The following is a 65,196-nucleotide window of genomic DNA, read 5'->3' on the forward strand; positions in this document are numbered from 1 at the left end:
GCTATGGGACTGCTATGGGACCGCTGTGGGACTGCTTTAGCAGTCCCAGAGAGCAGTCCCCGGGACTGCTCTAGGACTGCTTTGTGTCAGGTTGGGTCTGGTCGGTACTGAACATTTACTATAGGATTATATAAAAAAAATTCCAATTTTTAGCACTTTAAAGCAAATTATACAAATAATACTATAGACATTTTGTTCAATCTATAATATTTGATGAGTAATTCTATATTATATACAATATATGTAAGAAACACAAAATTCTACTGTCTTATTACCAGAAGGGGCATCTCAAAATGCAAAAAAATAGCAAATTTTGCTATTTTTATAAAGTACTACAAATTATGACGTACACAATGGATTCACATGAAAATATTATGATAAAAATATTGGAGATATTCTGAAATTTCTATGTTTGAAATTTCAAGAGCGTATGTTGATTACTTTTTCTTTAATAATATTTTCATTACCCCTTTCTTTAAGAGGTACAGATTATCATAACGTCAAAAACAAACTGCAGCGACGTCAACCTACCTATCAATTGCAAAATATTAAAAAAATCAGTTATATCAAATTTTGTTACATTTTTATACCTATAATTTCTTAATTTTGTTTAATTTTAATAATAAAGCGAAATAGTTCCATTAAAACAGTAAACACGCTTCATTTTACTATGTTGCGCGAAATATTGCGCAATGAAAACTATAGTCGACCCCTTTAAGATTGGTTTATACGTGGCTTAATTATGGCTTAGATGTAAAGAAGTTCATTCGACATCAATAATTGCGAAATGATGTAATATTGTAAGTCGTTTTATCTCTACTGTGTTGAAATTTCACAATTTCAAAAAATATTAATTGCAATTATGGTTTTAATTTCACGCTGCAAGAATTATATATGAATTCCGATTAAGCATTATAACCTTTTTTTAAACTTTGATGGGGAAGATATGGAGAAAACGAACAGTATTCAATCTCAAAGTCCATAAAACAACACAAAATTGGAGCAGAGCAAACACGGACCTCCCAAACATCAAACATGGACCTCCCAAACATCAGAGAGAATTCATGATGTGATTAAGTTTGTTGCAAAATTAAGAATCGCAAACATAGTGAAATTAAAACCGTCGTGATAATCTGTGAATCAACAGTATTTTACACATAAAGTAGCTATATGCATAGGATGACCTAATTGTAGTTTAAAGGTGGTTTAATCGTAGGTAAATGGGGCTTGGATATGAGTACCTATATGTTTGGTTCAGTGTTAAGTTCTTATTCGCAGATACGATTAGCCTTCCCAGAGAATATTGTAGTGTACTCTGTGCAGACAAATGTATGACGTCATAATTGAAAATGACGTCAAGTCACTGCACACTTGAGCTGTAAAGATGGGGAGAGTGTCATAAACTTGACGCCTTATTTCAATCTGCATACAAAGATGCAGAATACTTGTTTAAGATAAGCGTGTTTTTTATCATTTTTTTCAAAAATTAAATATAACCGAATAATTTAGATAACTCTGCTTTGTTACTCTTGTTTAAGAGTCAGAGTGTTCAAACTGCGTACGAAAATATAAAATTGACATTACCCCTTTTTGTAAACCAGTGGACAGAGACAAAATTCATCATATGCGTATAAAAGACCCTTGCGCAGGTGATTAATGAGGATTTATTTAATATCTATTGTGGAAATATTTCGGATTCACAAGGATCCAACGAGTTTATTTATGTGACAAAAAGTTGATAATAATTGTGTTAATAACCTGCGTCGAAGCGATTTATGTGAAACATTCCAAAAATGAAGAAATGACCGTCACGTGATCAAAATGGCCATGTGATATCGTAACAAATATGTCTATATATAGCTAGAGAACTCACTATATTAATTGAGCGAACTTAAGTACGTAACTTAAAAATAACCTTAAAATTTGCTTTTCAATGTAGTGATACGTTTTAAATGCATTTTTAGCTCTGGGAAGCTTTAACAGTACTGCGATTCTTAGACATTCCAACTTTTTAAAGATTTTGTTCAGATCTTTACAGTAAATCCTTTCTATACAGTTGGTCTTTATAGATTACAGTGTATATGTCAATCAAATACCACCGCCTGTACTATTTATACACACATGCACAATTCTATTGTGATACATAATTATATTCCTTCAACTTTTTATATAATTTATTCGGGATTGTTCCTGAGTAAAACACAAAACTCCATCGTTATTGTTAAAAGTTCATGAATCGTGTACTGAATATAAATTAAGATCCTTATTGATGAAATAGATACTTTAGATATGCACTAGCTTCGTAGTTGATTTGCCTCAAATTTGTTTTGTTCCAAAGGATCACTGTTTTGTGGAGTAAAAAAAATCGTTTAACAAAATACAATAAATCAAAGATTATTTTTTGTCATTTAAATCGTTATCTACGTGTATGTAACAAATTCTTTCAAGTACCACCATATTAAACAATCTTATCTGATCATATGTGAATAGCCCAAACAAAGATAACCCCGTGTTAAATTTATCATTATTATATATTCTGTAAAGTGCAAATAAATCAGTACGGACAGAGGCATAATACAGTATTAGATGACGTCCACTATCACTGAAAGTATACAGGAAGCCTTTATGACGTAGGCAGGGGGATATCGATATCATAGATAAAAGTAAAAGTGATATATATCTATACTATTTATATATCTCAAGAGACGCTTGTCATTCCGAAAAAAAATCATCGTTAAAGTTTGTATATTCCTCACTGAGAGCATCGTAACAACGAAACCGAAGATGGAATTGCACTAGATATACAATATGTACCTCCTGATAAACTTGCTCACAACGGAAAATTAACGGATATAATTCTTTCAAATATATCTTAAGATTAAAGTTAAGTTTAAGTTAATAGATTAATCAATGTATTTAAGTTGTTTTTTTTCTGTTCTAAACACGGTCTTTTGTATCAAATACTTGGTCTCTTCATAGAGCATTAACTTAATTTATATAAGGTAATTAAAAAAGTTCATATGCATTTAAATGTAAATATTCGCCGCTTTTATCCTTGCTAGAAATTAAATAAAAGCACTCGAAGTACAATATCCATTACATTTTATAACGGGCTTCACAACACACATCAGCTTAAAATTTGAAATTGTTTCAAGTTTTTACGAGGGGGTGGGTCTAGTTCTCCTTCAAAACTAACTACGGGATAGGATTTCGAACTAATCTGAACTTAGTATTTTTTCCTGCTATAACCAAGTAGGTTTGCAATTAATCGTCTATTGAAATTGCAATATATACATGTATTGATTGAATCATTCTGAAGGAAATGATACAAATTAACTTCCTGCGCTTTCATCTAGTACATTTTATAAGAAAATGAAAAAATGAATGTATTGATTTATTTTAAATTATTTAAATTTTGAGAGGAAGATCAAAATGACAAAAAAAAAATAGCAATATCACATTGGCTGATTTTTACGATTTAGCTTTTCCTAATAAAATTCACCTGACTTGGTATATTTTTCTAAACTTTATATTACACTTTTAACACCAAGATAACATATTCTGAAATTTGTTTTCACCTGTAAACCTTTACTGGATGTGATTTGTCTATAATTGTTTTTTCATTGAAATGTTACTAATATTTTCCAAGTTTTGTTTCATATTCCAGTTCTTAGAAGAAAAAATCCCAAGAACCATCCACATTTCTAAACTTGTGACATGATATTAAATCTTTTTCAAAGAAAAAAATTGTTTGTATCATCTGTGCTTAAGGACCACCATATTAAAAATTCCTACTATTTTCAGAAACCTATTTTCGGTTTCATGTTTTATCAGGAAGAGTTAAACAATTCAGTCCCTGAAACGTTCTTCTTTCCCATTTTTCCGTTCGCTCACCGTTCGTTCAGCGTTCGTTCACCGTTCGTTCAGCGTGCGTTCACCGTTCGCTCTTCGTTCACAGTTTTGCGTTCACCGTTCACCGTGCGCTCGCGTTCACCGTTCACAAAACGTTCACCGTTCGCTCTTCGTTCCGTTTACTTTGCGTTCACCTTGCGTTCACCGTTCACTCTTCGTTCAGTCTTCATTGTCATTCGGAACTCCGAAGTGAAAGGACTTATCATTTTGATGGTAAGGATTTACACGTTTTTTAATTAAATAACTAAAATATCGTGTTTAAAGAATAATTATTTCATTGCTAAAATTATCAACGATATTTATATTTTTATTATTATAACTTATTTGTTACTTTATCCGTGAAATTCCCCTGGAAAATAATATATTAAGTACCTACATGTGGTAGAACGAAGCTAAAATATTAAATTTAAAAAAGGGCAATGTACAAATGCTTCAGGCACGGCATCATCTTGTTGTAATGTAAAAACATTAATGGATGGATAATAATCCAAGTAGGACAAGAATACACAAAAAACTTTTTCTAACACGTATTTTAAAAAAATGCACGAAAACATATATGAGAACTACATATAGGTCTAAGAATTATGAACAGTACAGCAGATATTCAGTTAATTAATTACAGGTGACTCTCGATGGCTCGAACTCCGATCTCTCGAAGTTCTCGATCTCTCGAAGTTATCCTCCGGTCCCGTTTTTTTCCTCTATATAACTAAGCAAATTTACTCCTGATCTCTCGAACTTCTATCTCTCGAAGTTCTCTATCTCTCGAACCAAAACATGGGTCCCGTTACACATATTTCATTGAATTTTACTCTCTATCTCTCGAAGTTTTGATTGCGTGTGTATACAAGCCAATCAAGCGTGAAATTGATGCAGCCTGAACTTACCTGGAAAACAGTGAACGCCCGGGGCTTGGCATTGAGGTGTTAATTGGGTGTTTACATATATGACACTTCACCTGTGGGTAGTCCGTGTGTTGAAATAATTATTTGATTATTATTGGTAAATTATAAACTGATTTTAAATTCACAACTTATTTTGACTTGAAAACGAGACGATAATTTTCAGAAAATAACATATAGTCGAATCTATAAGTTCCCATAGGCTATGAACTTTTATTAGACTCTACATAACCCCAGTATGGCAAATTATGCACAAGAAATTCCTTTCTCAAGGACTAAATACCGATTAAGAAAAATTTTGTGAACACTGGGTAACAGGTGAAGGACCCGATCAAGCCGAAATTTGCTATTCGGATTTCATGTAATCATTAAATAAGAACGAATAAGTAATGAAACTTTAGGAATTCGTTTTATTTAGTCAAAATACGATCGTTGTTGATATCAAGTAAATATTACCTGTAAAATACGATAGAAAACGTGCAATGACTTTATTTACATATACTTCCGGTATCTATAAAAGTAGAACTTCGATGAGCGGAACTGAAAATTCTGGATTTTATTCACTATCTATCTCTCGAACCCCTCGATCTCTCGAACTTTTCTTGCGGTCCCTTGAACTTCGAGAGATCGAGAGTCACCTGTATATCAATAGCTAATGAAATTTATTAGCGTGATTTTAAATTTTAGAAAAGACCAACTGTTTCAAATTTAATACATTAGATTTTTTGTACACTAAGTTAAGTCTAATATTAGAGAGGGGAAATTCCATCATTCACCGTACCGAAATATATAGTTGCCATTCAATATAATTAAGAACCCCCCCCCCCCCCCCTCCCTTCCCCGCCGTGCCTTATCTCCCGATATCAAATACTTAGTTATATATCCAGAATATTTTAAATAATATTTAATGTGTATTGTAACACAAAAAAAAATCAGTCTTAAAACGAACATCAAACAGTAATTAAACAATAGTATTTCAAACTATACATGTGCCGACAGTAGTATTTGGCAGGGAATATGTTTCAAATTCAAACTTAATCCTTAAAAGTATAAATTCCCATTATTTATTTATTTTTTCTGCAGGAATGCAAAAATCAGATCTAGAAATGAAAAGTAAAAATATTAAAACTTCTTGGAAATACTACGTGACTCTTTGCCTTCGGCATGCTCGGTGAAACGAGATTTCCACACCTCCGCTGTGTCGAATGATTTTAATTGGCAGGCCAAGCACACGGACTTTTTGTGAACGGTGTGAAGTTGAAGATGGAAAATAAAAGCCGATGATTACTGTGAAATGGATGTTAATCTTAAACTTTTAATTACTTTTATTGCTTGGAAAATTTCGGAAAAATAATAAGAATTTTTTTTGATACAACAGATATCTGAGAATAGGAGGGCCTCTCTCTCTCTCTCTCTCGTACATTTCTTTGTTTAATAAAAACTATGACAGCACATTACTTATTTAGTTTTAGTTTTGAAAATTCAATCTATTACAAATAATTTTAATGCGTATTTCCATCATCTTGTCCGAGTATAATCACGGCCGGGAAATGTCTACAGATACATGTGGAAGTTAGGTAAAATAATCATCAAAAAGAATTATAAGGACACATATATATAGAATATTTTGCATTAGAATTTTTAAATACGCATATTTTTATGAAATATGTCAACAGACAATTGTGAATTTCAAAGAAAAAATCCGTAATTTTACTCAGAGTCGCGTTGGCACGGAAATACATGTTAGGTTGTTTCAACCGGGTACAATGTAATCAATTCATTCTATAAGTAGTAGTTTTATCTTCTAAATCCACATAATTTTATTAGTTAAAAGAATAAGCATAATTATTTACTATATAAGTAGATTAATTTATTTGTTAGCTACACGCGGTAACAAATACAGTACACGTTGAACGGCGATAAAAATCATGTCATTAAAATACCGATTTAAACATATGTATGTGCAGAAATTTTTTTTATTATCTATTTATTAATTTATTTATCTATTTATTTAACTTTTGTTTATTATTTATTTATATTGATTCATGACATTTGAATTATAGAATAAAAGAATAATTTCAATGCAAGGAAAAGACCGAAGGCATTCCGAATGAATCGTTCATCTTGCGTTCACCGTTCGTTCAGCGTTCACTTTGCGCTCGAATAAAGTTTTTTTTTTCTGAGTATGAAATTGATTTAAAAGGTAATTTGAAATATTGATCATTGTGTTTTAAATGAAAAATTTTAATATGAGCAAAAGTTTATCAAATCGACTTTTATTAGATGTTTTAAAAGAAATGTTGAATACATGTATATGGAATCATTGAATAGCTCAGATTGATTAAAGAGATTTAATTTGAATTCACTTGTGTACATTTTAGAATATTTATAACATTTATTCAATTTCTTACTATAAATCAAATAAGAAATTGAAATGTCAAACAAAAAAGCAAAGGAAATCAAACAAAAAAGCAAAGGAAAAAAAAAAAATATTTACTTAATTTGTGATCAAGCTAGAGTTTGTTTTTTGTCATAAATAGCAGGCTAAACTTATATCTTTAACAAAATATGCAATGCCATAAGAATTTCTAAAGTAAACTTTTTTGTAGTGTATCAGAAACCCTTGGCTAGCAAAGATGCTAAACAGACGAAAGTATTTTTAAATTCTATTTTTATTTTTATTATTTCCATATTTATTTATTAAATGGCTGCATGCCGGATGCATTGACAAAAGACAGTTAAGGAGAGTTTATGCTTATAACCTCATCACATTTAGCTTGCTATTGGAATATTTTTCATTTTTATGTTGATTGATGTTTTTATACTTTTTTCCCCTTATTTTTCGATTTCAGAACACTGTACACGCCCAAAATACGTTTTTCGATGAATATAAGAAAACGTAGCTGCAAAGAATTTTTTTTAATTCCAAGTTATCAGGAGACTATCACCGAACGAAGGATGGAAATAGTGGACAACTACATGTAATATCGGTCGTAGAAAAAAATTAAATACTCGAATATTACAAATGACTAAATTTGTAATGATACCTGTTCTTACAGGCATGTAATTGAATATAAATGTCCGAATTTGGCAAAAAAATGAGTTCAAAACTGTTTTTGAAAATGTCACCTTTTTGATTTTAAATATTGGAGCATTGTTACCCGTGATTTGTTATTAAAAAAGAGATGGTCATTTTATATGTTTTGTCATTTGAAAATATCATAGAAAATTTGATGAATTGTTTTTCAATAAAAATCAGTAAATAGAGAAGATCTGTGTTTACTTTTTCAAAGATCTGCATTTTGCATTCCAAAAATTCTTTGGTTAAAAACATTCTAATCGTACACAAAAATACTCTCAAGATGACATCCAAATTATGCCGATTTTCTGATTGACAATATCTATTTTGGGAGACCATCAAGTATTCAAACAATCTTGAAATTCTCATTAGTACCAAATGCACCTCGTTATTAGTATACTTATTTTTTGTATTCATATGAAGCTGAGTTTGTGTAAAATCTTATGCATGAAAAGGTAAACAAATACTACTGGGGCCTTAAACTAGACGTTTATATACATGTATATTGACGGCGTTTTGGCAATCAACAATGGTAATTTCCATTCTTATGTCGAAAGGATATATCCTTGTGAGCTTGAGATAAAAGATATCACAGAGTCTGACACTTTCCTTACAATATACCTTCATCACATGCATACGGAGTTTATATGACTCAGTTGAATCGATATGCAAGAGCATGCTCTACGTATAAATATATATAAACAATTCTAAAATGAGGTTAATTATTGTCAATCAAGTTCATGAAACAAGAATATCAGTAGTCTCGTCACTATTTAGGGAGAAAGGGGGAGGGGGTAATTTTCCGCTATTAAACCAAATTTGTCGTACAAAAATTATACAAAAAATTACAAAGTTTACTTTTACTACAAGCTACCTAAAGAAAGGATTTTACCAGAATTAAACGACATTTTTTTTCACAAAAAAGATGAAATTGAAAAATACACAATCTTCAAGGCTTCGATAATTCATAGCTTTTCAGTTTGAGGTCTTTAAAAGTTTATTAGATGATATGTATATCAAAAAGATTACTATATTTTTGTGTTAAATGGTTAAAAAATAAGTTAATGAAATTTAACTTTATAGCTAACCTGGCATTTTTGAAAATCAAGGTTTAAGTAGTTAATTGATCAAAAATTTTATCTTCTCTTAAACAACGAAAGGGAGGGTAACTTTTGGAATTTCCTGTCCAAAAACCACTCTAATGATTTTGTCCAAAATGCATACACATAGTAATTAGAGTCGTGTATAAAATATGCAAAAATGCAAAAACTAAAGGACGGGAATTTTTGGAGGTAGGTGTGTTGTACATCCCTAAGGACAATGAGGACTTTATTGATCTCTTTGTGATATTACATCCCAGGCTAAAGATCATGTGCCGAATTTGAAAACAGCTCCCTCATTCTAAAATATCCAAAACGGACTGTGTAAATAAACTTTACCTCAGTTTACAATTGTATTCTATAGTAAACTATAAGCTATTAATAATACTAGACATTTGTATTGAATAGGTTGTAACCTTGATGCGTTGATTAACCATAAATCATGACCATGTAATAATGATATTGTTTTGAAATGATAATTCCTGGTTAAAGTTTAGAATTTATTCAAGTCCAAAAGTACAAAATCAAAATTCACATTTTTACACAAAAATTCCTAAAGTGAGAGTGAATTACAAATAAACTCAGGCACGTCTCATCTTTGACAACTCCTCCCACATTTCATAAATGAACCAATGAAACAAGTTAAAATACAGTAGAAAAGTTTGAGGAAAGCTCAATGACATTAATTTATAACACAGGAAACAATTTGAGTAAGCATAACAAATTCAAAGAAACACCAGTCTAAGATCTGACCATAAACCTGATAACAATTATGAGCTTATAGCATCGATACCGTGGGATGGAGAGAGAGATGTCAAGTTTGAGAAATTACAAACACGTGCAGCAGTGCTCTTTCTGAAGATCAAATAAAACAATTAATTTTCAATTACAAATTCCCAGTACATCAATTATAATATTTAAACAATACCTAAATCATAAGTACATCTAAGAAACTAACAAATTGTCTTTATCAAAAATATGTATTTATACGCATGTATATAACATCCGCCCCCTAAAAAAATTGGCATACAATTTTAAGAATTAAACGATAAAGACAATCATAAAATATGCACACAAAAGAAATGTTATACAAAATGATATTGAAGAAAATATAATACATGTACAAGAAGAAGAATGCATTCTAGTAATGAAATCAGAAGTGAATAAAATGTTTTTGAAGCATGTATTCACCATTCATTGGTACCATCAAACACTCTCACATTTATACAAACATAATATTCAAATCAGAGTGCATCATAAGAACTTATAGCGTGCGCTGCAATGCATAGTAAAAAAATGTAAACAACAAATTCTCGAATATGGTTGTTCAAAGTATAACCTGTATGGAATAACACATCCGCGGTTAGAATAAATCATACCACTTTCAAATAAAGATAATACAATATTCAATTACATAATTGCATAATGTATAACCCTGTTGGAATAAAACATCCTTGGTTAGATATCAAACCAACACAAAATGTTTATGTTACACGATGTATGCCACAAATACTGCATACTAATACTATGTAGAATTGCATAAGGTATAACCCTGACGGAATAAAACATCCTTGGTTAGAAAAAGCAATCACGAATAAAGTTTTTTTTTTCTGAGTATGAAATTGATTTAAAAGGTAATTTGAAATATTGATCATTGTGTTTTAAATGAAAAATTTTAATATGAGCAAAAGTTTATCAAATCGACTTTTATTAGATGTTTTAAAAGAAATGTTGAATACATGTATATGGAATCATTGAATAGCTCAGATTGATTAAAGAGATTTAATTTGAATTCACTTGTGTACATTTTAGAATATTTATAACATTTATTCAATTTCTTACTATAAATCAAATAAGAAATTGAAATGTCAAACAAAAAAGCAAAGGAAATAAAAAAAAAAATATTTACTTAATTTGTGATCAAGCTAGAGTTTGTTTTTTGTCATAAATAGCAGGCTAAACTTATATCTTTAACAAAATATGCAATGCCATAAGAATTTCTAAAGTAAACTTTTTTGTAGTGTATCAGAAACCCTTGGCTAGCAAAGATGCTAAACAGACGAAAGTATTTTTAAATTCTATTTTTATTTTTATTATTTCCATATTTATTTATTAAATGGCTGCATGCCGGATGCATTGACAAAAGACAGTTAAGGAGAGTTTATGCTTATAACCTCATCACATTTAGCTTGCTATTGGAATATTTTTCATTTTTATGTTGATTGATGTTTTTATACTTTTTTCCCCTTATTTTTCGATTTCAGAACACTGTACACGCCCAAAATACGTTTTTCGATGAATATAAGAAAACGTAGCTGCAAAGAATTTTTTTTAATTCCAAGTTATCAGGAGACTATCACCGAACGAAGGATGGAAATAGTGGACAACTACATGTAATATCGGTCGTAGAAAAAAATGAAATACTCGAATATTACAAATGACTAAATTTGTAATGATACCTGTTCTTACAGGCATGTAATTGAATATAAATGTCCGAATTTGGCAAAAAAATGAGTTCAAAACTGTTTTTGAAAATGTCACCTTTTTGATTTTAAATATTGGAGCATTGTTACCCGTGATTTGTTATTAAAAAAGAGATGGTCATTTTATATGTTTTGTCATTTGAAAATATCATAGAAAATTTGATGAATTGTTTTTCAATAAAAATCAGTAAATAGAGAAGATCTGTGTTTACTTTTTCAAAGATCTGCATTTTGCATTCCAAAAATTCTTTGGTTAAAAACATTCTAATCGTACACAAAAATACTCTCAAGATGACATCCAAATTATGCCGATTTTCTGATTGACAATATCTATTTTGGGAGACCATCAAGTATTCAAACAATCTTGAAATTCTCATTAGTACCAAATGCACCTCGTTATTAGTATACTTATTTTTTGTATTCATATGAAGCTGAGTTTGTGTAAAATCTTATGCATGAAAAGGTAAACAAATACTACTGGGGCCTTAAACTAGACGTTTATATACATGTATATTGACGGCGTTTTGGCAATCAACAATGGTAATTTCCATTCTTATGTCGAAAGGATATATCCTTGTGAGCTTGAGATAAAAGATATCACAGAGTCTGACACTTTCCTTACAATATACCTTCATCACATGCATACGGAGTTTATATGACTCAGTTGAATCGATATGCAAGAGCATGCTCTACGTATAAATATATATAAACAATTCTAAAATGAGGTTAATTATTGTCAATCAAGTTCATGAAACAAGAATATCAGTAGTCTCGTCACTATTTAGGGAGAAAGGGGGAGGGGGTAATTTTCCGCTATTAAACCAAATTTGTCGTACAAAAATTATACAAAAAATTACAAAGTTTACTTTTACTACAAGCTACCTAAAGAAAGGATTTTACCAGAATTAAACGACATTTTTTTTCACAAAAAAGATGAAATTGAAAAATACACAATCTTCAAGGCTTCGATAATTCATAGCTTTTCAGTTTGAGGTCTTTAAAAGTTTATTAGATGATATGTATATCAAAAAGATTACTATATTTTTGTGTTAAATGGTTAAAAAATAAGTTAATGAAATTTAACTTTATAGCTAACCTGGCATTTTTGAAAATCAAGGTTTAAGTAGTTAATTGATCAAAAATTTTATCTTCTCTTAAACAACAAAAGGGAGGGTAACTTTTGGAATTTCCTGTCCAAAAACCACTCTAATGATTTTGTCCAAAATGCATACACATAGTAATTAGAGTCGTGTATAAAATATGCAAAAATGCAAAAACTAAAGGACGGGAATTTTTGGAGGTAGGTGTGTTGTACATCCCTAAGGACAATGAGGACTTTATTGATCTCTTTGTGATATTACATCCCAGGCTAAAGATCATGTGCCGAATTTGAAAACAGCTCCCTCATTCTAAAATATCCAAAACGGACTGTGTAAATAAACTTTACCTCAGTTTACAATTGTATTCTATAGTAAACTATAAGCTATTAATAATACTAGACATTTGTATTGAATAGGTTGTAACCTTGATGCGTTGATTAACCATAAAACTTCGATTTTTTATTAGATCTAAAATCATAGAACTTTACACCATTAACTAACATTATGGACATTTTAGTAACAAGAAAAATACTGCGAGGAACTGTAGTGAAAACATTGTTTTACACGAAAATTGTATATAATGTATTTTAATATAGTACAGGTGACTCTCGATCTCTCGAAGTTCAAGGGACCGCAAGAAAAGTTCGAGAGATCGAGGGGTTCGAGAGATAGAAAGTATATAAAATCTGGAATTTTCAGTTCCGATCATCGAAGTTCTACTTTTATAGATACCGGAAGTATATGTAAATAAAGTCATTGCACGTTTTCTATCGTATTTTACAGGTAATATTTACTTAATATCAACAACAATGATCGTATTTCGACTAAATAAAACGAATTTTTACAATTCAAATACTTATTTGTTCTTATTTAATGATTACATGAAATCCGAATAGCAATTGTCTGTTTGACTATTCCCCGACTTGATCGGGTCCTTCTCTTGTTCACCAGTGTTCACAAGATTTTTCTTAATCGGTATTTAGTCCTTCAGAAAGGAATTTCTTGTGCAATATTTGCCATACTGGGATTATGTAAAAGTTCAAAGCCTAAGGGAACTGATTGATTTCACTATAAAACACCTATTATGTAGATAATAGCATTTATGGCGATACTTTTCCTGTAAAAATAGTTGCCCCCTTTTGGAACCCCCGTTGATTTAACCCTGTGTTGAGCCCCAGGAAATATGAGCCAAGCAGATGGCGCATTATCCAATGAAAATTAAATAAAGAGCCACGTGGTTTTGTTATTATTGCCAAACATTGATTCGAGGACACACGTTTTTAGCCCTTTGGATTTTAATTGATTTTGCATTTGTATCCATTATTGGACTCTGAAAATTGTAAGTTTTGTTTCTGTTACGAACATTACCGATTGTGTATGATATTACGGACTACTCATTGGTTGCATCATTGGAAAAAGAGATTGTTTATGTGCGGGATTCCAGGGATAGTCGGTCATGGCGGCGGATCAAACAATTTCTGTTGCAATAGTTGGCCATTCTTATGTACGGCGTTTGAAAGTTTATGCAGCTCAACAGAACATTCCTAATCTGCGATTGGACACTGATAAGTTCTTTGTGTCAATTCGAGGAAAAGGGGGTCTGTGTTTACGGCATCTTCGAAGCGATGCTAACATTGTGCATTTTGTAAATGTCCCGGATATTTGTTTTCTACATATTGGTGAAAATGACATTGTTGCTGAAAGTAAGGCCTCAAAAATTGCACAAGACATTTTTTCGCTTGCAAATTATTTACATGAAGGGGTTGGTATTCAAAAAGTAATTATCGGCCAATTACTGCGTCGCCTTCCCTATGCAGCATGTATCAATTTCAATGACACGGTATACGAGGTAAATCGGGCACTACGGGAGATGACAACTGGGTTGAAAGGAATTGTCTACTGGCCTCACCGGGGGTTCTGGAATAGCCTCTCATATCTGGGACCAGATGGAGTACATCTGCAGTGCACACCGTCCAATGATCAGCCAATGAGGAAGTTTCTGCGCAGTATACGCAGTGCCATCATCATCACTTCAAAGGAAATTAGGCCAGTATAGCTAATGATTCAGTACTGAATTAAGTACCATTGTCTGGATATTTGATCATACATTTCTAAGTCATTAATGATGGTTGACTGTAGATAGTCTCATTCAATATTTATTCTAATTCAAAAAAAAAAAAAGGGTACAAAAGTTTAATGTTTGGCAATCTTTCTTATGTTTGATATAAGCATTCAGTGATGATAGTTAGTATACTGGGCATCATTTAGTAGAACAAAGTGTTCCTCGTAGACATCCTGTTTGTTATCTCATTATTTTCCTATCGTTTGACGCAATTTCATGGTTAAATTCAATGTACATGTCATAAATGTAGAGAACAGTTGTTTCAGTTGCTGTGATAGACATAACTATTTCTGCTTTATTATAGATTATAATACCAGTATGACATGTTGGTTGCTACTTGTAGTAAAATTTCAGTTCAGATGTTTTAGCAGATTGTTCTTGGGAAACATTTAATATAATGTTTCAACATTTTACTTGGGAATCTTATATATTGATAGAACATTGAGTATAATGTTTCAAAAGTTTGCTTCAAATACATTCTGTTTATTGTTTTACCAGGTTTTCTTTGGGAATATAAAGTATATAATGTTTCGACAGTTTTTCCTTTAGAAGCATTCAGTATAATGCTTCAAAATTTTTTTTATTTGAAAACATTCTGGATAATGTTTCAGGAGCATTCAGTATAATGTTCCAACAGTTTTTCTTTTGAAACATTCAGTATAATGTTTCAGGAACATTCAGTATAATGTTCCATCAGTTTTTCTTTTGAAACATTCAGTATAATGTTTCAGGAACATTCAGTATAATGTTCCAACAGTTTTTCTTTTGAAACATTCAGTATAATGTTTCAGGAACATTCAGTATAATGTTCCAACAGTTTTTCTTTTGAAACATTCAGTATAATGTTTCAGGAACATTCAGTATAATGTTCCAACAGTTTTCTTTTGAAACATTCAGTATAATGTTTCAGGAACATTCAGTATAATGTTCCAACAGTTTTTCTTTTGAAACATTCAGTATAATGTTTCAGGAACATTCAGTATAATGTTCCAACAGTTTTCTTTGGAAATATTCAGTATAATATTTCAACATTTTGTTTCATTCAATAATTGGTCAGTATTATATTCAAAATACTAATTTAACTTAAAGGTTTCAGATTATTATGTTATTTAAAGTTATTATTTGTGGTACAATTCCAGTCCTTCAGTGTGGCTAAAATGATATGTATATGGGCATATATATATGGTATTTCAGTTATAGCAAAGATGCCAAGAGGCAATCCAGGTGTAAAGCGCAAGGCGACAACGGAAGCCACAAGATCTAAAAAGAAAACACCCGTAACAGTAAGAAGTACTCCGTCGGAGGCTCAGGAAAGGGACGTGGACCCACCGATGACCTTAAATGCCTTGTCCTCGGCAATAAACTATGAGGAACTGGCAAAGCATATCGTGAGGGAACAGGACAAAGTGAGAGCATCCCAGTCCACAGTCTCGGCTGTCGCTCAAGACACAGTGAACTCCACCACAACAAATAATGTCAATCAAACTGCCACGCAAAATCCAGAAGGATCTCAGACTCCAACCAACGCAGCTAAAGAAAGTGGTTCCTCAGGTGCGGTCCAGGCCAGCATACCTACTTCTAATGCTCAACTCGCCGACGCTTCCAAATCAACACCTGAAAACTCGGACAATGTTAACACAATTTTAGATGCTATTTTTATGCGAGGTGAGTCAGCACGCACTATTACCCCCATTACAATACAAGATAGTATACCATTAGGGGCAACCATATCATCAAAAATTAAGAGTAAAATTTGGTCGAATGAATTTATTGATTTTAAAACATTGCTCCCTAACCAACCTGAAGACCCTCTTTCCATAACAATTAAAGCTGGCAAAATTGATGTGGAACACACTCAAAAACAAAAATCTCCCCTAACCATTAACCAATGGACGGATGCATTTTTCACCTTTGCATGCATTTACTTACAAAAGAATCCTAATGATGCATGCCACCTTTTTAAGTATTGCCATACTATTAGAGAGATGAGCAGAATGCATGTGGATGAAGCTTGGAGAAGCTATGACGAAACCTTTCGAAAATTGAGGGAGTCCTCTCATCTTCCCTGGGAACAACCCATTAATGAGCTTAGGTTAAAAGCAGCAGCTATGGGGTCTAAATTCCAACAAAATCAAACCAATCAGTTTCAGGGAAGAAAGAATCCTTTTCGTACCCAACGTGTGTGTTTCGCATACAACAGAGGAGAGCAATGTAATGCATCCACATGTAGATATGCCCATGTTTGTCAAGAATGTTCATACAAGCATCCCCGAACAAAATGCTATGTTAAAGATAGGACAAAATCTAGTCAATCCCACACCTCTCCCAACCCCAGTAAGACCACTACCCCTTCAAAATGAATTACAGGGCTATGACAAGGGAAAATCTCAGTATCTAGTAGAAGGATTTACTTCTGGGTTTAGATTAGGTTGTGTTGGTTCCCCCTCTAACTCATCCCTACAAAATCATAAATCTACACAGGATCATCCTACAATCATTGATGAACATATTTTAAAGGGTCTACAATCTCAAAGAATAGCTGGGCCATTTGATGGCCCACCATTCCCAGATTTTATTTCATCACCACTTGGTCTGGTCCCAAAGTCAGATCCAGGGAAATTCAGAATTATCCACGATTTATCCTTTCCTGAGGGGTATTCTGTGAACTCATTTATTCCTAGGGAGAATTCAGAAGTTCAGTATGATACAATAGATAGGATTATTTCATTTGTACAAATTTTTGGTGAGGGTGCCTTGATGGCAAAGTCTGACATTAAGGATGCTTTCCGCATTGTTCCCATACATCCCCTAGATTATCATTTACTTGGGTTCACTTGGAATAAGAAATTCTATTATGATCGTTGTCTCCCGATGGGAGCAAGTAGTTCTTGCAAAATATTTGAGGAACTTAGTCAGGCCTTGGTATGGATAATGTATAATAAATATCATGCTTCTGGAATATCTCATATTCTTGACGATTTCTTCTTTATTGCATCTAGTGCTTCAAAGTGTAGTGAAGATCTAGCCCGTTTCCTCTTCTTATGTAAGAAAATCAATATACCCATTAACATGGAAAAGACCATGGCACCTACAACTCGGTTGACCATATATGGTATTGAGGTTGATTCCATTTCCATGGAATGCAGATTACCACATGAAAAAGTTGCAAAGATACGTGATAAACTTAGTGGCTTTTCTAAAAAGAAAAAAGTACAATTACGAGAATTACAGTCCTTAATAGGTTTGTTAAATTTTGCTTGTTCAGTTGTTGTACCGGGGAGGGCTTTCTTGCGGAGACTTATTGACCTTACTTGTGGCATCTCAAAACCTTACTACTGGGTACGTCTCACAAAAGAAACAAGGGCTGACTTAAACATGTGGTTGCAGTTCGTATCGCACTTCAATGGAAAATCAGTTTTTCTTGCCGAAAATTGGGATTCTTCTGAATTTATCAGTTTATACACAGATGCATCAGGGTCTATTGGTTTTGCGGCTGTACTAGGAGAACATTGGTTTGCTCAACAATGGTCAGATGAATTATATCCCTTTCAAATTGCTATCAAAGAATTATTCCCCATTGTACTGGCTTTAGAAATATGGGGCAGTCAACTGCGGAACAAACGAATACTCTTTCTAACAGATAACATGGCTATTGTTCAAGTCATAAATAAACAGTCAAGTAAAGATAAAACTATTATGAGACTTGTAAGAAGACTTGTTCTTGCTTGTCTTTATAACAACATACATTTCAAAGCAAAACATATCAAGGGCAAGTTGAATGTCATTGCAGACAAGTTATCCCGGTTCCAATTTCAGGCTGCCCGGCAGTTGGCACCACATCTGATGGAAGATCAAACACCCATACCAGACTGTCTGCTGCACATTTGACCAGTGAGGCACAATCTCTACTCTCGGCATCATTATCATCTTCCACACAAGCAGCATACAGAAGATCATGGCAGCTCCTTCAATCATTTCAAGCTAATACATCATTACCATTACAGGTGGCAGATATTTGCAACTTCATTGCTCATCTGCATGGCTCCCATTTTAGTGCAAGTACAATATCTTCTCATATATCAGCACTAAGCTATGTTCACAAGCTGCTTGGTTTACCTGACCCTACACAAATGTTTATTGTCAAAAAAATATTAAGAGGTTGTCACAAATTGTCTCACACTGCAGATTCACGCCTTCCAATTACTTTAGATATTTTAGAACAAATTATTAAAGCTCTGCCAATTACTGTCCCTGTTTTGGACCATCATATCATGTTAAGAGCCCTTTTCTTACTCTGTTTTCATGCATTCCTTAGGATGGGTGAGGTGACTGTGAAGCAGGGTGCTGCCCACAACAAGGTCATTCAGGTGCAAGATATAACATTTCAATTCAAAAGGCAAAAGCCCTGCAGTGTTCAGTTAGTTTTGCGTCACTTTAAAACTCAAAAGATGAATGAGCCTATAATAATTTGCTTAGAGAGTTCGGCCAATTCAGAAATATGTCCTGTCAATGCATTATATGTTTATCAGTCTCAATATTCACATCGCTCAGGCCCACTTTTTCAGTTTAAAGATGGCACACCACTTTCATATAATTATGTTTCCAAGCAACTTGCAGCCTCAGTAAAATTTACAGGTCTGAATCCAGCATTATACAAAGGTCATAGTTTCCGAATTGGAGCTGCAACTTATGCTGCTCAAAAAGGGTACTCCGAGAATTATATACAGCAACTGGGTCGTTGGAACTCTAATGCTTTGAAGCGTTATATTCGAATCCCTGCTTTCTCTGTTTGATATCCTTGTCCGTAGTTACATGTACTACCCAATCTAATACTTGATAATAGGTCAGTGTTTTACTGCTATCTTACTAAAAAGAAATATACTAGCTAGTACATGTATGAAATAATGATATGCACAACTTGCTTGTACAGGACAGTGTATTACTGCTGCTAGGAATGTGTCACATAGCACCATGCATGAATCCCTACCACGGTTTATTTTTATTGTTTTTTTTTCCACGCAGGGCAGTGTTTAACTGCTGTATTCATCATTCTAATGGTCATGATTTTTCTGATATGATAAGAAAATATTCAGGTCAGTGTTTTACTGCTGTAGTCATTGTTATCTACGGTATATTCAGTGTCAAAGTAAATTGAATGCTACTGGTCAGTGTTTAACTGCTATAACCACATTTACCGTGTAATATTATTATGGTCAATTTAAATTTGGTTCCTTAAGGTCAGTGTTTAACTGCTAAAACAACCTATTGTAGTAAATTAAAGGTCTCCCATTAATGTGCTGGCTCACCAATTAATTAAGTACATTTTTCAAATTTCAGTTCGCTTTATCTATTCTCAAAGTTTATTATGTTAATGAATTGCAGCTCACCTTGGATGGCGTGGGATATGATCTGATGATCATATCTTTGGCCGTATTTGTCGCCATCTTTTACTTTTTGTAAGCCGTATGTAATTTTTTATAAAAGTTTATGTTGTATCTAATCAGAACTAAAGTTTTCTTTGTGACCTATTTTCTATGGGGGAAATCAGAACGTATGTGTTCATATCTTGTAAAATGTATATATTTATATGTGCGTGCAAAATGTTTGTTTTGTTTTTTGCTGATTTCCCCCCTTGTTTGTAAAACTTAATTTTTCGTCATTTACTATTGAATAAATGACATTTTCATTCTCACAGATATTTGTCCTGTCGTAATTGAAATAGAATTCTGAGCAAAACAAAGCTGCGGTGAGCTGTTTGTATCTAGGAAATAGTGAGAGACATAAATTACTTTCTAAAAATTATCGTCTCGTTTTCAAGTCAAAATAAGTTGTGAATTTAAAAAACAGTTTATAATTTACCAATAATAATCAATGGATTAAATCAACACACGGACTACCCACAGGTGAAGGGTCATCTATGTAAACACCCAATTAACACCTCAACGCCAAGCCCCAAGTGTTCACTGTTTTCCAGGTAAGTTCAGGCTGCGTCAATTTTACGCTTGATTGGCGTGTATACACACGCAAACAAAACTTCGAGAGATAGGTAGTAAAAATCATTGAAATATGTGTAACGGGACCCATGTTTTGGTTCGAGATATGGAGAACTTCGAGAGAAAGAAGTTCGAGAGATTAGGAGTAAATTTGCTTAGTTATATAGAGGAAAAAACGGGACCGGAGGTTCACTTCGAGAGATCGGAGTTCGAGCCATCGAGAGTCACCTGTAGTTTTCTATGGTATGTTTTGGTTTCTGTGAGTTGATACAAATGTAATTAATGTCATCCATGTGTTGAATTTTGTGTCACAACATATAAGTTGAAAAATACTGAATTGTTAAGCTTGATAAAACTAAATTTATAGTAACAGACATACAAAATACGTCAAAGCTTTGTTTTCAAGGCATTTGTGTTTATTCCTTGTCTATCCAAATTTCAAAACATAGGGAACGTCTCTTCTAGAGAATGGGCTGCCCCAGTATGCTTTCAACCTCCTGTAAATTTACATACATGTAAGTTGTAAAATGCATAGCTGATTGGTAATAAGTGATTTATAATAAAATAAAATGAAAAAAGTTATAGTAACATAATATTTTTTTTAAAATAGATAGAATCCACTAACTGAAAATATTGTATGCCTATATGATATATTCTTACTCCAAATCCAACCGACCCCCATGTCTCACTCCATCTGAAATCCATTGTCTCACTTCATTTAGAAGTCCATGTTGGTCTTCATCCACTGAAAAATATCTTTACAATTGAAGTGCATGCAAATACTAAATATTTTTGTTTCCATGTTTTACGGTCAGACGATACGTTCCTCGAATAAAATTTCGTATACCTTGGTATTATGTAATATTATTCATACATATAATGATCATTCTATTGTGATTTCTAAATCGTGTGCAATGTGTTTTAAAAAATAAGCACAATTAAATGGTGACATTATCTATTCTAAAGATTACCCATTAGGATTTTATAATAAAATCACCTTCCTGTATCTTGCCTAATTTCCCCGGTAAAGTACCTCATTTTTTTGGTTAGGAAACTTGTTTAAATACTTTTACTTCAATGACAAATTCTTGGGGAAAATTATATATTTTCGAGAAACGTGTCGTCTGACCATAACGCATTATAACTATTTCATTTGATTCCAAGACTGAAATAAAAATTGAAAAGGGAAGGCTGGAGATTGTTTCATATCCACGACCTACTGTTGATATATAAAAGAAAGGAAGAGGGATTCGATAAATATCAACACAGGATAAAATGTGTGCACAACGATACATAATTAATATTAAGTAATCTGTATCAAACGTTATTTCAAAATGTGTACCGGAGACAATTTCTTATATTGTCTTAGATTGATATTATGAAAATAGTTATTCTTCAATGATGAAAGTGACTCTTCTACATGTAATTGGATCTGCTAATTGTAGTGGAATTTTATCTAATTTTTATTGATTTCTTTTCTAATCAAATGTATATACATGAACTCGCTAAATATAAAATGACTTATTAAGCTTTTAGATTAAAAAATATACATACATGAACTTTTCAAGTATAAGGTTTTCTTATTGTGCTATTATAAAACAGTTATTCTTCAATGATAAAAGTGAAATTTGGATCTACTAATTGTAGAGGAATTTTATCTCATTTGTATAGTTTACATTACTCTTCTGACAGCAGAAGACTTCATAATGAAATAAACAGTCAAATTAAAAATTGAAAAAAAAAGTTCACTCATTTTTATAGCGAGAGAGAAAGAGAGAGAGGGAGAGAGAGAGAGAAATGCTTTCAAATAATATTTACCAAACCGTTTTTCACGTCCGATCAGTCCTGAAGATATTCCCCTTGCAGTTGACAGGGACAAATACAATTGCATACAGATCTAACAAATAAAAATTCGTGAACATAGGAGTTAAAATTTTAAGAACATTTTTCAACCTTTAAACATAGACTCTAAGACTTATTTCTTATAAAACGTAAATGTTTTTGTTGTTAGTGTTGTTTGTGTCTTTTAAATAAATGCAATTTTCACTGATTAGATAACACACAATACCGAATAACAATCTATTTAAATTTAAGACCGTTAATTAGTGGTGCATACAGACGCATGCCGTGTGAGGAAATCTTAAGAAAGAAAAATTGACAAAGGTCAAGGATATGCATATTTAGGATGCAATTGATTTTTTTTTTAAATCAAATTCCTTGATATAAAAGTGCTGGGAGCAACATTTTTTTTAATGCTGTCACATTATGTACAGTTTATCCTCTAATGCATGTTGAAATACTTTTAAATTTAGGAAAAATCAACAGCATACAAAGAGCTCTGAGTACTTTTCAAAAGTATAGGTTTTATAGCTACACGCGTTTAAAACCTAATAATCTATAATGATGTAAATTGTTAAACTTCTGAGATTTATATGGGTTGTACAAGTGTACCTAAAAATCGCTTTATTTCAAGTCTATATTATTTATTTTCAACTGCGTCACACAAGTTAGATGAGTATTTTATTGACCATGTCTCAATTTTCGTCCAATCACATTTGTTTCATTTTTCTTGGGTACAGGTGTTTAGTACAGGGAGAAAACCGAGTTTCAAATCAAACTGTTACGTTATATCAATACATACCGCCAACTAAAGCTGGTTTTAATTATCTAGATTTGTTTGAAAGCTGATTTAATACAAAAGATCATACATCTCGTCTAAGCACGTACTAAAAATAAGACAAACTATTGACAAACAATTTGATGAAAAAGGAGGGCATCACCGATTAGGTTTATAGTAATTATTTAGCAAAAATGCATTGTTAGACTTCATGAACTTGTCTGCCTAGTTTATACGCGAAATGTCAACAGTTAAACTCCAAAGCTACAATTACTCGAGATAGCATTAGACTAATTCAAAGCTCCTATCTTTAATCAGTACTTAGACAATTATAAGTCGTCAATAAGCTCTGTTTAAAAAAGGTATTTTAACTTATGCGTAGAGGTTTTTTATAAATATGATTCTAAAACTGCTATATATCCAAACAATACTCGTAGAAAAATAGACAAAAATTGAAAGAAAAAAAATAGCAAAGTTATTACTTACTATCAAGTAAATACAGAGATATCGCATCTTGTCTCACTGCTTGAGAACAGTTGATGAACATCACCCTTCAGAATACCTACTTATATATCCCAAAGCTCTAAAAATGCAGTGCTCTACAATATCATGATGTTTGCAGTATTTTGAATCAAAATATCTGAAATTAGCATGCTTGAAGTAAAATGTTTACAAATTGATTCCACGTTTTGTCAATAAGCGGTCTTATGTTTCTATTGTTAACCATCTGTTTCTTGTTTTCCGTTCAGACTATTTCTAGGAAAGCAATCGTTAAAAAATGAAATACGTGAGACTTATGCAACTGAATAAAATCGGTCCAGCTTGAAGCACAAGGGAGCAGAAAAATCAGCGTTTTCAAAAATGGACATTTACTAACTTTTAAAAATGTACAGTACCTCGGTCTTCAATATTCCCTGTACAGTTCAACACAACAATAAAATATATTTTTTTCCCAGAATGAGACATGTCCGTCTAGCTGTCCGTTAGTCAGACTCTTTTACGTAGTTTTTTTTTTTTTTCACATTTCACGTTAACTTAAATTTTTTTGGTGCTTGAAGTGTACCTTGAAGAAATACATATCAAGCATGCATTGTTTTCTTTTGGAGTTGCGTCTTATTGAAATTCTTTATTGCATTTTTGAGGGGAATAAATTTGCACTTTGCAAGTATTGCTTCTTTTATACTCTCAGAAATTAAGCTTGTTATATTGAACAGTGATGAATTTAAGTAGTTATTTAATTATTCATCGTCTTTTTAGTACATGTACCATTTTCTTTTCAATTTAATCATGCACATTAAGAAATGGTTTCATTATGCCTATGTAGTCATAAAATACTGAATCCTAAACAGAGAGAAGGAAAATGGAAAAATACAAACAACATGCGTTTACTTTTATCAAACTATATTTATATTTAAATATAAATGAAGTGTATTAAATTGAATATAGATACTGATTTATACAATATAATGTTAAATATTATGTCCTCATTATATAATTTTATTTACATATGTATTCGAACGCATCTTCGAAGAAGGTACTGCTGTTTTGGCTAATGGGTTGACATACACAGTGAATTCACAAGAAAATTGCATCCCTATTTAATTTCATAAGCACAGGATTAAATTCAAACAGCATGTTTTTACGATTGCTAATAATAATGCACAGATATCGACAGTGCAACTTTTAGGAACTGTATATGTAAATGTATACGTTGAAACGGTGTAAAAATTCACAATCGAGTATGTTTCTCAAATTCGTATCAAATGATTGTATCACTTAATTTATAATATAATACTTTTATTTAATTACAACATTATTTGTGAACATTTAAGCTAGTTGTTGATGTTATTTATTGCATATAGTACTAAAGAACAACATTAAATGACGTCATAATGTGCACCGGCTATTGCGTGACCTGGGAAAGAAATAGATTTACATGTGTAACTCTTGTTTAATGTCAATATTATATTGTCACCAAACTTTATTTATTTTGCACAGAATTCGCATGTTTACATCCAGGTGCTTCTTTATATCGATTTTTTGTAAGAAACAAAGCAAAAATTGACAAATTTTGATTTGAATTAAGTAAATGTCACGGAACAACAAAAGAGCTAATGCTTTTGTGAAATCAAAATTACCTAATTAAAACCCCAAATGCTTTGTGAAGTGAAGGTCTTATTAAACTCATATTAAAATCATTGAAATCATATGACTTATTTTAATTGCAAGCAGACTAATCATGTGTGGAACTTACATCATTAAATCAGTTTATTAGGAACTGGAAAGTCAGGAAAGGTCACCGAAATTACAGAGTCCTGCCGATTCCATCTCCCTTCAGTCAAAAAGGCAGTGTTTCGTTATGTGTTTTTGCAAAAACATTCAAAATCTAGTAAAATGTAAAGCATTTTTTTTTTTTTTGGAAGGGAATAATAATTATTTTTTTCTTCAATATTTCAAAATACAAACAATCCCTGATCCAAAATAAGAAATAAATGAAGAAAAATATCTGTTCTGAAGATTAAAAAGAAAATATGCGGTTTTGTGGAGGGGGGGGGGGTGGGCCGTGCTCCTATTTTAATTCTTTGCTGAAGGTAGTCAAATAGGCATGTTTTCTGCAAATTTCAAGATTGCAGTTTCTGCAAGCCGGCTTTCCAATATCTGGATTCTCAAAAAGAAATTTTATTACAGGAAATGAAAGCACTAAGTCTCTACTTTATTTTGATATAGGAATGGGAAAAGAAATGGGAAAGAGGGTGATAGTCAATTAATTGATACACTGTATATGGACAGGGCCATTTTATGCATAAAGTGAACGTCTCTCTTTTTTACTTAAAACTTTTTTTTTGCAAAAGGATGTTAAATTTAATGAAGGACACATTCTTAAATTACTTCGTTTTAAACATGTATTCACTATTTACGTAAGTATTGTTTTAGAAATACTTTCGATCGTAACAATATAATGTTCAAATTAAAAAAAAAAATATAATTTTACATCACGAAAGAAACTTCATATCCAGATTTACTAAGAAAACCGCTTGCTTCCTGAGTGTATATTTCAACATTGGCAGATTGTACATCTGGCTAGAGGTACTAGAAGGCTATTTTTCGTCTTAAATTGTTATTTTTGAAATCATTTTAGCCGCACCTATGGAACATATGGTTGACATTTGAAAGATGATATCATGCAAATACAGGTATTATTTTATTTAAAGATAAAAAATACATTGTTTTACTTCACATCATTTCTATTATCATTCCATAGGATATACAATATACATAGAAGTCTCGAGAGCATGCTTTTCATCATCAGTTCTTGGGAGGAAAGGAATAAAAAAAAACTCATGTACGCCTCCTTGATTGTAACTAAACTTCCTTATTTATGGATGTATTCCTTGAAATATCTGTTTATTTCTTTGGAATACTTATTAAAAATCAAGATGAAATAGTACATACTTTGACAAGTCTTTCCTATTAATACAACTTAACATTCAAGTTTTTTAACACTTAAGTCTAGACATTCGTTCATTTGTTTATACATAAAACGATTGTTCTAACTTAGGTATCCGATACATTTATTAACAAATCCCTGAACAGAGATCTGGATATCGATGTAATTACACTAATGTGTGACTGAATACTTACTAAAAGATGCATGAGTGTTCTGTCTAAGGCAAACTTCTTAATAAGCATCAAACAATTTTGCCCAAGATTAAACCTATTTTTTGACACGTATAAACTTTTTTTGTTACAAGGGAAATTGTACATAGCAATGTTGTGTGTTTATTTATCTTTAAATATCAAATATTCTTAAAATTCTCTATTTAATCAAAACACTAAAAACGCTAGCTGAAGGAATGGTGATCAAACGGTGAGCAAAGTGAGAAATGGGAAAGTAGAATGTTTTAGTAATTATAAGAGTTTACATGTAAAGTAAAGAAACTAAGTGGGACAGTCTGACTGATGGAGAGCTAGACGGAAATGTTTTATTCTGGGACAAATATACATTTTATTGTTGTGTTGAGTTGTACAGGCAATAGTGTAAATAAACTACTATCCAGGCTTAAAAGTCAATAAATGTTTACTACTGAAAAGGCTGAGTCTTATTTCCCTAATGCATCAAGCTGGACCGATATTATTCAGTTGCATTCGTCCAAAGCACTTCATTTTTTTCAATTGCTTTTTTAGAAAAAATTGGAGCAGAAAACAAGAAATAGATGGTTAACAATGGAAACTAAAGACTGCTTATTGACAGAACGTACAATCAATTTTTAAACATTTAATTTCAAGAATGCTAATTACAGAAATTGTTATTCAAAATGCTGCAAAAATAATGATATTGCATAGCATTTTCTTTTTGGTGCTATGGGATATATGAGATATGGTTAGGGATGATGTTCATCAACTGTTCATCAGGCTGAAAGACATGATGAGATATTTCTGCATTTATTTGATTGTGAGTAAAAACTTTGATTCTCTATTCCTTTCATTTTTTTTATTTCTCAATGCGTATTGTATGAATGTTTAGCATTAAAAAAAAAAAAAAACTTCAGTTTGTCTCGTTAATTGTTTGTATATATGAGGGTTGTTCGAAAAGCTCGTGTGCGATGTCAATGTTCGTTATATTGGTATTTAATTTGTCCACGACTTTTTCGTAGAAGCAATTCCTCATTATTTTTAACTGTGAATAGAAAAGTCCATAATGTACATCAATGGTGTTCAATTCAATATTAAATTGCAACATTCCTTCATTGAAGTTTTTATGCTAAATGAAAGAATTAAGGTTGCACAACTCATTAAATACAAATGCCAAAATAAAGAATAGATAACTTATAGTTTATTGATATTTTGGACAAAATCTATAAAATATGAATTTGACCTAATAAAATAGTTAAGGATAGTCTTGTCCGAGATATTTTCAAGATGAAGTGTTCATATTTTAGATTACTGAAAAAAATGTACGAGGGTCGTTCAATAATTACGCGGACTGTGCTATTATTTACTCTTACAGACGTCATATAGTTATGACATTTCACGTAAATATGAATCTTAAAGATTCCAATACATTTTGGGCAAAATTTCTGTATTTGAAAAAAAAAATCCACTAAAATTATCGGTATATTGATATCACTGATGGAGAGGTACGGAGCACGACAAAAAAAAATTGAAGCAAGCATGCAGAATCCAGAATTCTCCTCATTAATTTTCTATAATTAGCAATATTTTTCGACAATTTTCTCAAATGTATCTTTAAATTGATCTTTTTTATGTATTTAGATTTCTGACGTGATATTTAAAGTACTAACAGAAATATAGTGATTTTTCTCTGATGCGATTCCCTGGAAAAGGACTGTGAAAATGACGTCTCCCTAATTGACGGCGCACCACACTTTTGGTAAATTATGTGTAATGCTCGAGATATCGCCAACATAGATCCAAAATATGCATAATAAAACATGCAGTAAACTAGGGTATTCGTAAGATTCGTCCACAAATAGCAAATTGAAATGTTAGACCGTTACATCTCTGTAAAAAGGCCATACGGGAGGACAGGAAGAAGATTATCGACGAAAACTTTACCCGGACTGTAAAGAACGTGACTGAGAGTCACCAATATCACACTATATCTCATAAATACCTGCAGTTGTTTTTTGGTTTTAAAACAAAAAAGAAAATTCTTTACTTGTTTAATTTGATTATAAGCTCGACAAGAAATGGTGTTTGGATATTGAGTAGATAAGGTAACTCAAACTGTACAGATACCCTTGGAAAATGTTGAGAAAATACAAGCTCAATCACATATTTTTTTTTTATTATAATGCATGCGACTTCAAAGATTTTACTGCTCCTTGACTTGATGATATGTCCTGACAAATCACTCAAAATTGATACCAATTTACAACATTTTGATATGAAATTTTGAAGACCATAGAAGTAAAGACTCTTTTATATTATGTGTGACATTTTGCCCAATAATGTTGTCAAATATTTTTTTCTGTGCAGCAAATCCGCATAATTTTTAAACAACCATCATATATTCTAAAACATAAAAAAGGAAAAAAAATAGAAAAGATGCACAAAGACGAAATAAAAAAAGACGCTCGAAATTGCAATCACCAAGTTTACATTCCAGTAATCATACTACTGTCATTGATGCCTTATGGATAAATCTAAGGGCCCGTATATTTTTATACATATAACCAACTTAAGTATCTGATACAAATATTAACAAATCCCTGTACAGAAATCTGGATACAATTTCACTATAATCTGTGACGGAATACTAACTAAAAAAAATCATGAGTGTTCTATCTAAGGCAAACTTCTTAACCAAGCATCAAACAATTTAGCCTACGATAATAACTATTTTTTGACATATATCAATTCATCTGATAAGATATACATGTAATGCAGAATTGCTCGTAGAGGATATTAACACGTAAAATTGAAGATAACTATCGTTGGTTGTGTGTTTATTATTGTTTAAATATGATATATTCTAAAAATTCCCCATTTATTTTAAACACTAAAAACACACGCTGAACGAAGGGTAAAGGAACGGTGAGCAAAGGGAGAAATGGGATAGGAGAACGTTTCAGTTATTGTAAGAGTTTACATGTAAAGTGAAGAAACTAAGTGGGACAGTCTGACTGACGGACAGCTAGGCAAAAATGCTTCATTCTGGGACAAATATATGTTTTATTGTTGTGTTGAATTGTACAGGGAATAGTGTAAAAAACTATTATTCAGACTTCAAAGTCAATAAATGTTTACTACTGAAAAGGCCGATTTTTCTGTTCAATAATGCTTGAAGCTGGACCGATGTTATTTAGTTGCATTCGTCCAAAAACTTAATTTTTTCGATTGCTTTCTTAGAATTATTATTAGCAGAAAACAAGAAACAGGTGATGAACAATGAAACATAAAACAACTTTTTGACAAAAGGGGCGATCCACTTTTTTACCTTTAATTTCAAGCATACTTATTAGGGAAAATGTATTTCAAAATGTTGCAAACAAAGTGATATTGTATAGCATTCACTTTTTACGCTATGGGATAAATAAGGAGTTATTGTTAGGGGTGCTGTTTATCAACTGTTCATCAGGCTGAAGGACATGATGCAATATCTTTGCATATACTTGATTGTGAATAATAATTTTGATTATTTTGCTTCCTTTCAGTTCTTGTTTATTTCCCTATGCGTACCGTGTGAATGTAAATCAGTTTTAGAATAACATTAAAAAAGATAATTTTTGCAGAAGTTAATATACCTCTGTGAAACATAGCTTATTGACGATTTATAATTGTCTTAGTGCTCTCTAAAGAGTGTCTTTAAGTCATTTAAAGCGACCATAAAATGTGTTTGCTGATATTTTGAAGAACTGCTACTTGTTGCTTATAAATCAAACCAACGCATTAAAGAAACCCTAACGTACATCGCTGCTTTGCGAAATAATGCTTTTAAACCCAAGTGTTGATGGCCTTCTCTTTTCATCAACTTGTTTGTCAATACATGTAGTTTGATTCTTTTAAAAACTGCTTAGATGAGAAGTATTGCTCTTACATGTATGTATCAAATCGGCTTTTAACCAAATACATATATAAATGCTTAAGTTATTATCAAAGAAACATTTTGATTCTCATATAACGCATAAAATAAATAAATGTGTCACATATCTTTCAATAAAAACATTATCTTTATGTAGAAAAAACAGCTTGAGTTGTCTGTATGCCTCAATAATATGTAACATATTTGTTTGAAATCCAGTTTTTCCTATCATTGAGATAAGGATCAAGGTATCAAATCTTGTAAGGATGACAAAATGAAACAAATGTGATTGGACAAAAATTAAGACATGGTCATCAAAACATTTATCAATATCCTGTGGTCCAAATGAACTTAAATCACATAGACCTTAAATAAAGCGGTAGTTTTGTACAAAACAAACTGGAAAGAAAAATCACAACGCCTCCAAATCTCAAATGCTCAACAATCTATATCAATACCGCTAATAAGCTTTTACACACGTTTAGCCCTACAATACAATTACTTTTCAAAAATGCTGACAGCTTTTTGTGCGCTTTTACTTTCTTTTCCATATTTCAAGGCATTTCAATATATATCAAAGCATAAACTTTACATAATGTAACAGCAATAAAAAGCTCTTTCTTCTAGCACTTTTAAATCAAAAGTTATGTTATATTTCTAAAGAATTTGCCTTGTAAAAAATTATCCCAAATTAGGTATGCATAACCCTGAAGTTTCTCACTCCTTGTCTCTTATCTAAAACCCGACAAATAGGATACAGTGAGTGTAAGTGAAATCACCAGAATCCAAACATATGCATTTACAAATAACAGAATTCTAGTTTATCAAATTCCAAAAAGTATTGATGAATATCAAATCTGTATTTTTTTTCTAGGGATCATGTAAATGCCGATTTGCTATGGACAATAAGTGAAAAATATTTTTAAAAGAATGCAAACAACACGAAGAGCAAAATTATTTAATATATTATAAAAGAAATACGTATTGGAGTCTATGTTTGACCGATAAAACATGTTCTTAACAGTTTAACTTATATGTGTGTTTATATCTGTAGATCTCTTTGACAATGTATTTGTCACTCCAAACAGAAGGGCAAGCACACAATGATGGACGTGCTGCATCTCGGTTTGGTAGTCGAGGTAGATATAATTTGAAAACATATCTCTCATGCTCTCCCTCTCTTCTCTCTGCTTTCTCTCTCTTTTTGTAGTAAATAAAAAAAATAATTAATAATTAGCTTTTCCATTTTAAATTTGACAGTTTATTTGAAAACGATGTTTTCTGCTGCCAGTATATTTATGTAAACCATACAAATGAGATAAAATTCCTTACAAATAGCAAATTCAAAGGACTTTATTCGGTAATAACCAATATTTGCCCCCCAAATCAAACTTTGATGGATATATATTTAATTAAGTTTTTAAACAGGGGAGCATATGCTGACTTCAAAGCACTGAATATTTTTATAAGTAATGACGCCATATGCACGTAATGACGTCACAAACATGACGCAAATTTCAGTTTTTATGAATTTTACAGAAAAATGTACATATGTCGTCGATATTTTGAGTAAAAGTCACCGAGCGCATGTGTGTTCAGAATCAATACTTTGATATAATGTGTAGAATGATAATATCAATGAAATATGTCAATATTGTTCCTGAACAAACTTGCGCTCTATAAATTTCAAAGCTAAAATTGTTGAAATTTTGTCCATTTTGTCCTCTTTCTGAAAAAAGGATATAAAATTGGACTAGTTTGTGACGTCATAAAAACAAAAATTGTGAATACACTGCTTTGTCACTATAATATTTTCTGTTAATTTATATTTCTCATACAATTTATTGAATTCAGCACATTTCAGGAAGTTTTCAAAATTTGACTTTTGTGGGGGCAAATATATTCCATATACCGCATATAGTTCTTTTACTTTCATGACTGAAGAACAACTTTTTTTTTGTTTTATGTTATCGCACAATAAAACAGTTTTATATTTGGAGAGTCTATAAGAATATATATAAATAGAAGAAAAAAAGCACTACCAATGAGATAAAATTCCACTACAATTAACGTATTCAAATTTTTCTTTCATTATTGTAGAATAACTGTTTTTTTTTTTTTAAATATTACAATAAAACGATCTTTTATTTGCAGCTTTGATAAAGATAAATATATTTTTTAATGCAAAAAATATTTCTAATCAAACAAGATATTTGTTCAAAAGAATTGTTTCAAGTAGACGTTTTGAAGTTACTTTTGAAGCATACTATTTCATATTTATTATGTAATGTTCTTCACACATTGCATTATGTGTTGATACTAATTAAACCCGTCTCCATTTCTTTTCTGGACCAACAGGAGGCTGTGGATATGTAATAATCTCCAGCTCCCCTCTTAAAATTTTATTTCAGTCTTAGAATCAAATTCAATAGTAACAGCGAGTAAAACCAAAAAAAAAAAAAAAAAAAAAAAAAAAAACCCAAAAAAACCAAACAAACAAAACGATTTAAAATTGGCTTGTATTTCAATGCTAAATATGTTTCACAGTGTATGAAGACCAAAATGACCTTTCAGACGGAAGGAGAGTATTTAAGATTACAAAGTAAGAAAATATATAGGCAAGCCATGTTTTCAGTTAATGGAATCCGGGAAATATCTTAAGTTACTTTTTATTTCATTTTATATTATCATTTTATCACTTGTTGCAAATCCCGATGGACTTTATAGCTTATAGAAATTTACAGGAGGATAGCATACTGGGGTGCCCCATTCCGTGGAAGGATAAAAGTCGACTAATTTTGAAACGTGGAGAGATTCATGGAACATACACCGAGGCATTTGAAAACCAAGCTTTATGAATTTGTATGTCTGTTACAATAAAGTTAAATTTCTCAACATATATTCAACTAATTTTCTACTAATATGATATGACATAAAATTCTGTACATGAATGGCAGTAGTCAGATTTGTACCTCGCCCTAACAAAAAAAAAATACGAAAGAAAACTATCATTATTAAATACATTATTTAGTAGCAGTTCCTCACATTATTTTTATTGTTACTAAAAATGTCCATAATGTACATCAACGGTGTTCAATTCAGAGATATTAAATCTATCAAAAGTCCTTCAGTGAAGTTTTATGCTAAATGAAAGCATCAAGTTTACACATATCGTTAAATACCACAAAATTTACGATATTGCCACAATAAAGAATAGCTGCATTATAATTTACTTACAGTGGCTGCAACGTTATTGTTGACACCTTACACGAACGAACAAGTTACACGAACGATTCCGCATGATTAAACCTTTTACACGAACGATCCTTCACGTACACGTTTCTACACTTGATACAATCTTACACGATTATAACGCAAACGCACAATTCTTCACTCAAAATTGTACGAAATATTTAGGAATCGATTTTTTCAAAACAAAGTACGACTTAATATTCTTTTCAGTTTTCAAAGAATTATCAATATTATATTACTGACTTTGAAAAAATAAAACAAACGGAAATGGATATTTCTGGAACTAAATACATGTAAGACTTATTCATTATTTCAGATAATAAATAATTATTTAATGGATATTTCTAAGATTTAAAAAAGAAGGGATTATTTTCGTTCTATCAGATGATGTACATGTAGGTGGACCGTAAAACGTGATTGAATTGGATTTCATAATATGCAGAAAGGGGGATACGATTAAAAGAAAAATTGGCATTATGGAATGACTTAACTTACATGTTATATTCATATGTTTCCATTGATTCAATGTTTGTGAATCTCTAATAATGAATTTTCCAAATATTTAACAATTTCTTTTTATTTGCGGAAATTTTAAAAAATAATTAAAAGCAATCTCCAGAGATAAACACCGATAAACAAAACCCCGAGTACGAGGGTTGTTGGAAAATTACTGAGACATTGACATTAACTTTATAAAGGGCTGAGATAAATTAATGAAAATTCATCAACATTATATAAAGAACTAATAAAACAACTATGCAAAATATCGAATTCACGGTGTGTGTGGTGGTTAATTCGCTAGCCTTAGGTCTAAACGTATTTTTGGGTATCAATGAATACACGTTTCACGTGCATTTCTTGACCCCAAAACCATAAAATCTGAAAATCTATGCGTATAATTAGATATAAACAGCCTTTGCTGACAATCAAAAGTTTGAAATGAAAAAGAGGATAAAAGGTAAATTGACCGATACCACATGTCTGAAAAATGTAAACGTAAAGTAAACCAACATGTTTTGTCGTTCTGTCATAGGATTGGACAATTGTTTTCGGTAAGCAAAAAAAAAAAAATATCGTTCTTTCTTTTTGATTAAGTTTTTCAGCCCGGAAAAGAATTCTCATAGCGTTACACGAAAAGCAGGTATGGTCGCTGCTCCACCTTGACGTCAAAAACTTTTTTTTTTATGATCACCGTATGTCTGATCAAAATTCTAGCAAAATTGCACTAATGAATTCAAAATTGAATTAAAAGATATACAGCCGTACTAGTGTACAGGTAATGCTCACTCCTCTAAAGCACATGCTCCCACCTTGGATGTTTTTGAGGCCCGTTTTTGCTTTTTTCCTGGATTGTATTGATTGAGTGAACGATTTAGTAATAAGGCAATTTAATATCGAACTTTCCGATTCAAGTCAGAAAAAATAATAAAACATTCTCGAAGTCTGTTTATTACAATTAAGGCATGGAGGGGAATATAAGATTTTTTAAACTTACTTACTTATATTAAGATAAATCTACTCCACAGAATACTACTTTACTTCTTAAAGCCAATTCTGATTATACCTATATCCAATTTTAAGTCTTGAAGATAGCTTAATCTTTGAGATATTCTGATAAATCCTAACCTTTGTATAGCTCTTTATCATATAGTCAACAATGGATTGATAATGTGATACCAGACAAATTAATTGATAGTCTATTATTTCTGACATCAGAAATACAAATATTTTTCATGAAATTAATAGTCTCTCTTATTATAAATGAAACCATAATTTGAAATTAAAGTCAACTTTGTGACAAAACGAAAACGTTTATCATTACTCCCCTTCCGCATTAACTGTGTAGAAAAGATGTAGACAACAAACAACAAACTCTATACTCAGAAAAAAAAAACAAAAGTAAATAAATTGAAAACGGTATAGAACGGAATAGAATTTGTTTATTTAAAACTTTTCTTCAGAAGGAGCCACTTATGGATTATTTTGGCATCATAATTTCTGAAAAATGAAATCGCTTAGTTTAGAGTGTAAATGCAGTATCTATCACTAAAAATTTTCTATTTAGTATGACGTAATTTTCACTCTAGTCAGTGTATAATGAAGTCATTAAATGTGTCATTTTCCCCAGATCCTGTAAATAACGTATTTTTCTTCAATATTTCAAAATTCAAGCTACAGCTAATCCAAAATAAGAATTTCAAATTTAATTAAGAAAGATCTGTTGTGAAGATAAAAAAGACATAGGCATGATTTCTGCAAATTTCAAGATTGCAATTTCTGCCAGCCTGTTTTCCAATATCTGCATTCTCAAAAAGAAACTTATTATAGGATTTGAAAGAACCAAGTTTCTCCTTCAGTTTGATATCTGAAGTGGGAAAGAGGGTGATTGTTAATTAATTGATATATGGACAGGCCATTTTATGCATAAGGTGAACGTCGCTCTTTGTTTATTAAAAACTTTTCTGCAGAAGGAAGTTTAATTTAATGAAAATTAAAGGGCACATTCTTAAATTACTTCGTTTTGAACATGTATTCACTGATAACGTAAGTAGTGTTTTAAAAATACTTTCGATTGCTACAAATAGAATGTTCAAATTTAAAATTATATATATAATTTTGCATCACAAAAGCCACGTTATATCCGGATTAACTACGAAAACCGCTTCCTATGTGAGTGTATATTTCAACATTGGCAGATAGTACATTTGGTAAGAGCGACTAGAATGTTATTTTTCGTCTTCAATGGTTATTTTTGAAATCAGTTAAGCCGTACCTATGGAAGATATGGTGGACAGTTGAAAGATGAGACCATGCACTCTAAATAGAGTTAAAGTTAAAATAGACCTTGTGTTACTTCACATCATTTCTATCATAAATCCATAGGAAATACATGGAAGCCTGGAGAGCATGCTTTTCACCATCAGTTCTTGGAAAGAAAGGAATCAAACACACATATACACCTCTTGATTGTAAGTAAACTTCCTTATCCATGGAAGTACTCCTTTAAATATATCTTTATTTCTTTGGAATGATTATTAAGAAATGAATATAAAAAAATTACGTACTGTGACATTTTTTTTTTCATATTAATATAACTTATTATTCAAGTTTGTTAACACTTAAGTCTATACATTCGTTCTATTTTTATACATATAACAATCCTTCTAACTTAAGTATCCGATAAATTTATTAACAAATCCTTGTACAGAAATCTGAATTCAATCACACTAATTTGTGACTAATTACTTACTAAAAGATCCGATCCATTAGTGTTCTGTCTAAGGCAAACATCTCAACTAAGCATAAAACTATTTTTGACATATATTAACTCTTCTGACCAGATATAATTTATAATTGCTTCTAGAGAACATTTACTAGAAAAATTGCACATAAAAATTGGTGTGTGTTTATTTATTTATAAATATAAAATATTCTTAAAATTCTGTATTTAATCAAAACACTCAAAACGCTAGCTGAAGGAACGGTGAACGAACGGTGAGCGAAGGGAGAAATAGGAAAGTAGAACGTTTCAGTTATTGTAAGAGTTAACATGTAAAGTGAAGAAACTAAGTGGGACAGTCTGGCTGACTGCTAGATGTTTCAATTTGGAACAAATTTGTCGTTGGGGTGAACTGTATTTTGCTAATAAACTACTATTCAGTCTTGAAAGTCAATAAATGTTTAGTTCTGAAAAAAGCGGATTTTCTGTTCAATGATGCTACAAGCTGGACCGATATTATTCAGTTGCATTTGTCCAAAGGACTTTATTTTTTCGATTGCTTTCTTAGTATTATTTTGAGCAAAAAACAAGAACAGGTGGTTAATAATGGAAACATAAGACCACTTATTGACATAACGTACAATTTTTTTCATAAACATTTAAGTTCAAGCATTCTAGTTATACAAGTTCTGATTCAAAATGTTGTAAACATATTGATATTGTGTAACATTCATTTTTTAGGGCTATGGGATATATATGAAAAAAGTATCGTTAGGGACGCTGTTCATCACCAGTTCATCAGGTTGAAGGATATGATTCGATATCTCCGCATCTACTTAATTGTAATTAATAATTTTTTATTACTTTTTTCCCTTTCAATTCTTGTTTATTTCTGTACACGTATCGTGTGAATGTGAAGCAGTTTTAGAAGAAGATTAAAAAATATCCTTTTTGCACAAGTTTAAATACCTTTGTGAAACATAGCTTATTGACAATTTATAATTGTCTTAGTGCTGTCTAAAGATTGTCTTTAATTTGCTTTTAAGCAACCATGAAATGTGTTTACTGACATTTCGAAGAAATGCTACTTTTTGTGTATAAATTGGACCCAAGAATTAAAGAAGCCCTAATGCACCATGCTGCTTTGCGAAATAATACCTTTAACCCTAACTGTTGATATCCTCCTTTTTTCGTTAACTTGTTTATAAATAGTTTAATTCTTTTAAAAAATGTTAAGATGAGGAGTATTGCTCTTACCTATATGTATCAAATCGGCTCTTAGGGATACTCAATCCTCAGCCAGGAAGGATAACTCGAAAAATTGATATTTAATTAAAAAGTATGAATATGAAGCTTGAAAATGAAAACTTTCCGTGCAACAATTTTCATCTTATTCATCTTTAAATGATTCGAGGTTTATGGAAGTGTAAGACAATGTCTTATAAAAAGTTGATATTTGTACCCCATAAAAAGAAAAAAAAATGAATATAGTTTTAGAGAAGAAAGATTTTCTTGAATCGAGCCTTAAATACCAATGCTTATTAGTATAAATTGAAATTAGAATTCATGTGTGATGTCTTGCAATGATAGCAAAAGCCTTTTACAATAAGTATTTTATACTACATGATTGAAATAGAAGAGATAGAATACAAAAGAAATATGCAAATCATGACGATTTCTCTAAATGCTTGGATACCTATTGGTTTTTTTTTAACCAAAAATATATCTGTTGATGAATTTGCAATTAGAAAATGCATAGCTGATATTCCTATTCACTTTTTTCCTGAATAGATATCGGAGATTTGGTCATTTTCCCTATAAAATATGATAATATGATTAACTTTAATGTTGAACTTTAAAGAAACTCTGTTGGTAAATTTACATTAATTTGTGGATTCAAAGATATTTCTACGAGTATTTTCGATTACCTAACTGCTAATTCTGTGAACCTGAGGATCAGAGTACCTTAAACAAATATATAAATGTTAAAGTTATTATCAAACAAATATTCTGTTTCTTATATTATGCAAAAAAAAAAAATGAATGAATAAATGTGTCACTTATCTTTCAATTAAAACAATATCTGCCAAGCTTGAGTTGACTTTACATACTATAACAACAGTGAAAAGCTCTTTCTCCTAGCACTTTCATAATAAAATTTATATTATATTTCTAAAGAACTTGAACTTGAAAAAAAAATATCCCAAATTAGATATGTATATCCTTGAAGTTTCTCAATTCCTGTTTCTTATCTACAACCCGTCAAATAGGAAACAGTGAGTCTAAGTGACATCGGTTCGGTAGAAATCAGCAGAAACCCTACATATGTATTTACAAATAACAGAATTCCAGTTAATCAAATTCCAAACCGTATTAATAAATATCAAATCTGTATTTTTTTCTCGGGAAAATATAACACTATGGACATTTTTTTTTTCGCTTCTTGGAGTATGATTTGTATCAGAACACAGTCACAATTATAATTATTACTGTATATCTGGTAGGAGCTAATACGGTTATCTTAAAGTAGCCCGCTGGGGTTCTTGCAGCGTTCGATAGTAAGATTCAATTCCCATTCACAGTTTTTGGTAAAACTAGTACGTCTATCATATATTTTCACACCTTAGCCAGATACCCGATACTAATTATTTCTTCACACGACATGAGTCTGCATGCCCCATTGTATAACAGTCTTAAATTAAAGTCGATTTTTTTTTCAGTAATGTTGCAAATGAATGTACTTTAAGTGAAAGGCATTTTATAAGCTTGAAACAATACGAAGAACTAAATGAATCAGTTTATTACATTTTCAACAGTGAGATACTGTAATTTATCCATTGAATAAGAGTGATATCCTGTCACAGTGTGAAATGATATCAAAATGATATCCTGTCACAGCGTGCAAAATATCATAAGTGCGGTAAAACTCTCGTTTTTCCTTTCAATAACAAAGAAAGTTGTAAAAATACTCCTTGGTCCGGTAAAATATAAATATACCATTCTGACATAGAATAAAACTGCCAAAGATCCCCCAAAAATGTTGTTGAAATCCTTGTTTACAACGTTTTTAATCTCACAACACTTAGCTATGACGTCTCAACTGCTCAACTATGACGTCATGTAACCTATGACTGCCTTAGAAAAAAGACAAAGGAAAAAGGGAAAATCAAAGGAAATGTAATAAACAGAAAATTCAATGTTTTGTATTTAATATGGAATTTATTTCACTCGTGAGACAGGATTTTTTGACATTTTCACTCGTGCTTTGCACTCGTGAAAAAATATATATATAAAAAATCCTGTCCCACTCGTAAAATAAATTCCATATTCAACTACAAAACATTGAACATCCTCTATATATTTTGCAAGAAATAAGTATTGGAGTCTATGTTCTTAACAGTTTAACTTATATTTGTGTTTATATCCATAGATTTCTTTGACACTGTATTTGTCACTCCAAACCGAAGGGCAATTACGCTATGACGGACGTGCAAGTCGGTTTGGTAGTCGAGGTAAATATCCTTTGAAAACATATCTCTCATGTTCTCCTCTCTCCTCTCTGCTTTCTCTCTTTTTCTCTAGTAAATAAAAATATGTCAAACTTAGCTTTTCCATTTTAAATATGACAATTTATTTTAAAACTATGTTTTCTGCTGTCAGTAGATTTATGTTAACTATACGAATGAGATACAATTACTTACAATTAGCAAATTCGAATTTTACTTTCAGGATTGAAGAACAACTGTTATTTTTTTTACGTTATAACACAATAAAACAGATTAATATTTGAAGAGTTCATAAGTATATATATTTAGATAGAAGAAAAAAAGACTACAAATAAGACAAAGTTCCACAACTATTAACTTATTCAAATGTTACTTTCATTATTGTAGAATAACTGTTTTTTTTTTTTAAATAATACAATAAAACGATCTTTTATCATGCAACAACTCCTTGCATTGACCTAATAAAGGTAACCTAATAAACCAAAGCTTTATCCGGTCACTGCCCTAATAAAGCCTCGTGCATGTATTCCGACGTTCTAAAAGCATTGTCACGTCATGTATATTGCAATGTTTACGCAATGGTGTCATAGTGTCAACTGCAGAGATGTGCATAAATCTGTCGGAATTAGCTTGATTTGGACGTTCAAATGTAAAATTTTGTTGCATGATAAACAAAATACATGATAAGCTTGAAACCATACGAAGAACTAAATGAATCAGTTTATTACATTTTCAACAGTGAGATACTGTAATTTATCCATTGAATAAGAGTGATATCCTGTCACAGTGTGAAATGATATCAAAATGATATCCTGTCACAGCGTGCAAAATATCATAAGTGCGGTAAACTCTCGTTTTTCCTTTCAATAACAAAGAAAGTTGTAAAAATACTCCTTGGTCCGGTAAAATATAAATATACCATTCTGACATAGAATAAAACTGCCAAAGATCCCCCAAAAATGTTGTTGAAATCCTTGTTTACAACGTTTTTAATCTCACAACACTTAGGTATGACGTCTCAACTGCTCAACTATGACGTCATGTAACCTATGACTGCCTTAGAAAAAAGACAAAGGAAAAGGGAAAATCAAAGGAAATGTAATAAACAGAAAATTCAATGTTTTGTATTTAATATGGAATTTATTTCACTCGTGAGACAGGATTTTTTGACATTTTCACTCGTGCTTTGCACTCGTGAAAAAATATATATATAAAAAATCCTGTCCCACTCGTAAAATAAATTTCATATTCAACTACAAAACATTGAACATCCTCTATATATTTTGCAAGAAATAAGTATTGGAGTCTATGTTCTTAACAGTTTAACTTATATCTGTGTTTATATCCATAGATTTCTTTGACACTGTATTTGTCACTCCAAACCGAAGGGCAATTACGCTATGACGGACGTGCAAGTCGGTTTGGTAGTCGAGGTAAATATCCTTTGAAAACATATCTCTCATGTTCTCCTCTCTCCTCTCTGCTTTCTCTCTTTTTCTCTAGTAAATAAAAATATGTCAAACTTAGCTTTTCCATTTTAAATATGACAATTTATTTTAAAACTATGTTTTCTGCTGTCAGTAGATTTATGTTAACTTTACGAATGAGATACAATTACTTACAATTAGCAAATTCGAATTTTACTTTCAGGATTGAAGAACAACTGTTATTTTTTTTACGTTATAACACAATAAAACAGATTAATATTTGAAGAGTTCATAAGTATATATATTTAGATAGAAGAAAAAAAGACTACAAATAAGACAAAGTTCCACTACTATTAACTTATTCAAATGTTACTTTCATTATTGTAGAATAACTGTTTTTTTTTTTAAATAATACAATAAAACGATCTTTTATCATGCAACAACTCCTTGCATTGACCTAATAAAGGTAACCTAATAAACCAAAGCTTTATCCGGTCACTGCCCTAATAAAGCCTCGTGCATGTATTTCGACGTTCTAAAAGCATTGTCACGTCATGTATATTGCAATGTTTACGCAATGTTGTCATAGTGTCAACTGCAGAGATGTGCATAAATCTGTCGGAATTAGCTTGATTTGGACGTTCAAATGTAAAATTTTGTTGCATGATAAACAAAATACATGATAACTGTCTTGAAATACAAGCGATATTTGGGCTCGGGTCGAAAACGTAAGAAGGCTCGGCAAGCCTCGCCCTCTATCACGTTTTCTTACCCTCGCCAAAATATCGCTTATATTTCAAGACAGTAACCATGTTTTTTTTATATTTATGTGCTGATTTGATAAATATAAATATATATTTTAATGCAAAAAAATATTTCTAATCAAACATAAGATATTTGTTCAAAAGAGTTGTTTCAAGTAGACTTTTGAAATTACTTTTGATAGATACTATTTAATATTTATTATGTAATGTTTTTCAGACATTGAATTATATGTTGATATTAATGAAATCCGTCTGCTTTTCTTCTCTGGATCAACAGAAGGTTATCGATATGTAACGATCTCCAGCCTCCCCCCCTTCAAATTTTATTTCAGGCTTAGAATCAAATTAAAAAGTAACAACTTGTTAAAACATGAAAGCAAAAGGATTTAATATTGGCTTGAATTTCAATTCTTAATAGGTTTTCCAGAGTATAAAGACCAACATAATCTTCCACACGGGAGGAGAATATTTAAAACTACAAAGTAAGAAAATATCACATAGGCATGCCATGTTTTCAGTTAGTGGTATATTACTGAATCAGGAAAATATCAACAGTTACACATCACTTCAATTAAATTATAATTGCTTTATCACTTATTGCAAAACCCGATGGACTTTATAGCTGATATGAATTTACAGGGGGAAAGAATACCGGCGTATTCCACCGCCTTGGGACTTCTTTTTATATGTGTAGAGATTCAAGGAACAGACTCCAAGGCATTTGAAATCCAAGCTTTGATGTATTTGTATGTCTGTTACAATAAAGTTAAATTTCTCAACTAATATTCAACTAATTTTGAACTAATATGATGTATCATAATCTTCCATATATGAATGGAATTAGTTAAATTTGAATTACCTCAGCCCAACCATAAAAAACGAAAGAAATCTTCCATTATTAAATACATTTTTAGTAGCAGTTCCATTTCTATGATGTAAATCAACAGTGTTCAATTCAGAGATATTAAATCTATTAGAAGTCCTTCAGTGAAGTTTTATGCTAAATGAAAGCATCAAGGCTACACAAATCTTTAAATACAACAATATTTACGAAATTGACACAGTAAAGAATAGCTGAATTATAGTTTACTAACGGGGGGGGGGGGGGTAAGTAAGAGGACTGTTGGAAAATTACTGAGACATTGACATTATTTTAATAAAGGGCTGAGATAAATTCATGAAAATTCATCAACATTATATAAAAACTAATAAAACAACTATGCAAAATTTTTAATTCACGGTGTGTGTTGTGGGTAATTCGCTAGCCGTAGGTCTGAACGTATTTCCAGGCATCAGTGAATACACGTTTCACGTGAATTTCTTGACCCAAAACCATAAAATCTGAAAATCCCTGAGTAAATTTAAATATAAACAGCCTTTACTGATAATCAAAAGTTTGAAATAAAAAAGAGAATAAAAGGTAAATTGACCTAAAGCACCTGTCTGTGATAAAATGTAAACGTAAAGTAAACCAGCATGTTTTGGGGTTCTTTCATTGGATTGGACAATTGTTTTTGGTAAGAACATTTCTCGTTGTTCTTTTTTAGCAAGTTTTTCAGTCTGGAAAAGAATTCTAAATAGCGCTACACAAAAATTCAGGTATGCTCCCTTGTCCAGCTTGACGTAAAAAAAAAAGTTTTCTTTTTCCATGATCATCGTTTTTCTGATCAAAATTCTAACAAACTTGCACAACATGAAGTCAAAATCAATTTAAAACATATACAGTTGGTTTGACAAGTGAACAGGTAATGTTCACTCCTCCAAAGCACCTGATCTCACCTTGGATATTTTGAGGACCGTTTTTGCTCTTTTCCTGGGATGTATTGTTTGAGAGGACGATTTAGTGATTAGGCAATTTATTATCGAAATTTCCGATTCAAGTCAGATAAAAAAGTAAAACATTCTCGCAGTCTGTTTATGATCAAAACAATTGAGGCATAGAGGAGAATATATAATTTTTCAAACTTACTTACTTATATTGAAATAAATCTATTCTACAAAATACTACATTACTCATTACAGCCGATTCTGGCAATCCCCAAATCCAACTTTAAGTCTTTAAGAAAGTTAAATCTTTGAAATGTTCGAATTAAATCTTAACCTTTGTATAGCTCTTTATCATATAATCAAACATGGACTGATAAAGTGATGCCAGGCAAATTCATTGACAGTCTATTATTTCTAACGTCAGAAATACAAATATTTTTCATTAAATTAGTAATCTCTCTTATGATAGATGAAACCCAAATTTGAAAATAAAGTCACCTTTGTGACAAAACGAAAATGTTTATCATCACTCCCCTTCCGCATTAACTGTGTAGGAAAGATTTAGACAACAAACAACAAACTCTATACTCAGAAAAAAAGCAAAAGTAAATAAATTGAAAACGGTATAGAATTTGTTTATTTAAAACTTTTCTTCAGAAGGAGCCACTTATGGATTTGTTTGCCCTGAAAATTTCTGAAAAATTGAAATCGCTTAGTTTAGGTTGTAAATGCAGCATTTATCACATAAATTGTGTATTTAGTAGGACGTTTTTTTTTTTCATTTTAGTCAGTGTATTATGAAGTCATTAAATGTGTCATTTTTCTCAGACCCCATAAATAGCGCATTTTTTTCTTCAATATTTCAAAATTCAAACGACACCTGATCCAAAATAAGAAATTAATAAAGAAAGATCTGTTCTGAAGATTTAAAAACATGTGCTTTTGGGGGGATCGTTGAGTGTGTTCCTTTATCAATTCTTTGCTGAAGGTAGTCAAATACATGTAGGCACGTTTTCTGCAAATTTCAATATTGCAGTTTCTGCAGGCCTGTTTTCCAATATCTGGATTCTCAAAAAGAAACATTATTTTAGGAATTGAAAGTATTGAGTCTTTACTTAACTTTTATATATGAAATGGGAAAGAGGGTGATTGTCAATTAATTGATATATGGACAGGGCCATTTTATGCATAAAGTGAACGTGGCTCTTTGTTTATTTAAAACTTTTCTGCAAAAGAAGGTTAAATTTAATGAAATTTAAAGGGCACATTCTTAAATTACTTCGTTTTGAACATGTATTCACTGTTTACGTAAGCAGTGTTTCAGTAATACTAATGATTGTCACAAATAGAATGTTCAAATTAAAGAAAGTATATATATAATTTTGCATCACAAAAGCCACGTTATATTCAGATTTACTAGAAAAACCGCTCGCTATCTGAGTGTATATTTCAACATTGGCAGATTATACATCTGGTAAGAGCGACTAGAAGGCTATTTTTGACTTGAATGGTTATCTTTGAAATCATTTTAGCCGTACCAATATAACATATGGTTGACAGTTGAAAGACGAGACCATGTATTTTAAATAGAGTTAAAGATTAAAAAAAGACCTTGTGTTACTTCACATCATTTCTATTATCAATCCACAGAATATACATGGAAGCCTCGAGAGTATGCTTTTTATCATGAGTTCTTGGAAGGAAAGGAATAAAAAACAAATATACGCCTCTTGATTGTAACTAAACTTCCTTATCCATGGAAGCACTCCTTTAAATATCTGTTTATTTCTTTGGAATAGTATATCAACAGTTACGTGTCATTTCATGTTGTATTATCATTTTATGACCTGTTGCAAATCCCGATGGACTTTATATCTTAGAGGAATTTGCAGGAGGATACAATACTGGTTTAGGACAAACTCTGGAAGGAGGGACGTCGATTAATTTTAACATATGGAGAGACGCAAGAAACAGAAACAAAGGCAACTGAAAACCAAGTTTTGTTGTATTTGTATGTTTGTTACAATAAATGTAAATTTCTCAACTAATATTGACCTAATTTTTTTTTCAACTGATATGATATGTCATAAAATTCCATATATGAATGACATAAGATAAATTTGAAATACCCTACATATGACCGATAGCGTTAAAAAACTGAACTTTGCAAAATTAATTTTAACGTATCTTCTTCGCCATGGCATAAAAGTACACAAATTATATACCATTTTTTAGGATATTTTCTCTAGTATTTGAAAATGTAAAAATTTACTGGTATTTTTTTGGTATTTAATACATTTTACTTTTTGAAAAAAAAAGTTTAAAAGTTTGAAAATTACGTAACGCTCCAGAGAAAATGAAATTTTCCCCACGATAAAATGTTTTGCCAGTCGAAAGGCAGAATGTTATCCTTAATTGTCATCAATAAATCGTTAATCTTACTTCATTAAAACTTAAAAAAAAATATCCGAACTTCCGAGAACTGGGTCGCCGTCGTTAACCTCGCACCATTTTTCCATGCAATTTTCGTTCATTACCTTGATTTTCACGCATTTGTCATCCGTTGCACTTTATCTTACAGTAGCGTTTCATAATATAACTCCTTTTGGACATCCTCACAATATTTGAATATAATTTTAACACATGGAATAATACGTCACTGTTATATTCCCGTCTCTTCGTCATTGCATTCATTGACATTAAATTTGCTTTAAATTATGAGTGATTCAAACATGGCGGTCAACATTTATACTGGTGATGTCACATGGGTTTTAATTTCTTTGAATAGCGAGCCCGCTTGTTATTAGTCAAGAATTATGCTTTGAATAGGATATTAGAAGTTGATTTTCATTTAATTTTAGTTTATGTTAGTTTGGGGTCAGAATGCATATTACTTATTAAAAATAACACTTAATATGTCATTTTTTTTCTAGTCCTATCTGACCCCCAATATTTGTACTTGTTTCATATTCGTCCTTTTATGAATAAATGACATTTTTTTAATTCAACACTGTGTTACTGGTTCTGCCATCTAGTCAAAAACAAGCTTATTCAACTCAGTAAGATATATCTGCAACCGTTGGAATATAAATGAGTTACTATTTACATAAAAGACCACATAATAACCTTCATGTGACTTTTATAATGCATATCCAATATTTGTCATTTTATTGATTTTATTATGCTCCTAGTTTCACTCATACCTAGTTCTGTGTAACCCGGATATGTAGAGTGTGCCTAACTTTACCCAAACCACAGTTTTGATTTTTTGGCTTATCAGCGTTGCTCCTCACCTTGCCTAATCATTTTGCATTATTTTACTACAAGGAGAAATCACGCAAAAATTTAACGAAAATTACGGTCCATCCAACCCAAGAACTACCTCCTCAGTTTTCAGTTGTTTTTTTCCAGCCTAACCTGTACTTTTTAAAAAATAAAATCTACCTTTTTTATGGACAGGCAAGTTGTGTTACTGCTTCTGCCTGTCAAAAAACAAACTTAGTCAATTCTGCAAGATATTTCTGCAACCAACGGAATATAAATACTTTCAAATTTAAAAACACATGTAGATTATTTTACATCACAAAAGCCACGTTTTATTCAGGTTTACCGAGAAAGCCTCTTGCTTCCTGAGTGTATATTTCAACATTGGCAGATTGTACATCTGTTCAAAGGGACTAGACGGCTATTTTTTGTCTTAAATAATTATTTTTGAAATCATTTAAGCCGTACCTGAGGAACATGTGGTTGACATTTGAAATGTAAAATCATGAATTCTAAATACAGGCATTATTCTTTACAGATAAAAAAAGGCCTTGTGTTACTTCACACTATTTCTACTATTAATCCATAGAATATACGTGGAAGCCCCGATAGTATGCTTTTCATCATCAGTTCTTCTGAGGAAAGGAATCAAAAACATATATACGCCTCCTTGATTGTGACTAAACATCCTTATTTATGGAAGTACTGCATTATATATCTGTTTATTTCTTTGGGATGATAGCTATTAAGAAATAAAAATAAAATACTAAGAGTACCTACTTTGAATTTTTTTTCATTTATATTAATCGAAAGCATGTCTAAAAAGTAATTACGTAAACAAAGAATACATATTCAACATGATGCAGTTCAAGAATGTGTCCTTTTAACTTCATTAAATTTCTCTTTCTTGTGAAGAAAAGTTCTAAATGAGCAAATTTAATAACTTTTTTCAATTTATTTATTTTTAGCTGTTTGTGTGAATATAGACTTACTCTTCAATTCTTCATAAGTGGAAGGGAACTGAAGTTAAATATTTTCCTTTTGACACAAAATTGGTTTTATTTTGAAATATAATTACATTTTTATGACATATTACAAATTTAATGACAATTATTTCTTTTTCTATCATGCGTCATTAAAAACTTGATTATTTTTTTTCCTGGCATCACATTATCAGAACAATTGTCATCATATAATAACGAGCAGTTCAAAGGTTTACATTTACTTAGAAAATTTCTAAGTCTAAAACAAGACTTAAAGTTGGGTTTCGAGATAACCAAAATCTGCTGGAAAGGAATCAAGTAACATTCTTCCCTTAGATATAGTCATCAAAATATAACTAAGTAAATTTTGAAATATCATGAAATCTTTCCTATGTCTATATTTAATCCTAAACAAACATCAGTGTTAATTGTTATATTGTTCTCTCTGATTTGAATAAGCAATGTTGGGATATAATTCCCTAATCTCTAAAACGTCCATTAAAATAGTACATATCCGAAGAAGAGAAACAGCGGACCTCAAAAACATCAGAGATGGGATCAGGTGCTTAGAGGGATTGAACGTTCTTTGTCCACTGGTCACATCGGATGTGTTTTATCAGTTTATTTTATTGAAAAAAATGCTAAATTACCATAGTGATAACATGAACATGTAAATATTCCAATGCATTTCTGATTATTAACACTTCAAAGGCTGCTAAATTCCTTAAAAAATGTCTAATGTTTTACAACTTAGTGAACTTTAAATGTCGAACATTACCCAACCCCCCCCCCTTTTTTTTATTTTGTTTTGTTTTTTTACCAAAAACACATGATAAACAATCTGCACATATTCTTCTGAAATGTTACTGAGTGGTGGGGCTCTGTAATTTTATTGACCTTTCATGACCTTTCAGTTTCTTATCAGCTGACTTAATGGTGTTAGTTCTACCCGTAAATTTTCTGCTTGCAAACGCCCTCTGGTGATAACCCTACTCAGACCTGATAATTGAAGATGTCTCACCTCTAAACAGTCCAAAACTGTAATTAATCTGAAGAATATTCTGCTTTAAATTTAAACCCTGTTTCTATGAAATAATATAGGGAATGTAATATTTTGGTGGATTTTTTTGTATGTTAACTAATAAGCTATAATACCAGCCCCTTCTTCGAGGGTGTGTGTGCATACATATGTAAACATAATTATATTTCTAGGACATAACATTGGCTATTCTGTTATATGAACCAGTAGTTATATGTTATCTAATACATTTCATGAACTTTTTTAAATATAAAGAAAGGTTTATGAAATGGTTGACCCACATCTCTTCTGACCCCGAAGCGGTAAAAATCGACTCCCCCATACGCTGAAAACGACTCCCCCATACTTTTTAGCGACTCCTCCGCGTTTCCCGTTGTATACAACGAATCATGTTCCCTTAAAAAATCAGAGACCGTTTCGTGGAAAATATTTTTGAAAAAGTTTGAAAAACTAATATATTTCTAATTTATAATTTTTATGGGATCTGATTCCAGAAAAAGACGTAAGCTTGATATGTAATTCTTCAAGGTACACTCACATACCAAAACACATCTTTAAATGTGTACGCAGCACTGTTAGGATTACTATTGAGAAATTAGTGGAATATAAACGTGCAAAAAAAGTAAACTTTTTAAAACTTTGAATTTATTTCTATATAGTCGTTTTATTATTACACACTTTAAATACTTATTAAAATAACATAGTATACTCAACTCTATTATAAATTCTGCTTGGTCCCATCAATGGACAGTCACGTGATAAATGGATAGTATGTGTACTCTATGGAGATCATAAACAAATTTAATATTGCCAATGCATACCCTAGTAGAAATAAAAAAAAATAAATTACCATTTTTTTCTGCGTACGTTGTACCATATTGAAAGTGCTTTAAATAGAAGTTGCATTTTATAAGTTACAAGTTCAAGTCATTGGGCTTTTGTCGAAATTTGTTTGATCTTTTTCAATTTTTTTTGTCCTTATCTAGTCACACTCTTGAATTAAAGAAAGAAGCAGCACTTTTCTAAGTTAAGGAAAACATCCTTTGTTTATGTTCCAAAAAAATGCTCTTATCTTTTAGGTGTTAATATGCCCAACACACGTGGCACCACTTGGTGGTACCACTACAGCCCAATTCTGAAATTGGGAAATAACAGCCCTATGGCCCTTTGCCTTTGTAAAAAGGCGATTTCACATTCCATATCGATGTTAAGCATGCAAAACCTGTTCACATAAACACGGAAAAAAATCGCACTAAACAAAGATTATACATTAATATAAATAGCCTATCTTAAAATGTAAAAAATATTCTGTTTAATAATATTGTGAAAAATTATTTGATCTGCCTTTCACAGAACATATCATCCGTCATGTTTACCAAAATGACGTCAAGTCGACAAGATTGTTGCGATCAGTGATTTTTTTTTAATATTGTCTGAGATTTAACTTGCAATTATTTTTAGTACATTGATAAGATTTGGTGTTGTTTATTTTGCTAAAAGTTTCAAATTGCAAATGTTGAGGTATTATAATGAATAACTATTTTGTGTGAGGGACGTTAAACAATATACAATCAATCAATCAGTCAATCACCATCAATTCACTCCGTCACAGCGACATTTGCAGCAGCGCAAAAACCTTGAAGGGAAATCAACAAGTAAAATCAACACGCCTTCAACAGGTGTAGAATTAAAGAGTTCTTATCAAAGATACATGTAAGTTATCCATGATAAGACATATCAGTTGACGGTTGGAACATATAACATTTTGTTATACCAGTGACTTGTTTTAATCCATATACAATCTCATGTGAAGACTTAAAAACAGTGATTTTGGATTTTTTTCTGAAAAGTAAAAAGTACGACAGTGCCTCAGAAAGAAGAGAAAAGGCCAGGGGTCATAATACTTTATGTATGTTAAAAAAATAGTTTTTTATCGTAAGCAAAATGTGTTTATGCTTAGTTGAGACATGTACATTTGTTTTAGACAGAATGTTCACGAACAATTAGTTAAAGTACATCTTAGTATAATTGAATCAAGAATTTTGTACAGGAATTAGGTAATATTTTTCTCCGGATACTTGCGCTTGAATAAGTGATATGTATAGAAAGAATATCTTAACTTAACAGCCTGTCTCCGAGAAAAGCATGCAAAATAGTCCGAAAGCAGGTTTCTCCGATTGCCTTCAAATTTTATGAGCCAAATCTACTATGCATAAAATGAAATCAGAGAAATTTTTACTGAGCTAATCAAACCCACATACGTTTTATGGCCTGTTACTAAAAATAGCTCTTATGCAAGAAAATTTGAGGTAATTTCTTAACATTTTAGACATATTTTGAGGAGAAAAAAATTGCAACTTTTAAAAATTATTCAAATATTCTGTTTTCTAGTAAAACAATAAAGGTTAGTTCTTCTTAAATACATAGTCAGAATGACTGACATTCATTTTGTTTTAGTGCAAATAGGTCATGAAATTGGCACTGTTCCAAAATTTGGAAAAAGTGTCAATTTTTAGTGGAATTGAAACTATTCTAGTAAAAAGGGGGGATGTTTTAATCCAGTAAATTTTATTGCTTATTGTTAATAATACCTATGTTAACAAAATATGAAAAAAATTACCCTTGGCCAATGTACACTTTAGAAAATATTGAAAGTCAAAATTTGTGAAATTTTCACATAAAAATTTTCAAGGATACAGTTGGAGCTACTAAAAAAATTGCTCAAAACATGTCCAAGACTAAAAAAAAGTTATTTTCTAGTGTTCTTCCTATCTGTATTACAGAATTTAAATAAACATAGCTCTCAATTTAATACATAATGATTTTAAATAAAAAAAAATACATGGAAAAAGAGGCCTGGGGGGGGGGGGGGGCTAGCTATGAATTCTTTATAAACCACTAAATGGATAAACTTAAATATTAAGTATAAACCTTTATTTACAATTAATGCATGTAATTTTATACATACTTGCTCAATATTTACACAAGTAAACCAAGTGAACACATTATTCATCATACTAGTCATTTGATCAACATATTCATTTGATTGTTAAGTAGAAACAATTTCTGCAAATTTTCAACATCATGGATACAAACATTGAGATATTTCAGACAAGGTCTTTTTACTGTGGGAAGGTGAAATGACTTGAAATTTTTTTTGGATGAATGTGACACAATACATCCTCCTTTTTGGGTCTACTTAGCCATTTATTTCGTTTATAAAATTTCATCATTTTCATTCATTACTTTCTTCTTCTGCCATAATACACAATCTGGACAGTTTACTGCTCTCTAACATTCTTCACGTATCATAGGCAAGTAATTGTTCACTTTCTGGGAGAATCATTTTCTGGATTTTGAAGCCAAACCAATTCATTTTCCTGTTGGCTCTTATTGAACTCCACCAATGCCTGTTCCTGATGGGACACTTTGCAGTTTGTATCAGTAAATTGTGAAACTCTCTAATGCTTTGAACATTTTAGTAGCATACAAATTTGCTGTGATGTTCTTACTTGATCTTGAATTTGTAAAATAAGTGAGATATCCATCTGCCAAAAATTTTTCAAATTTCATTATTGAAAATTCTTTTTGATCTGATGAATATTAACAGGAGTAATACATGTTTTGATGATTACTACTCTCTTTGCTTGCTGTAGTGTTTCGACAACTTTCACAACTGGTATCATCTTTCACTTGATCAATCAGATCATGGTTTTTTTGAAATGACACTTCAATTCTGCTCCATTGTTCCTGCTTTCTTGGGAAAACTGCATTTAATACCTATAAAACAAAATGCACCATGAAATGAAAAGAAATGTGTCCTCCTTCTTTGAGTATATCAGTAAAATATGATGACAGAAAGAATAATTTTTTGTACATGCATGAGTGACTGTTAAATAGGTCATTAGAAAGGTCTAAGTAAGAAAATGATGTATTTTAAATAACATATTTTATTAAAGATATAATATAACCCGGCAGGTAAAACTGGTGCAAGTGTATTCATGTGCACCACTTTCTACTTCATATTTTCTGACGAAAAAGTGAAAGTACCTGGTGTCTGTCTAAAAATTGTAGAAGAATGTCAAAAAGCTGACCAAAGCTAGATGTGACATTGTGATATAAATTCCCCAGGAAAAAAAATTACATGGTACCATTTATCATTTTTTGGAGGTTCCTGTTTGCTCTACGCAAATTTTGTATTGTTGGACTTTTGAGCTGGAATATACTGTTCATTATCTCCTTATATTTCATTAACATTTGATAAAAAAAAATATTAACAAAATTTCATATCCTATAAAATAATTTTTTTACTTAAAGCAGTTGTCAACTTTTGATTGATTGAAAGCATTTTGTTTGCTTTAATATCCCATTGATGAATTGTCAATTTTTGATCTACAACAAGATGTGTTTGTGAAACACTATGCGCCCGGCGGCAAAAAAAGTTTAAAAAAACTATTTTCAGCAGATAAGTGAATGTCAAGGTCACAAGGTCATTGACCTTGGTGTCGTTTGAAGAACTTCATTAGTGGAGTATGCACACCAAATATGAAGTCTCTATCTCTCATGGTTCAAAAGTTATGGTGAAAATTTTGTAAAATCTATTTTTAGCATATAGGTCACAGTCAAGGTCACAATGTCATTGACCTTGGTGTCATTTGAAAGAGCGTCATTGGTGGAGTAAGGATATCAAATATGTAGTCTCTATCTCTCATGTTTGAAAAGATATGGCGAAAATTCAAAAAAGCTATTTTAGCAAATAGGTCATAGTCAAGGTCACAAGGTCATTGACCTTGGTGTCATTCGAAAGAACTTTATTGGTGGAGTATGCATACCAAATATGAAGTCTCTATCTTTCATGGTTCAAAAATTATGGCGAAAGTTAAAGTTGACAACAGACAGACAGACAAACAGACAAACAGATAAACAGACAAACAGACAGGACAAAAACAATATACGCCTCGGATCTATCGATCCGGGCAAATAAAAACATAAAAAACTAGAAATATGTTCATAGGACATGAATGCCCCACCGAGGATATATTAGTAAAGCAACACAAAAATTTGTATGTGTATAAAATTTGATCATTTTGGGTCAGGTAGGGCTTAAAGTTACTAGGGAATAAAAATGTAGGTCAGATCCAGCATCCGAAGCAAGTCTGGTAGTGTCCATCCCTAGATGCATCATCCATGCAAGTTTGGTTCAGGTAGGGCTTATAGTTATTAGGGAATAAAAATGTATGTCAGATCCAGCATCAGAAGCAAGTCTGGTAGTGTCCATCCCTAGATGCATCATCCATGTAAGTTTGGTTCAGGCAGGGCTTATAGTTACTAGGGAATGAAAATATAGGTCAGATCCAACATCCGAAGCAAGTCTGGTAGTGTTCATCCCTAGATGCATCATCCGTCCAAGTTTGTATCAACATGTGAAGTTTCATAACACCATCTGGAATGGTATGTTTAAAACTGAGCTAAACACTAAATTTAAGAAAAGTGAGGTCAAGTTCAAAGGAAAGGTCAAGGCCAAAAAATATTGATGCAGTTACATAGCTCTCATCAATATCTATCAGCATATGAAGTTTGATGAAAATATCTTGGATAGTTTCTTTGAAACTTAGCTTCGAACAGAGCTAAAACGCAAAGTGTGACGGAAGGACAGAAGGGAGGACGGAAGACGGACATGACAAGCACTATATGCCCCGGCCATATTCATGGCGGGGCATAAAAAATTATTTCATTTGGAAAAAAGTGAAAAATTAAAGTTTCAAGTTTAAGGGTAAATCATTCACATTTACACTTAGACTTATCTACAGATAATTAATGTGATCAAGAGAATAGCAAAAATCAGCTCTTTATGTACCAAACAAAGTAAGAAATCAATGGCTTTATCATGACATAACTGTGTCACTGAACATGCTGAATAATTCTATTAAAGAGCATTTCTTTGACTATACTTTTCTTTCTCTCATATAAGACTTTTAAAATATTTTTTTCAGATAACAATTCTTACCATTTACATCTGGATCAGGACACTTGTCTTTTAATGTATTGGCCTATTGGGGTCCAAAAAAAAAACTCCTCTGCATGTTGACAAATGTTGCTACAAGAAGTGAAAGTTAATCAATAGTAAATTATTTATAACTTTATCCAGGTTTGTTATACAATTTGAATAATTTGGACCTCTCCAACTCATGGTATACTAATTATATATCATATTAATAGTACTTCATTTTAGTCTTACTGAGCATAAAGGTTTTAATTTAAATACAAATCTGACATTATCAGGTCCAGGAAAAATCACTATATTTAGCTATATAGCTAAATCTACCTATATAGCTTTATTTACCTATATAATATAGTGTAACGAGACCGTCCAGGGTTAGTCCCGTATTTTAAAGTGATATCCGAGTTCAAAGGATAAAGAGATTCACAGTGTTTTAAATGATATTATATTCTGTGACAATTAACACAGGCGCGGATCCAGAAATTTTTTCCAGGGGGGGTCCACCCCAGTCAGAAAAAAAAATCCAATCCCAGAAATTTTTTGACAAGCAAAAAAAAAAAACAAAAAAAAAACATAAACTCGCCCAATCGTCAAAAACCTATTTCATGGGGGGGGGGGGGGGGGGGGGTGTAGTGGTGACTTCTATTTCCTCAAATCTTTCACTATTCATACCCATTTCACACATATTCGCGTTTACCAGGGGGGGTCCATGGTAACTTTTTTCTTGTTTTAGTATATACATTTTTTAACCTGGTAAATTCCAGGGGGGGGTCTTGACCCCCCCCAACCCCCCCTCTAGATCCGCGCATGTAACAGATTCAATACAAATATAAACAATTACATATGAAACATTATCATAATATTAAAATCCAGGAGAGTGTGATAATTGATATTTACCATTAATCTAAGATAATTTTGCCCCAGTCCCCAAAAGTACATCTGATCTGTTCTAATAAAAGTTAACGACTCTGTCAAAATACCCCCACCGGCTGGGCTCTATAGTCCCGACACGCACATACACAACCCTAGACGGTCCCGTTACAATAGCTTTATTTAGCTATTTTGGAATAAGTATCTATTTTATGAAAAGCAGACAAAAAGTCGCATGTAAATAATGGCTGATATTTTTTTAAAGGTTTGGTAAAAACAACCTAGGGCATAGATAGTAAAAACATTGCCTCTTTTAATCATTTTTTAACCAAAAAATGCATCTCTATTGTTTGGATAGCTGGTAGTGTGGTGAGGCATGACTAAGTGTGATTGCCTTGCATTGTGCTCAATTATTACCAATAAATTATCTTGTTGACCAAAACTGCTGTTCTTTGTTAAAGTAGCTGCTTACGCACAGATTAACTGTTATACATAGCCCCAAAACTTTTAGATCTTTTGATTGCAATTGCACAAAAGGAGAAACATTTTTATAAGTGGGTTTTGGTGGATTGTTTTCAGTCCATTTCAAAGTTGAAAACTAATACTGCCCCATTATGCGACTTTTTGTCTGCTTAATTTCATAAAACAGAAATTTAACTCTGAAATAGCTAAGTAAAGCTATATAGGTAGATTTAGCTATATATCTAAATATAGTGATTTTCCTGGACCTGAATATAACACATTATATATTTTTTATGGCAAAATAAAATTCTTAAAAATGCAGCCCATATTGCTTGAAGTAGAGATCAGATATTGGCATACCTGTGAACATGGTTAGATCCTTCAGTTTCTCGTCAACTTCAAGATAGCAGAAGTTTGTTATTCTTCTTCGCCATTTTAACCATGTTAAGTTATCCGTATGTCTTGGATAGATTCATAACTTTAAATATACCACAGTATACATGGTCAACATGGTCATGAGAAAAAATCCACATTTCAAAATCCAACCTCCAGTCGGTCCATAACTTTTTTCCATACAGTGTCAGTCTGATACTATATAGCGTGTCGGTCGGAGATTTAAAGAATCGCAAACAGTGTGATGGATCCTTGATGCAATTATACAAATATAGGGTCAAGTACAAAATAAGACGAAAATAGTCCCATCCACATAATCTGCAGTAAATCGGTTTTGTTATTATAATATATTTGAAAGATCATAAATATTCATGTATGATTATATCAATTGTATTCTTATATAAATATATGTACAACACAATAAATGCAAATTACTTTTTAATGAATATTTACAAGCACTTTGATTGAAATAATTTAGTATAAAAAAAACCAAGAATAGATCTAAAATAACAACACAAACTTTAATTTTTTTTTTACAATTTGACAGGTCGACAGGTCGACAAGTTGACAGGTCGACAGGTCGACAGGTAGACAGTTTTTTTTTTATAATTCAATGTATATTTATTTAGTTATATCACTACAAGTATCATCTTAAGGGTGGGTGGGGATGGGGGGGGGTCACTCATATCATAAGATACATGTACATGTACATTGAATGCCTAAAAGTGTAATTTCCATTCTCTTTTCATATGCGCAATGTCTGATAACAGTTAGATGTATACATCTCCATTTGACAATCCAAACCTATGACGACATGTTGACATGTTGAATTACATATTTAAATAAACATGTCTACCTGTCGACCTGTCAACCCGTCGACCTGTCTACAAGTCGACCTGTCTACCTGTCGACCTGTCAAGCCGTCGACCTGTCCACCCGTCTACCCGTCAACCTGTCGACCTGTCAACCTGTCGACCTGTTAAGCAAACAGAGAAACATTTGTTTGAACAGATAATCTTTTAAATTAATTTATATGCAAGATTAAATATCTTGTTTTGTACATTTATAATCCATTTGATATAATAATTGGTTGACGATATAGAATGCAATAAAGAATGCAGTCGGTTGGTATAATTCACCAACAATGGCTCTAAATATTCATTAAAATAGCATACATTTAATTCATATACAAAATATGCTAATTTATATTGTTTTGTACATTTATGAATATAAATAAATATGCAAAAATATATATTCTTACGAGGAAAAAAATGGAACTGTTTTCGTCTTATAATGTACTTGAGCCCAAATATAATACTTGACATACAAGGCACGAAATGTACTAAAAATCTCCGAAGTTGCATTGTCCTCTTGGCGACCCTGACACATTGGAATATCATTTCCGCCTTTTTCACATGAAGACTTCCACAACGGAAGATAACTCATACACACTTACTCATTCTTTTCATCTTCTTTTCTTTTTTCATTTTTGGAGTATTTTTAAGTTTTATCAACTTTTTAATTTTTATCGACTTTCTAAATATAAATTCAGACTAAAATATGTTTATTGGTCATCAAATGAACCCATATAAATAGTATTTGATTTAATTCTATGGTATAAAATGAGAGCTTTGCTAATATGCTTAGGTCATTATTTCAAAAATTTATAAAATATATCTGAACTAAATAGCCAAGGGTGAATTTTTCATATTTGATAGAACATAAATCAATTATTATAAAAAACTTTATCTGATCAAATTATTTTATCCCCCCACCGCTGTACCATTGTACTAAATATCCATATTTATTCTGAAGTTCCAAAATTCGCCTTACATATGGCTTCAGTATAAACAAAAAAGTAGTTGTAGTCATTATGAAAAATAGGTATTTGTAATATTTGACATATATGTATTGATGAAATAATAGAATACTGCTTTGAAAATAATTTTGCAGTAACTTTATCAGGCCTCAAACTTTCCTATTTTTACCTTCTATATAATGCCAATTATTGCTAAATATAGAAACTGGGTTGTTACTAAAAATAGAAACACGTGACACACTTCTAAGATTTATTTTTTACATCCTGATATAACCCAGATCTTAAAAATATATGACAGGATGAAAAGCTCTATACACCCTTTTGGACAATTTTTCAGATTTTGCATGCTTTTCTCAGAGACAGGCTGTTAAGTGTTAACACACTTGAATATTTATGTGTATAATTATGAAATAGATGTTAAATAACGTGATAATTTTAATTTGATTTCTAAACAAAATTATAGAACTAGATAGATATATAAAGGAGTAGCTGCATAAATTAAGAAGATTACAATCAAGAAGGCGTATATGCTTCTCATGATTCCTTTTCTCTCAAGAATTGATGATGAAAAACATACTCTCTAGGCCTCATTATATGGATCATAGAAATGATGTAAAGTAACACAATATCTGTTTTATTTTTAGATATAATAACTGTATTTAGAATGCATGGTCCCATCCTTCAACTGTTAACCATATGTTCCATAAGTACTGCTTATCAAATTATTTCATAAATAACTATTTAAGACGAAAAAAAGTCTCCCAGTTTCTGTAAACAGATATTCAATCTGCCCGCATTGAAATTAACACTTTTGTAGCAAGCAGTTTTGTGTGTAAATCAGGACATTACGTGACTTTTGAGATGTAAAATTATATTTTTTTGGAATTTGATTTCTTTTTTGTACAATCGAAAGCATTTCTAAAACACTACTTACGTAAACCATGTATACATTTTCAAAACCAAGTAGTGAAAGGATGTCTTAGATAAACTTCATTTAATTCATCTTTCTTTTGATTGATTGTATATTGTTTAACGTCCCTTTCGAGAATTTTCTACTCATATGGAGACGTCACCGTATGCCGGTGAAGGGCTTCGAATTTTGACCTTTACTCGGCACTCAGGGCCATTGAGCAGTGAGGGATCTTTATCGTGCCAACGCCTGCCGCTGACATGGGGCCTCGATTTTTCAGGTAGCATCCGAAGGACCCGCAACTTTCACTTCAAAGTGTCGAGCGCATAGCGAAGGAACAGTTGCTACTAATTTTAATGACTAGGTCAGTCGCGGTCGAGATATGAACTCTCGACCTCCCGATCACGGAGCAACCGTGAACGGTTCTTTCTTTTGAAGAAAATTGTTAAATAAAATGTTATACTTTGTTTTTAATTTAACTACTTTTGATTGTTATTTCAACTTACTACATGGTTTCTTCTACAGCGGAAGGAGAGTAATGTGAAGGAATTTTATTTTGTCACAAGAGTGATTACATTTTAGTAATGATTAGTTTTATAGACAGACATATTTCATGACAAAATTTGTATTCCTCATGTTTGTCATAAAACAAAACGTGCAATTGTTTTTCTTTGAGCCTGATGTCACATTATTATCTCATTGGTCATGATGTGATAAAAAAGCAGTTGCAATTTTTTTTTTAGATTTATCTAGGAATTTCGAACTGTTACACGAGACTTAAAGTTAGATTTGAAGGTAATCAAAATCTACTGGAAAGGAATAAATATATGTTCTTCCTTCGGATAGATTTATTTTAATGTAGCTAGGTAATCTTAAAAACATCCTGAAATTTTCTCGATGTCTAAATTTAATCCTAAACAGATTTCAAGAATGTTTCATTGTTCTCTCTGGCTTGAAGTAGAAATTTTGATATCTTACTGTCGGATCACTGAAACGTCCATTCCAACAATACATATCAGGAGAAGAGCAAACACGGACCTCACAGAAAATATCAGAGATGGGATCAGGTGCCATGAAGGTGTGAGTATCCCCATGTCCACCTGTCACACCAGATGTGTTTTGTTTTGTTTATTTTCGAAAACAAACATTGCTGAGGTACCATAGTAATAACATGAACATATAAATATACAGATGCATCTCTGACTATTAACACTTAAAAAGCTGCTTTGTTCCTTTCCGAAAACATTTAATATTTAATAATTTAACAGGGACATATATATTTCATACAGATCCCTTAATTTTATGAATTTCAAATTTTGAATTTACTAGTACCTATTTTACAAAAACACATGAGGCAACGCTGCCTGTATTTGACCGGAAGGTGATTGAACGACAAGACTTTACAACTTCAAGGACCTTTCTTGACCTTTCAGTTTCAAATCAGCTGACTTAGTGGTGTAAGTTCAACCTGTAAAAATTCTGCTTGCAATTAAATGTGTCATATGATTTCAGGGTAGTCAATGACTGACAATGAGACCTTTACAAAACATTTTGGAATTTTAGAAGACAATTTTCTAATTTTGCAAAAGCAGGAGCACTTTTGATACTCTGTGATAATTTCTGAATTCAAATTTAAAATAAGTGAAATATTGCTGTGAATTCCTGCAAAAAACAATTAATTGTAACACCTGCATTTTTAATATACAAATTCTGTGCAACAGGAAAACACCGTTTTAAAGTATTCATTAACATTTAGTAACTAAACAATTGAATTATCAATATTTTTACATCGGTTTTATCACTATGAAGAATATTCTGCTTTAAACTGAATCCTGTTCCATGAAATCAAAGAGGGAATGTAATTTATTTATGTCGGGTGTTCTTTGTTTGTCATCCTATTAGATATAACAGCAGTACCTTCTTCAAGGATGTGTGCGCATATATAGATAAAAATATAATTATGTAAGGAACACGTAATACTGAAGATTTTTTTTTATATACGCCGAAAAGTTATATTCAATTCAAAAATAAACTTTTATACATAAAATGGTTGATAAAAGAAAAAAAAAACATTTAGTTTGTACATTTCTATTTTCTCTCCTCCCTTCAAGGAACCAGTCACTGTAGCAAGGTGGAAATGCGTTTCCTTCGTGATCATGAGACCAAGGACAGATTCTTTTTCGCGGCGCAGCGTCAAAACTAAGCCGTAAAGATAGGTAGTGACTGTTCCTTCGACAAGCGCTTGGCATTAGAAGTATAAAGTCACAGATGTTTCGGATGTGACCATAAAAATTCTCACTGCTCAATGGACGTTTCATACGGTGATGTATCTAAATTAATTAGTGAACAATTCTCAAGAGGAGCCTTAAACAATATACAATCAATCAATCAATCCTGTTAAGGATTTGGTTGGTGTTAAGAGATTACATATGTAAAACGAGACCGTTTGAATGTATGTTTGAATTAAAAAGAAAATGCTAGTAAAAAGAAGCCAAATAAATAACAGAAACTTTACGTCATCACGGTTCAATATGTACTAGCTTCCTGAGAGTGTTGAATAAGCAATAATTGTTTCCTTTAGACTTGTTTCCTACACACATGCCCCTCCTCCAAAAAAAAATGATAAAATCAGCAAGCGTTTCGGTGAAAAATTTAGAAAACTTATTCGGATGTTAAGTATTTAGATGTGACTCCAAAAAAAATCATCAGAGCAGGAAGGATACATCCTTAATATATAATTCGTCAAGGTACACTTATATACCCAATGCAACTCTATGTATAAGCTCATAATGTCTAGGACGTGTAAGAGTTTTCTTGAAAAGTAAGGAAATTAAGTTGTACAGTCGTCTTGCTATCAAACAACTAGACAGACATGTCTTATTCTTGGAAAAATAACAATTTTTGTGCTGAACTGTACAGGGATAAGTGTAAATAAACTTCTTTACAGAGTGAAAGGACAGTAAAATGATCATAGGTGAAAAGGATGATTCTTCTTTTCCATTATGCTTCAAGATGAACCGATTTTTTTTATGTTTACTCGTCCCAAAGACTTTATTTTTCAATGTTTTTGTACGATATTTTGGACAGAAAATAAGAAACAGATGGTTTACAATAGAAACTCAAAACAGCTTATTGACAAAACGTGCAACCCATAACTTAAAGCAGGCTAATTACAGAAACTCTAATTCAAATGTTGCAAACATCGTGATATTGTATAGCAATTTTTTAGAGCTATTGGATATATAATTATATATCGTTAGGGATGCTGTTCATCAACTGTTCCCAAGCTGAAGGACACGATGCGATTTCTCTGCATTTACTTGATTGTGAGTAATAACTTTGATTAGCGTTCTGTTCAATTCTTTTCTATTTCTCTAGGAGTATCTCAGAATGTACAGTAGTTTTTGAACCAGATTAAAAAAAAATGTGCACAATTTAAAATATCTGTGAAACATAGCTTATTGTCAACTTATGACTCTGAAAGTGCTGGTTAAAGATTGCAGCCTTAAAATGTGTTTACTGATATTTTGAAGAATTTCTTTTTTGTGTTACACACGATTTCGCTTAAAAAATACAACAGCACATGTATGAAGTCGTAACAGTGCTGCTTTGAAAAATAAAGCCTTTTAACCCAACTGTTGATATTTTCTTTTTATCATCAAATTGTTTGGTGAAAGGTTGTCTCATTTTAGAAATTATTTAGATGAGAAGTATGCTGTTATGTATCGAGTGAACTTTAAAACAAATCTGTATAAAAAAAAAGCTTGTGTTTGCTTAACTTATTGATATTACGTCACAGATTTATTTGAAACTTAGTTTTTCCTATATTATAGATGAGGATCAAGATATTTACGAATCTTGTCATCACGAAAAACAAATGTGATTAAAACAAAACTGAGACACGGTCATCAAAATAGTTATCAATATTCTTTGTTCGAATTTAATTTCCATCACGTAGACGCTAAATAAGGCGGCAGTTAAGTGCTACAGAAACGTACTGGAATGTATCTTGTACAATCCCTCAAAATATCAAAAAGTCACCAATATCACTATAGATTATGAGTTTTTAAAGGGGCATTGACACAGTTTCAGCTTCAGTTTCAATTTTTTTTCCATTTTCCATTTTTTCCATTTTACAAATATTTAACTAGGGTCTTTATTAAGATCATCAACAAGTTGAACGACAGTTGTTTATTATTGTTGTCTAAAGTAACCTGGTTGAATTCTTGCTGCTTTCGATATGTAGGTCCAGTTTTAATTCTCTTTTACAATGCTTTGTAAAGCTAGGATGACTAACGTATGTTTTGGCACCTTTGCTAGGTACTAAGTCATCAAGATTCCCTCACACGACATGCGCCTGTATGACCCAATATTTAACAGTCTCAATTTTAAGTCTATTAATTTTCAGTATTGTGCTGTCTCTAATGTAAGTGAAATATTAAAAAAAAATGACACAAACCGCACCAACAACAAAATACTTAATATTTTTTCATAAGAAGTATATATTTCAGTTATGTTTGATTTACATGAGATGATTTTAACAATTCAACTCCTAAGTTTATGTTTATATCTTAAGATCTATATATGTATGTTTATATCTATAGATCTATATGCTAATGTATATGTCCATGTCAATGGCAGAAAGGGAGAGGGCATATTCAGTGA

At 31.5% G+C, this 65,196-nt stretch overlaps 2 protein-coding genes across 2 annotated transcripts; both read left to right on the forward strand.

The window, feature by feature from the left end:
- Positions 1 to 13,653: 13,653 nt before the first annotated feature.
- LOC134272672 (uncharacterized) lies at positions 13,654 to 20,392 on the forward strand. The gene is made up of 3 exons (XM_062754876.1): positions 13,654 to 13,915; positions 15,899 to 16,363; positions 18,515 to 20,392. The coding sequence occupies exons 2-3, from the start codon at positions 15,904 to 15,906 to the stop codon at positions 19,489 to 19,491; spliced, it is 1,437 nt and encodes a 478-aa protein (XP_062610860.1). The 5' UTR covers positions 13,654 to 13,915; positions 15,899 to 15,903; the 3' UTR covers positions 19,492 to 20,392.
- On the forward strand, positions 14,033 to 14,632 carry LOC134272663 (uncharacterized). The gene has a single exon (XM_062754867.1). It carries the CDS (start codon positions 14,033 to 14,035, stop codon positions 14,630 to 14,632), a length of 600 nt encoding a protein of 199 aa, XP_062610851.1.
- Positions 20,393 to 65,196: the final 44,804 nt, after the last annotated feature.

This window comes from Saccostrea cucullata, unplaced genomic scaffold (genome assembly GCF_032062105.1).
Source record: "Saccostrea cucullata isolate Sc308-1 unplaced genomic scaffold, CSIRO_AGI_Scuc_v1 ctg1061, whole genome shotgun sequence".
In the NCBI taxonomy this organism is placed as follows: Eukaryota; Metazoa; Mollusca; class Bivalvia; order Ostreida; family Ostreidae; genus Saccostrea; species Saccostrea cuccullata.

Bases quoted from the DNA above. Each gene is read 5' to 3' on its own strand.
- LOC134272663 (XM_062754867.1), top strand. From the start codon at position 14,033: ATGGCGGCGGATCAAACAATTTCTGTTGCAATAGTTGGCCATTCTTAT.
- LOC134272672 (XM_062754876.1), top strand. From the start codon at position 15,904: ATGCCAAGAGGCAATCCAGGTGTAAAGCGCAAGGCGACAACGGAAGCC. The intron at 16,364-18,514 runs GTGAGTCAGCAC...TTCCAATTTCAG, and splicing joins AGATGCTATTTTTATGCGAG to GCTGCCCGGCAGTTGGCACC.